This window comes from Cyprinodon tularosa, unplaced genomic scaffold (assembly GCF_016077235.1).
Source record: "Cyprinodon tularosa strain WSP-4 unplaced genomic scaffold, ASM1607723v1 ctg552, whole genome shotgun sequence".
Classification (NCBI taxonomy): Eukaryota; Metazoa; Chordata; class Actinopteri; order Cyprinodontiformes; family Cyprinodontidae; genus Cyprinodon; species Cyprinodon tularosa.
In genome coordinates this window covers 409,020-469,967 of record NW_024039288.1, presented here as the reverse complement: position 1 = coordinate 469,967, position 60,948 = coordinate 409,020, and the positions used below count along the sequence as shown (strand labels likewise).

The 60,948-nt window shown below is 39.5% G+C and overlaps 1 protein-coding gene across 1 annotated transcript; it reads left to right on the top strand.

The window, feature by feature from the left end:
- The first annotated feature begins 16,311 nt into the window (after positions 1–16,311).
- LOC119796572 (myelin regulatory factor-like protein) lies at positions 16,312–54,371 on the top strand. The gene is made up of 23 exons (XM_038305182.1): positions 16,312–16,442; positions 18,608–18,701; positions 19,204–19,265; positions 19,388–19,856; positions 22,006–22,206; positions 22,314–22,509; positions 22,593–22,669; positions 26,134–26,244; positions 26,317–26,407; positions 26,495–26,695; positions 26,800–26,908; positions 26,990–27,099; positions 27,442–27,587; positions 35,973–36,137; positions 36,233–36,304; positions 36,463–36,509; positions 44,593–44,739; positions 44,824–44,871; positions 47,258–47,342; positions 47,471–47,545; positions 49,354–49,465; positions 52,209–52,280; positions 52,546–54,371. Exons 1-23 carry the CDS (start codon positions 16,370–16,372, stop codon positions 52,636–52,638), a joined length of 2,856 nt encoding a protein of 951 aa, XP_038161110.1. The 5' UTR covers positions 16,312–16,369; the 3' UTR covers positions 52,639–54,371.
- Positions 54,372–60,948: the final 6,577 nt, after the last annotated feature.

The following is a 60,948-nucleotide window of genomic DNA, read 5'->3' as shown; positions in this document are numbered from 1 at the left end:
TAAAGTTAGACATGGTGTTGTTAATAAACCAGCAATCCTGCAAACTTTGTTGATTTTTTTATTTTATTATTGTGGTTTCTTTTTTTTTTCCTAGATGGCTTCAACTGTGAGGTTTTAGTAATTACTAAATTTTATAAATACAAGTTATTGTCTTTCTTTTCAAATTCTGAGTGCATGGATGAAATAAAGTTCACTTTCATGCAAAATTCAGAGGCCCCCTGAACGCCTCACACACCTGCAGTGTGATGTCAGAGCTCCTGGAAAATTTCAGTAACCGAATAAAAATATTGAGGCCAAATTAATTGGAAAGAAGTGACTTAAAGAGAAGTTGATATATATTTTTAAATATGTCTAATGTGCTGCGTTGCCGTGAACAAAACATGTTTTGGTGAGTTAGCATTTGAGCTAGTTTATGCTACAGGGTGAACCCTTTGGGGGTTTTTTCAACTACCTTTAAAAAACTTGAAAAAAAAAAAAGTTTTGTGCAGTGAAAATATGTACAATTATGTAAGTAATTGGCCCACCTGGTTCGGCTTGGTTAGCTAGCAGCCAAGCTAATACAGTAACACTGGCTACATTAGCCAGCGTATATTAGGGATAGTATTACTTCAACATCTTTTCTCATGAAGAAGTGAAACTTTAGGTAAAAATACTACTGAGTACCGAGTACCTTACTTCTGTCCTTTTAGAAATTCAAAAAGTATTTTCAGTATATACTCTTGGAAGACAAAACGCCACTCTATGCTAGCTTTATTTCAATGTTAGAATGGCTTAATAAACAAAACTTTTAAGGATTTTCTTGTGGCCTGCCATTAGATCAGGTTGTTTTATTGTATGTTTCAAATATGACAAAAAAATAATTGGTACATGTTTAAAAATATGCGGAAAGGTGAACAAAGCCAGTTCACCTCCAGTCCTGGAGTTTCCTTTTCTTTCCTTTAACGTTTCTCCAACTTCACTAATAACTTCATATGTGAGATTTTTAGATCAAATGATGACTAAACCTTTAAGATATGAGGTATAAAATTGTCTCTCCACTATTTTAAGATGATCTGATGTGGAACAGTGACGCCATGACTCTCCATGTAACACGAAGCTGACTTAAACCTTCATTTAGCCAGAATGAGTCACGGTAGCCCTTTATTCACACTCACTGGCTGATGAATGATGATGCAGATGTGTCACTTAGCAGCCAAAGATTCAATGTTTGGAAAATCAAAGATCAAATTGTCTTTAAGTTTTTTTTTTTTTTCTGTTTGCTTTAAAGAATTCATCAAGGTTAATCTAAGACTGGAATAAACAAAACAGTTTGGATCAAGGTCCTCATTACTACAGATACAGCTTTCCAGATTTCAATCGTCAGTCATTTGTTCAACTTCTTCCAGTTAAACCAAGAGTTCAAGTGGAAAAAACACAGATTGCCTTTTAAATGGAGCTTATCTGTAGGTCTACAGGTTTTCTGAAGTTCATGTAGTTCCTGTACCTCCATTTTAAAAGGATTGTTTTGGTTATTGAAACACTTAACTTAGACCTGTTGATCCCTAAAAATCCTCAACTCAAGAGCAGTTTTTGAGCAGTTAAATTACCAAAGATGTCACATTTTAATTGAGAAACGTTTCCGTCATTGCTGTCCTTCTCTACTTTGCAGGGTTGTCTTTGTAAATACATCAGGTTAATTTAAACCTGACCTACATATATATATATATATATATATATATATATATATATATATATATATATATATATATATATAAAAACACTGTGTGCAGAATTATTAGGCAAATTAGTATTTCGACCACATCATCCTTTTCATACATGTTGTCTTACTCCAAGCTGTAAAGGCTTGAAAGCCAACTACTAATGAAGTAAATCAGGTGGTGTGCATCTCTGTAATGAGAAGGGGTGGGGCCTAATGACATCAATGACATGATTATTGGGCATTATTCCCCATGAATTGAGAAGGGTCCAGTGTGAAGCGGCCAAGAAGCCATTAGCCACCGGTTGTGCCATATTTCAGAGCTGCAACATGTCTGGACTGCCGAGAAGCACAAGGTGCTCAATACTCAGGGACCTGGCCAAGGTAAGGAAAGCCGAAAAACAGGCCACCTTTGGACAAAACACACAAAACGAGACATCAAGATAGGGCCAAGAAATATCTGAAGACTGATTCCTCCAAGGTGTTTTGGTCTGATGAAGTGAGAGTGAGTTTTGATGGGCCAGATGGATGGATGGATGGATGGATGGATGGATGGATGGATGGATGGATGGATGGATGGATGGATGGATGGATGGATGGATGGATGGATGGATGGATGGATGGATGGATGGATGGATGGATGGGTTGGATTGCCAGCAAGGTTGAGGTGGGGTACTGGTATGGGCTGGTATCATCAAAGATGAGCTTGTGGGACCTTTTTGGGTTGATGATGGAGTCAAGTTCAACTCCCAGACCTACTGCCAGTTTCTGGAAGACACCTTCTTCAAAGAGTGGTACAAGAAGAAGTCGCCATCAATGAAGAAAAACATGATATTCATGCAGGACAATGCTCCGCCACACGCATCTAAATACACCACAGCGTGGCTGGCCAGAAAAAGTCTAAAAGGAGAAAAATAATGACATGGCCCCCTTGTTCCCCTGATCTGAACCCCATGGAGAACCTGTGGTCCTTCATGAAATGTTAGATCTACAGGGAGGGAAAATAGTCCACCTCTCTGAACAGTGTCTGGGAGGCTGTGGTGGCTGCTGCACGCAATGTGGATCACAAACAGATCAAGACACTGACAGAATCTATGATGGAAGGCTTTAGAGCGTCATGGTGAAGAAAGGTGGCTATATTGGTCACTGATTTGTTTGTTTTTGAATGTCGCAAATGCTTATTTCTGAATTTTTAGTGGTTATATTGGTTTACCTGGTGAAAATAAACAAATGAGATGGGTATATATTTGTTTTTTATTACGTTGCCTAATAATTCTGCGCAGTAATATTTACCTGCACACACAGACATCCTCATAAAATGGCCAAATCTAAAAAAAAACACATCAACTTCCAAAAATATGATACTTTGATATTTAGGAGTCTTTTGGGTTGATTGAGAATACAATTGTGTCCCAATAATAAAAATAATTCTCAAAAATACAACTTGCCTAATAATTCTGTACACAGTGTATATATACATATATATTTATATATAGGCTATATATATATATATATATATATAGTATCGTTTGCTTTGTTTTAGTTAGCGTTTTCACTTTCTTTAGCTTCTTTTTCTATATTTGGCCTAAAGTTTCATTTTTTGTTTTGCATCATTTCTTCCATTCTTTTCCATTAACTCAGGTCCTCTTTGGTGGACCTGCTCATTGACTCTGAAGCTTTTTTATGATCTATTTCTGTCGATTTGCAATAGTCACCCATCATGTTTAACATTTCTGTGTGAAAGCCGCCGTTAATAGTTCTGGGAGGGATTCAGGTGTTAAATTTCTCATTTAATATATCAGTCATTCAAACCCAGCTGAGGTGAGTCACACTCTCTAACACAATCGCACAATTATCCAGAACACACGACAGAACTGTGACTCATCATAGCTGCACTCATTGCTCATTAAATGAACCAAAATAGACCTCATTTATTTTATTTATTTATTGTGATTGTCGATTTAGAACTACTAAACAAAATCTACTTTTAAAGAAAGTTATCTTTTTTTAGTTCCTTATTTTACAAAACTATTGCAAGTACATAAGATCAGTTGATAAACTATGATGCAACACCTCCATCTACTGGGCAGACCTGGAACTACAGAAAAACAAAATAAATTCATTATTCAAGACGACCTGCGTTTTTCTTTTCATACCTCTTTGTAATCTGTTTACACATTTTAATCAGTTTCATAAACTGTGCTTCATACTGCATGATGCATCAGAACTGAACATCTCTGCTTCAGTTCTTTGGTCACTTTCAGGTCTTAGACAGACACATGTTATTTTGTCTTTTTCTTTTACACACAAGTGTAAAAAGAAATTTAATTTAGCACAGCTCTCTCGAGCATTCTTTAAAGTGCATTCTTGATAAAGGTAAGCAGCATTGATAAAAACACTGTGATGAAAAAAAAATATGTAAAACATACAACTGTATAGTTACAGTTCCAACTTGGGGGGGATTGTTTGTTTTTTTTATAACCCATTTTATATAGCATTTAGCAGTAAAATGGCAGCGCAGAAACAGTCAAATGGGGAAAGGTCAATGTAGCTGGTGCTGTCCTGGATTGACGATGACATCAGAGGAAGTTGGAGTTTGAGAAGATCAGAACTTTTTAACAAGGTGAATTGTCCTGGTGGAAGCTGTCATCAGACGATGGGTTTATTTTCACAATAAAGGGACGGAATTGGTCAGAAACAACACTCCGGAAAACTGTGGAGTAGAATTATGTTGTTAGTTTTGAGGAGAATCAACAATGAGCCAACTGAAAATAACAAAAACACCATGATGGCACCAACACCATCTGAACCATTGAGATGTGACAGGATCTGGTTTGGATGTTGCAGCTGAAATCTGTTGAACTATGTTATTGTCCAGCTTTGCCTGTGAAAACTGTCCTCTCAGTTCCTTCAGTTTTTCTTTCTTGGTTTTTGTTTGAGGTCTGTCCAAGGTGCAGAGACCTTTCCCAAATTCACTCTTCTTTGAGCCCTATGCCAATCCAATCCTTTTTTTCTCTCCCTTTCTTTTTCTGACAAATGTTTTAGTCGTTTACTTTCTTTTCCTTTTTGCTGGCTGTATCATATCATTAATCTGAAAATAAATAAATTAATTAATCACCAGTGGGTATTACAGGCTATTAAAGATGTTCCTCTTACCCCAAGAACCCGATCAGAGCCCCCAGACTGCCACCGTGTCGCTGTTGCAAAACCTTACAATTTTGGATTACCGACCAGCGTCAGCGGAGGGAGATGACCAACTTTTCATAAACACTGAGATTACCACCACAGTGACTTTGAAGAGGATATATATGGCAGTAAAAATGGTACTTAGTGTCACTTTAAAATTGCATACCCATGTTTCATGAATTTACACAAAACAACTAAAAATATTTGATCCTGATGAAATAAGGTTATGTACACCACGCATCACGTCTTAAGGTGTTTAGGTCGTCCTTCTTGGGCCTAAATCGAATTTCAGCATTAGTAGACATAACTGATAGGGTGCTATCTGCTGGTAGCATAAAAGAACTACCAGAAAGGCAGCTCCATTTACCAACAACCAAACAGAGCCAGACTGTATTGTGGAAAACCAACTTATTGATAAGATAAGATTATCTACAAGTACTTTAATTTCAAGTGAATCCTTCTCAGAAGATCCAATCAGAATATTAAGTAAGATGAACATTTCCGTCCCCTTACAAATGTGAACAAAGAAACAATAAAAATAAGAACCAATAAACATATTTATGTTGTCATTTAAACTGAAAGTGCCGAGACTAAAATTAGCATCACTATCACCAGAGATATCTAAATTCCTCTCCAGCTTAACCTTCGCTTAAGTAAAAACCAACCTTCATAGGTGTAACACAGGTGTTTGGTTCTGTTATGTTTTCTTTTGAGTTTTCAGTTTGACTTTGCTCCATGTTTTCTTGCTTTAGTTGTTTGATTCTTATTTTGTTGTGTTTTCCAGTTGTTTTCAGGTTTTTATTTGTTGCTCTCTGCTGCCCTCTCGTGTTCTCCTCTTTCTCTAGCTCTTTTCCTGCCTGCTCTGTTCACACCTGCTCCCAATCTGCTCGTTAGTCCTCTCTTTGTTTCACTCTCCCATAAATACACTCTCTGTTCAGTTCCTCAGGGCTGGTTCCTCGTCTAACTTCCTCCAACTCCGTCTCTCTGAGTCTTCCTCCTTGTGATTGTTTTCCCCCAGATGTCTCCATGGTTCTGGTTTGTTTGATTTTGTTTTCATGTTTGATTTTTTGGATCTTTGGGTTCCTGCCTTAGTTGTTTGTTAACTCTTCATTAATTCCACAAGAAACTCACCTCTGCTTCCCTGCCTCTGCATTTGGGTCCACAAACCTCAACCAAATCCTGACAGTATGCAACTGGAGTGAGCTACTGTCATATAAATTAAGAAATGTCATATGACATATGGCACTTCCCTCGCCTCAGACTCCTCCTCCAGCTTCTCTGGGGAAGCCAGAAATATTCCCAGGCCTGCTTAGAAACATGGTATCTCCAGAGGCCAAGCTTGTCAACCCATCTCGAAGAAAGTGCCTGGTCCTAAACAAGCAGCCACCTGTATGAGAGATTTTGTTCTTTTAGTAATGACCAGATTTTAGGGTAAGAAATTAACAAGACTGAGAAACTGAGATCCTCATCTTTTGGCTGAGATTTCGAATCCTAGCAGGCCCGTCACTGGTCTGCCTGTCGATCACCCACTCATTCCTCCCCTCTTGAAGGAGAACCTGAGATACTTAAAGTCATAGGGAAGCGGCCGTTCCAACCATTGCATTTCAGAATTCTCCCAAGTGTTGCACAACTTTACACGACTAAATAAAGAGAATGTGATTGGTCGATTATCAAAGGGGCGGGATTGTTGTGGTGGAAGGTTTGCAAGCATGTTTGGTTGTGACCAGTTTCTCTGAAGCATCTTGCCAACCAGTTAGCAACTTAGTGCTAGTAGGTTCCCAATGGGAAATTCCATTGGGACCAAGTAGCACTAAATTGGTGACTTAGAAACGACACTGTCAAGGAACGCTATGGACAGCGGAAACATGCAAGAGGAGGAGAGTTTTGTTTCGGAGGTCATGGATGAGTCTCCTCCATCATACATTTTTTATTTAGAGGAGGAAAGCGAGGATGAAGATGTTGTGGAAGAGGACGCCAGGGCGGCAGAAGCTTGGTTTGGTGTAGAAGGCTTCCAGCCGTACATGTTTGAGCCCTTGCCTCGCAACGCTGCCAGTTCTGTTAACTCTACGCCTGCTGAAGACACAGACGTCCATCCCCGTGAACACTGGGACGGAACTCAATTGTGTATATTAGCTGCAACATATGAATCAAAATGCTATGAAAAATTTGATTGACAGATGACCGTTGATAAATAATTGGCCGAATTTAGGTGTTCAGGCTGACGTATAACTAACTGGCCTGCAGAAGATAACGGAGAAAAACACCCCATAGATTTTAAGACAGGATTTTTTTTTTTCTCTAAATTTTGGGACAATATCGTCAGATAAAGAGTACATTTATATACATGATCAAGCCAGAAAGATTTTAACATTTAAATATGATTTCCCTACGACTTGAAATGAAATACCAAAGCTAGCATAATTAGGGCTAAATCAGCTTTGATAGAAAGTTATATTACTCATAGATAGAAATCTTTTGATTGATTTTACAAATATATGAGACATTATTAAGACTTTTCGTGTTAAACTGAGAAATGTTTTGTTAAAGAGAAAATACCCCCAGCAGTTGGTGAAGTTTTAGAGAAAGGTTTGATTCTTAAAAGAATAATTCCAGCAGTGTTGCTAATCTTACTGGAAAAACGATCTAGAAATAAGTAAAAATGTCTTAAATTAAGTGTATTTAACCTATGACTGGCCGAATTAAGGTGTACAAGCTGACGTATAACTAACTGTCCTGCATAAGATAACGAAAAAAACCCCACAGATTTTAAGACAGGATGTTTTATTTTTTTTAATGGAAATTTTCTAAATTTTGAGACAACATCATCTGATAAAGAGTAAATTTCTATACATGGTTAAGTCAGAATAATTTGACATATAAATATGACTTCCCTACGACTTTAAAGTTAAGGCAGGCCTGCTTTTTAGGTCCTGCTCTTATGTGATTACCCTCTTTAAAAAGAAATAGATTATATATAATAAATTATTTTAAGTGAGCTTTTATTATCTTTTATCTAAACTCGACTCAAATTAATGACATTTTGTTATTTACCTCTATAAATAACTGTCATTCATTCATTACAGAGCAAACTTTCTGTGTTATTGTGGATGTTTCTCATTTATTCGGCTAAAGAAACGAGACAAATTACTGCGGAATGATCTTTATATCCTTAATGTCAGTTGGTTTGGATCATTTCACAAGCTTCAAATGATTTTAAAAATATTTATGATAGATATGAAAACTGTGTTTGCTGTAGCTTTTGTATGTTTCTTGTTATAAAAGAATACTCTATATGTCATAGAGTCATAATCTATTATAATGGAGGCAGAATTATGTGTGTGTGCCTCCAGGAAGACAACTGGCTGTTTTATGACTGCGTCAGATGAGTGAACACCTTTTACCTTTTCTTGTTTAAAGCTCAAAGTCCATCTGACCGACGCAGGCGTTCCACAGATACGAACAACAAACCGAATTTAAAGAAAAGCAGCAGGAGGAAGTGAATCTGCCGGTTGGAACCTCAGAAGAAGAAGCCTGATATCGGGCCCTTTTGGTTATCTTAATTCTGGAGCTGAAACTGCTTTCACACATGGATGGTACCTGAAGACAGGCTGGTCGGATAAAGATTGCCTCTGTCTGCCTGGCTGGCAGCCATTTTGGAGACGAACACAGGTGTGTTTGAGCAAACATGTTTAGCTGATCTGAGTTTAAACAGGATGGTTTTATCAGTGTTTAGAGGAACAGTGAAGCCTTATAGCTGAAACAAAGAGTCACTATTTCAAATTTTTTTTTAACTATTTTAAACAGATAATTAAGCCAGAATTGACAAAACATTGGCTGTTTGTGTTAAATCTCAACCTAGCTGGTTATGTTAGGTAATTTTTCAACATCGACCTACTGGTCGATGATCCATCTCGTCTTTGAACTCCATCTGTAGTTTAGGCAACATCTATGTTTGATATAATTTCTATTATGTAATTTTACATCAACCACCGCATAGCTGAGTGCAGTTAGACCCACAGAAATAAATCATTTGCAGAGTTTAAGTTTCCTACTTTCCGTTCAGGTTGTTTGTCGCCAATGAAGAGGTTTTGTCAAACAGTAGAAAAGGCAGTTTGTTCAAAGGCTGATGACATATGAAAGACTTTTGTACCCAGGATGATGAAGAAGGGGGTATTTGTTGGCGGTTTGTAGAGGAGGGTGTGTTTAGTAGGTAATGATTGGACACAGGAAAGAAATGGACATTGATGGTTAAAAACACAAAAAAAGTTTAATTAAAGGCCATGAAAGCCTGCAAAGTTTGGGACATTAAAACTCTGAGAGCCTTAAGACTGAGTCCAGACTGACTGCTGTGTGTTTTAAAGCTTTGATAGAGATTTGATGGTTGAGATCAATGTCAATAGAAAAAAATCTAAATCTAGATAACTCTTTTTTTTTCTTAAAATAAATGCATTTGTTCTTGGATTGAGGAGGTAAAAGAGACATTTTGCCAATGGAAAAAGACAATTTACATTTAAAATAAGAAAACGCAATTGGTTTGTATTATTTTAAGTACATGTTATCTAATTATCTTATATAAGAGTGAAATACTCATTCCATTGGCAAACTATCTAATTAACCTACTCAGGTTAAGGTTAAATACACTTAAATGAAGAAATTTTTACTTATTTCTAGATCGTTTTTCCAGTGAGATTAGCAACACAGCTGGAATTATTGATTCTTTAAGAATCAAACCTTTCTCTAAAACCTCACCAACTGCTGGGGATATTTTCTCTTTAATAAAACATTTCTCAGTTTAACACGAAAAGTCTTAATAAAGTTTCCTATATTTGTAAAATCATTTATAAGATTTCTATCTATGAGTAATATAACTTTCTATCAAAGCTGATTTAGCCCTAATTATGCTAGCTTTGGTATTTCATTAAAGTCGTAGGAAAATCATATTTAAATGTCTAATCCTTCTGGCTTGAACATGTATATAAATGTACTCTTTATGTGACGATATCGTCCCAAAATTTAGAGGAAAAAAAAATCCTGTTTCAAAATCTGTGGGGGGGTTTTCCGTTATCTTATGCAGGCCAGTCGGTTATACGTCAGCCTGAACACCTAAATTCAACCAATCATATATCAACGGTCATCTGTCAATCAAAAATTTTTCGGTCATAGCATCTTGATTCATATGTTGCAGCTAATATAAGCAACAAGTTGAAGTAAGAAATAAGAATGATTTCCTTTCCCATTGAGTTCCATCCCAGTGTTCACGGGGATGGACGTCTGTGTCTTCAGCAGGCGTAGAGCTAACAGAACTGGCAGTGTTGCGAGGCAAGGGCTCAAACATGTACGGCTGTAAGCCTTCTACACCAAACCAAGCTTCTGCCGCTTTCGTCCCCGCTTTCCTCCTCTAAATAAAAAATGTATGACGGAGGAGACTCATCCACGACCTCCGACACTAAACTCTCCTCCTCTTGCATGTTTCCGCTGTTCATAGCATCTCTTGACAGTGTCGTTTCTAAGTCACCAATTTAGTGCTACTTGGTCCCAATGGAATTTCGCATTGCTACCTGGTTAGCGAGATGCTTCAGAGAAACCGACCACAACCAAACTTGCTTGCAAACCTTCCACGACAACAATCCCGCCCTCTTAATAAACAAGCAATCACATTCAATGACCAATTCACACTCGTGTAAAGTCGTGCAACACTTGGGAGAATTTGGAAATGCAACGGTTGGAAGAGCCATTTCCCTACAACTTGAAGCTCCTCTGTTTTATGTCTGTTGCAGTGAGAATCTAATAACTGTGAATCCACGAAATGAATAAAAATCTAAAGTGAAAGGGCAACTGCTAACTGGAAACAAGCTAGCCATGCTAGCATCGCAATAATTTAGCTAACAATCAATGGGTTTGCTCTCTGTAAGTCTTGGTTAATCTGCCATTTTGTATTCTTGACCATTTTAAGTAATGTGAAGCTAGATAATGAAAGAACTGTCAATCTTCATTGGGCTGCTTTCTGTCTTTAATCATTTCTGCTCAAACACCACCATATCCCAGTAATGCATCCAGCTCATTGCTTATTTTCATTGGGGGAAAAAATTCAACTATTTTTGGCATTTACTAAATAATATTTAGTTAGTTTAGCACAATTGATTCATGTTAGCAGGGCAGGACATAAAACAATTGTGTTAAAGTAACTAAATTTTACTTAATATGATTAAGTCAAATGCAATAAACAGTTGCATTATTTTTCTCAGTGAAGCGTTAATGCTTACTTAAATAAAATAAGTGTTAAAAATAAGCTTATAAAACCTCCATGCATTCTCTTTAGGTCCCATGCCATTTCTAAAATGATTAAGGTTGAGAACCTCTTTGGTCTTCAGTAAGAAAATATTGTTTTAGGACCACATTCTTTAAATTTTGATTGACACTAAGTCGTTATATAAATTATGCTAAAATAGAAATGTGGGCAGTAGGAACCTAGATCTCCTGAAGCCTGAGGAGGAAAGTGTTTCTAACATCTTCATTGGGAGATGCTCCAGAAGGCTTCCTGACCCACCATCCTCCCATTTCATAGGAAATATCTCCTCACCTTATACTGAATTTGAAGCCAGGGTTCCAGTTAATTTTTTTCCCACTTTGGTGAGTTTTGAAATGTCCCTTTAATAACAGCTTGGTTACCAATTAGGGGGAAGCCTCCACAGATCCGTCAGAAGGTCCTTCAATTGTTCTCCTTACATTGTATCACTTTAGGTGGAAAGAAACTTAGTATATGAGTTATTTCAATTCAATTCAGTTTACATGTCATCTTAAGGCACTTTACAGTTCACCAGATCATCCCGTCAAATTGATTAAAACTTTTCTATCTAAAGAAAACCAGTCGATTGCATCGACTCATTGACTCGGATGCAATCCCTCACACTAAGCATGCTTGTAGCAACAGTGGAGAGGAAAAACTCACCTTTTAAAAGGAAGAAACCTCCAGCAGATCCAGGCTCAGTGTGAGCGGCCATCTGCCGAGGCCGATTGGGGTTCAAGGAGACAGAAGCAGAGATACAAAAAGCAGCTGTAAAAGGCGGCCCCGTCCAGGAAACACACAGCCAGGCAGACGAGCTCCGAGCCAGCTCCCATGCCAGAGGATGAAGAGAGCACATCCAGATAGTCACAGTTAGAGAAACAGGACTACACTGGAAAAACAGGATGATCTCCAACATCTATAAACAAAGGTGTTGATGGCAGCAGCACAGCTGATATTTCTCTCCAGGATGGAGTCACAGCCAAACAAGAACAGATGAGTTATTTGGAGAGATTACTCTAAATTTTAAAGGTGAAAAGCTAAAAATATTAAAAATAAAATAATTCTAATTAAAACATAATTATATGGATGAGGAGCTGTGAATTGGTTGTTTAGTGGTGGAATGGTCATATTCGGCTTTACAATCCAGAGAGCCGGTTTTACTTTCAGTGCAAATACATACAACACCTTTTGCACCAAAGAAAAAATATGATGTATAAGTTTTTTCAATATCTACTATAGTATTCCTGTTTAAAAAAACAAAAACGTTTTATTTCTATTTGTGGAAAAAAAAAAACCATAAAAACAAGATGGAAGATTTTCTTCTATGTGATGTTTATGAAAATGATAAGAAGTACAGATTTAGAAGTATGGTTGTGCTTAAAAGTTTCCTAACAAAGAAAATGAGAAGTAGTAATGACAGTAGTAATTAAAACTAGAAAAAGCTGTTTCGGAGAAACATCAAAGTGGGAATGCTTTTGCTGAATGAAAAACCTGAAATTACCTGAAGAACATATGAAAATGTGATAGGAAGTCATCAGAAACTTCAAACTGCAGAAAACAATTGAATCATCTGAAGATTTTGTAGGGTAGAATCATTTGGCAGTAAAATGGCAAAAACAAACTCATCTTAAAAGCTGCACAGCCAAACCATACATGATATCAAAAAATGTCTTGAATGTGGGCACTAGAAGGGTCTTAATATAATGTCTCCCAAGTTTCTAGAAAAATGTATAAAGAAATTTTGAAGGGGGGTTTACCTACTTTACAGAAACATGTCAGGCGTGTTATGAATTAGCAGCAAACAGAAAAGCTTAATTCCTGTCCAGAAACAGAGCAGAATGAAGCCAAAGTTCACAACATAGGCTGAAAAGTATGAAATTAGCTGAAGTAGAAAATAAATTACAAAGAAAAACTTTAATCTTATCTGGTTGAAGAAAAAATTAGTAGCTTAAGGATGAGAAGTAAAATGTTGAGGACGATGGTATTGAATAAGTATTAACATTTTGAAATCATATGTGGAAAGGTCAAGACTTGGCAAAACAATTGAAAAATTATTTAAAATGTGTCAGTTGATCAGCATAAAGAAAACAGTGTCATCCTTAGAGGATTGAAAATCTACAAACCTATGTGCAAGACTGACCATGAGAAGCAGAGGAAGGACAGAGAGAGAAGCTTATAGAAAGAGAGCTAATACCATTTAAGGAGCTGAATTTATAAAAAAAAATTGAACCTGCATGTTACGAGCCGCTGTGTTAAAGACAGCACCGTTGGCAGGCTTAGGCTGCATGTTACAAGGTTAGCAGATGCTTTATTACAGTGTAAATCTTAGAACCTGATTAAGAAATATGCACTGAGGTGTGTGGTCAACAGGCCTTGGTAGTGTAATTTGAAGAAATTGTTTGACTTTGGGTCATAGCTACGAGCCATACGGCACAATGAATGAGTGTATGTAAGAAATAGGCTTTTATTTTGTAGAGTCCCTTTAGTCTTATTTCGAAAGTCTATCATTGATGTGTGTCAAGGGAAGGGTCATGCCCAGCAGTGATATAGAATCCATTTCTAAATATGAAATCACTGGTTTTCCATGTTATTGGGTGAATAGATGTTGTATTAGAGCGTAAATGGGAGACTTTTATTGTGAAATTTGCTCTGGGGTATGTTTTGAAAAGGTCCCTAGAGTCTAATAGAAACAAGCTGGTAGAGTTTGGTTCATAATGCTGAGCCATTTGCATCAATTAATAGGCGAGTATAATATAGAGGCTTTTATTGTGTAGGGTCACTGGAGTCTTATTTTGAAAGTCTAGCAGGGTTGTGTGTTGAGAAAAGGGTCAGACCCAGCAGTGATACTTGATGACTTTCCAATCGTTAAATAACTCTTTTCCCTTGTTATTAGGGCAGTAGATAAAGTGGCAATGGGAGGCTTTTATTTTGAAATTTTCCATGGGGTGTGTTTTGAAAACCCCCTGGAGTCTCATTTTTAAAAAAGTGGTTGAGTTTGGGTCATAATGTTGAGCCATATGCTGGGAAAAAAATATGAGTTTAATTTAGGGGCTTTTATTTTGAAGGGTCCCCGGAGTCTTATTTTGAAAGTCTATCAGGGTTGCGTGTGAAGGGAAGGGTCATGGCCAGTAGTCATATTGTATCCACTTCCTAATGTTAAATCAGTGTTTTCTCCCTCCATTAGATTAAAATGTGCTATTTAAAGTGGTGGAGGTAAAATCTCTTTGAAGCACGGTAACCTTGACAACGCTTAACGAGCCTGTCAGTGACAGAGAGACATGCGCATCACTTTCGTTCCTTTCCTCTCAGGCTTTTTTGAATGGGAATAGCAGCTCTGAACAAACGAGTGCTGAAGACAAACCGTAAATAGTATCCAAAAAATTCTTTCAGTCTAAGCGACAGCTATCCTTTGTCTCCAATTGGGGTAACTTTCATGGCTGTAGCTCATTCACAGCCTTAATGGGAAGGAGAAATATAAAGGTTTGTAAATCCTGCTGGTCTCATTGAATAACATGCAGAACAATGGTAGAGCAGAACTCTCAAAAGCAAAACTTTCCCTCCGAACAAACGAGAGGTGAGCCAAAACCGTATTAGGTATTCAAAAAATTCTTTCACCGTGAGCGTCAGCCGTCTTTGGACTACAACTGGTGTAACTTTCATATTTCTACAATATTTCGTCTAGGCGTGGTGACGATGTAAAAAAGTGTATAATTGTCAAAATCTTGATTTTGGGGTTCGGACAGATTTGTTACCCCCCGAACAAACCTTTTTCCTAGCTAAACGATAAAAGATATCGACACACTTCCTTCAATGTGAGTGCTAGGAAGGTCTGAGGAACAACTTCCACAAGGCTCGTGTTGCTACGTCAAACGGTTCCCGAATGGGAGCGATACGAAAAAGTCAGTTTTTCTGAATTTTCAGTTCGGATTTTCAGAGAGCTCTCATTGGATTTCTATTGGAGAAGTGTGGACTTCTTCGTGGTCTGGGACAAACTGTCGAAAAAACCGTAAATGCCACACAAATGAGGGTTACATTTCCTGAATCCTGACAAAAATCCCTACGTTTTGATGTAAAATTTATCTAGATAGAGTAAAAAATGAACGAGTGAGTTGAAGCTGTTCGGCATGAGTGAAATGTTTGAAAACGCTAGAGTGGCACACTCTAGCAGCTGAACATTCCGTCCATAGACTTCCATTATAAATTTGAAAATCTGTAAAAATTGTTTAAAAGTTTGAAGCTTCACTGAAGCAAAACTGTAAAAGTTAGCTGAAAGCCGAGTTAAACAGTAATAGCAGAAAGATACGGAAACATTTTAAAAGTTGAATGGTGTTTCTAGCTGAAAGCATGCTGAAGTAGGTAAAGGGCAAAGTAGCTGAAGATTTAGTGGAATTTTTGAAGTTTTACATGCATTTCAATGGGGCCAAAAATCGCAGAAAAAGCTGAATATCGCGAAAACTGTGAACAATATCTTTACCAAAAGTCATAGCATAACTCTCCTGAACAAGCTGAACGTTTTGATACCAAATTTGTTTAAATCAGCTGAAAACTGTTGAACTAGTTAAACGAAGAAAAACCTACGGAATAATAATAAATATAAACAGAAAAACAATAAGTGGGAATGCATAAGCATTCCCACTTGATAAGACAATGTGTATGTATGTATGTAAGAAAAAAATAAATGTATATAAAAATTATTTTTGCGTTTATATTTAAAAGAAGTTGTTGGCTTTTTCTAATCATTTTAGGCCAAAGGAAGGTCTAAAGAGCTGCAGGTTACAGACTTATATTATAGAAAAACCGCTACACGTCTGTATGGAACAGAGAACCGTATTAGAGAGAAAAGGTTTTCATTGGGTGGATCTTGTAAAATGACTAGATCTAGATACAGATGAAACATATATATACTCTTAATGAGCTCAACTTATATTTAATAAAAGGTTCTAACCTTGAACTTTGGATCTTTATCTAATTGTGTTGGATCATCAGGACATAGAGTCTGGGACTCTGAAAGGAAAAAGTAAAAGAAGTCTCCTAGTCTCAAACTAGTACTCAGATCTTTATCCTCCCATACATTTAGATTTACATTTGTCTAAAGTTTTGCTAATGCATTGTGACATTCTAAATCTCACCATCAGCTCTAGCTGCAGGTGGAAATCTTCCTCCTGCACACATCAGGACAGCACCGCCCCGTGCATGGCAGCATGGAGCCTGGACCCATTGGGCCACCGCTACAGGTGCTTGGAGAGAATGAGGCGCTGCAACAGTTCTTCAGCGGTGAGATGTTCCAGCATGCATTAAATGTTGATGGGGTTTAGAGGGGATACCATGACTCTAAGGTTGTCCAGTGGCCCTTAAAGTAGTGACAAGCTGAATGCTGCTTTAAGTTTTTCAGGTGACTTTATGTAGTTTTAAACATTCTCCATGCAGATCAAAGTTTTATGCATTTTTATTAACAATCATCTTTTCTAGATGCTTATTTATGAGAGTCTGAGACCTTTTGAACCTACTTGTGTTAAGTTCTGGCTATGTGTGGAACTTTCTGGTATTTTTGAGAGGTCAGTGCTGCCATGAGTTGTTAGAATGCAAGATTACTTTTGATTTAGTTGCCCTCAAATAAACTGAAGCTGTATTGAAGGCAGATCTGAAATAGAAGCCTTAGAAGAAGGTTTCTAGGAGATGTAGTTGTCTTGGAGAGGAAGTGTCTCATGACCATCGGGAGGTTTTACTTTATATTACAACGTAAGGTTTTCAAGATCTCTTGAATAATTCCTGGGGCTACTGGGAGCTTGGAGTGGATGTCTAAGGGCTCTTTTAGGTTTGTGTTTACTTTCATGCCAGTATTTAGTTTTTTGGGGGGTATTTCTGCCTCTGAGGTACTCAGGACTGTGTTTTACGAACTTTGATCAGTCATTTTTTAGTTGCTGAGGTGCTTGTCATATGTAATAAAACCAAATGCAGTGTGTGTGGTTCAGATCTCTGAACAGAATGGACTGTAGTTACAAAGAAGTGGTGCAAACCTTAAGTTATAGTTTTGAGCATTCGCAACTAAGGTTGACAATGCCATTCTCAAAGGAACATCCAACATGCGACCATTGTACAACAAATCTCATCTTGATCAAGTACTGCAAGAACCTGCTAATGATCATTTAATGCAAGTTAGGTTGGAAAAGAAACATTCAAGACAAGTAGCAAGGTTTCCCATCCCTGGACCAATATATGATTTAGAATTGATTTAGATTAAAAAATAAGCAGGTGACATCTAATGTCTGGTTCTTCAATGGGTATAAGTGATCTTATAAGAAGAACAGAACGTCATTACCTTGTGAGTTCTTTGGGGGTTTACAGAATCTCCAGGAAGGTTGTATTGCTCATTGTAAAGTTGATGTAATGTCAAGGGGTGTGTAGAAATGGCTTTACATTTTCTAGTTCTTTGTGGAAATAAATCCAGTCCTCCGAAACACCTGAATCAGCGTTCAGTCATTCACCTGCCCAGAGGCCAATCATTTGACTCAGGTGTTTTGGACAGGGGCTATTGAAGGTCCCAGGATGCATACCTGAAGAACTGGACTTGGACACCTCTGTTTTGAAATCCTTAAGCAGGTTCTGGAGCAGTGGCATTTAAATCCAGTCCTTGGGGAACATAGTCCTGCAACACATTCTCATTTTAAGGCTTGGTCAGGTAAAACAACAAAAGTAGCTGGCTGGAGGACCTCGCCTATTCAGCCAGGCAAACGATCCCCTTTACTTACCTCCCTTTCAGACACTTAGATGGGTAAGGGGCTTTGTAGGCTAATAAAATAAGCCAAATGACCCCCATTTCATAGGGATGGACCCTTTCATCCTTTTCTATTTGCATGTTTCCAAAACAAAAACAAGGCTTTTTTTTGGCTACTGTATAAAACCTCGAACTCAATGCTATTTCTGACATTTTGAATTGAAAAAGCTTCCTTGATGGGAAGCCAAACGTCTTCAAACTTGGAAACAAATTCCAGTGGATTGTCTTTTTTTGAAAGTTATCTGATAATAGATTTTTCCGGCCACAGTTGTTACACTGTAATACCACTGTTCTGGAGTCTAGTTAGTCTTAAAGATGGTTTTACATCAGAGCATACCACTGATCATCCATGATGTTAGATGAAGTAGGGAAAGTTTTTGAATTTGTGTCAATTTCTGGTCATGATTCCAGGTGTCTATCTGAATAACTGTAGCATACTAGAGACGGATAAATCATTAAATGATGATGGGGAGTTTTGTTTGTAGACAAACTGTTCAGCATAAGCTCTGGGGCTCCTGAAAGGTTTGTTTTGGTAGATTGGTTGCCACTGAAGTTTGGAGGAAGTTTGATAGGTTGATATTTTAGTCTCTTTTTAAGTGTAAATTTATGTATTTCTCATTCACCGTATTCTCTTTGAAACCAATCCATTCTTTCCATATATTAGGTCAGGACGTCAGTAGTGTGTTGGACAGCTCGGTTGCCGTAGATACCAGCATCCTGGAGCAGTACCTCAGTAACGACATGGACCCAAGCAACTTGTAAGTTTCAAAGACTGCGATGACATCACTTAATAAAATGCTCAGTGAGATGCCTTCTAGTGATGATTCAGGAACCAATGACACACATCAAGTTTTGACTGGAAACAAGTTAAAGAAATTGAATACATAGAATAGAAAGTGGTTTTAAGTTTAAGATGTTTGGTTAACAACAATGACTGATGATACTTAAAGTTTTCAGGAGACCCAGAAACCTGTTTATGAATGCTAAATGCTAAAGAAAATATAGCATGGTTTTGGTTTAAATTTACTGGAAAGAACCAGACTCTTTTAATTGCAGCTCTCTGAGAATTTCTTTTATTATGGGAAACTCACTGCTGTCATATCTGATCATCTGCTCTGTTATATAAAATCCATAAATGTAACACTAACTTTGGTTATCTGATAAGCGAAGATTGTCAATAAGATACGGCTCTATTTAGGGCGAACGCTCAGCCAAAAAGCTTGATCACTGACAATAGGTTGTTTTTGCTCTCTGTTTCAGTATGCTTCCTGAATCTCCTCCTGATTCAAGCTCAGAGGCTTATTCTCCTGCACAGATACCAGGTAGATTAATGCATGATAAATATAACCGTTTTTTTGTTCCAGTTAATGTACGGAAACACAGGAAATGTTATTTATTTGTTGGTTTGCTTCACTCTAATGTTGTTTTTTTTTCCTACAAACAGACGTTGGGTATGAACAGCCCTGCTTGACCGTCAGTCCAGAGGCGTTTCCACCGGCAACACTCCCCACCTCCTGTCACTTTAAGGATCGCCGCTCCGCTCATCCCAACTCTGACCAAATCATCCGGCCCCCTTACTGTCGATTAAAAGATGGAGGCTCTGCGCCATCCCACTGTAACTTTATGACCTACAACCAGCTCTGTGATTCTGGTCTCACAGACATTGACATCAAGTCCAGAACTTCTCCTGACCCACCCATTCTACCGGTTAATCAGGACACCAACCGCCCACCTGAACGTTACTTAAATTCAGGAAACGTTTTGCAAGGTTACACGCCGACCACTCCCTCTTCTCCATCCTTAACTCCTTCCAGTACCTACATTTCCCCCATGACTGATGCAGCTATGGTCCAAAATCTACAAGTGTCATCTTCACCCTGTGCGCTTGGCTCACTCTCCACATCACACACCTGGTGAGGAAACTTTTGGTGTTTGGTCATTCTTGTGTTGGGAGTCCTGTACATACAGTCTGTGTACCACACCTCTGTGGGTGCTTTAAAAGTCCCAGGGAAGTCATATTTAAATGTCAAATTATTCTGGCTTAAACATGTGTGTATATATAAATACATTTGCCTATGTGAGGCAAGGGCTCAAACATGTACAACTGTAAGCATTCTACACCAAACAAAGCTTCTGCCGCCCTGGCGTCCTCTTCCACAAGATCTTCATCCTCGACTTTCTTTCTCTAAATAAAAAATAGTTGACGAACGAGACTCCGACACTAAACTCTCCTCCTCTTGAATGTTTCCGCTGTCCATAGCGCTCCTTGACAGTGTCGAGTCTAAGTCACCAATTTGGTCCCAATGGAATCTCCCATTGGGAACCTACTAGCACTGAGTTGCTAACTGGTTAGCAAGATGCTTCCGAGACACCGGCCACAATCAAACTTGCTTGTGAACCTTCTGCCACAACAATCCCCCAACAAATGATAAACGACCAATCACATTCGCTTTATTCACTTGTGTAAAGTCGTGCACCACTCGGGAGAATTCGGAAATGCAACGGTTGGAACAGCCGTTTCCTTACAACTTGTTTGTCTAAATATGTTGTCAATGCTATGAACTTAATATGGTTTGTGATGCATAAAAACTCACCATTACCTCATAAATTACACATCTTTTGTTATATTAGCATGGCGTCAGAAGCCTGAAGGGGTAGTGGATAGAAGGGGAACATTTGTATGTATTAGAGGTTCAATCTTTGGCTCTATCTGGGGAAATGCTTTACAGAGTGTGGTTTATCTTTTGAACTCCTTACTGCAACTAAGGACCCATATGGTGAGTATTGGAATTTTACCAACACCTTAAAGGAAAAATCCCGTCAGCAAGGAATAACCATTTGGTCATTATCTATACCTAAAACTATTATGTTTGCAGGGATTTAAAGAATTTAGTGTTAATCAGTAAAAAAAATCCATACATCCATTCATTTTTAACACGCTTAATCCCAAGTGGGGTTGTGAGGTGTGCAGTTGCCAATCTCTAGCTGTCTATGGGCGAGAGGAGGGGTAAACCATGGACAGGTCGCCAGTCCATCGCAGGGCAGCACAGAGACAAACAGGACAAACAACCATTCACGCACACACTCACACCTAAGGAGAATTTAGAGGAGCCAATTAACCTAGCAGTCATGCTTTTGGACTGTGGGAGGAAGCCGGAGTACCCAGAGAGAACCCACGCATGATCAGGGAGAACATGCAAACTCCATGCAGAAAGACCTCAGGCGGGGAATGGAATCGAAGGCAGCAGTGCTACCCACTGCGCCATTGAGCAGTCCCAGTAAAAAAATAAAAGTAACAATTTTCTTTGCGATCACTGAGTCTGGGAGCGGCCATTTTTGCCCAAATATAGTAACGCCTCCCTCCTGACATTTTCCAGCAGTGACGTCACGGTGCGGTAAGCCTAGCGCCATTCTCCTCGCTTTACAAGCAAAATCAATGGGAACTACTAGACACATCTGCAATCAACAACCATTATTGAAGATTACCAGAGGACTTCACCATTGAAATTCACCAGAACTATAGTTAAACTGACAATGCCCACGTGCATGTGAAAAAAACATTAGTTATTTCACCTTTCCGATTCATGATCCTCCACGGACGGGTTTGTCATTGGCTTGCCAACTTGAAGAGGGAGGATTTGATCTGCCATTCAACTTCTGGTCAGAGAAAAAACATGTAATATGTAGCCAACATTTGGAAGAAGAATGTTTTCAAGATGACCTGGATAATAGCCGCGTTGTGTCAAACACCAGATACAGCACTGGGACTTGATCAACAGCCGATACTGCACTGTGTCATCACAAACCCATAGGTGGCAGTATCACTTATCTATTTATCCTTCACATTGTTTTTATTGTTAGATTTGCTTTGATTTTGCCCACACAGCACTGTAATGTAATGTGAGTTGATTTTAAATATAAAGGTAGGTATGAATGAATAAGAAATTAAAATCAACTCTACACACTGGAACATCTTCGGCATTAGTGGCATAAGAGGACGCTGTGTCTGTCAGAGGGCAGATCTTTGTGGATGATATTTCTATATTGAATTTTATTTTTCAGTTCCCAGGACAGTAAAAAGAGGAGGAGGTCAGACTCCGAGGATACATTTGCAGCAGCTGATGCTGCCTGTTGTGAAGGTGATGGGACTCGTAACACTGGGGCAGGGATTGGAGCCGGTCTGGGTTCCTCCCAGTTGCTTAGGTGGGAACACTATCAGCAAGAACATTGGAGCACTTTATGCAGCAGCAGCTACAGAACATTGTAAGTCCATATTGCTTTGAACTATTGGACTTAATCATCATGAATTAAGGACATGATGTGGGAAATTAGTTCCTGTGACATAAACTACTTTACTTTGTCTGTTTCAGGGAGCCTCCTACTTACCATGTTGATACAGATAAAGGCTTTAACTACTCTTCAGTTGATGAGGCGTTTGTGTGCCAGAAAAAGAACCACTTCCAGGTCACAGTTCACATCGGTGTGTCTGCAGAGCCACATTATGTCCAAACGTCCAGCGGACTACAGACTTTTGGCTACTTTCAGATAAAAGTGTTCGGCATTAAGGTTGGTGGCAATAAGAATTCCCCAGCTTTTAAAATGATGATCCCTGGTTTTAATGCTCTGAGCCTAACTGATCTGTCTTTTAGCTTGAAACACCGAGCCATGAGGTGACAATAGAGCAGTCTCAACCGGACCGCAGCAAGAAGCCCTTCCACCCAGTAAGGTATGGATAAAATCTACTTTAGATTACAATTAACCACATAAATCAGCTGTATTGTTTCTACATCTTTAAATCCATCTGAAGATTAATTATTTCCTTTTTGGAAAACTATTTATAGTCATTTTTTTAGTCAATAATTAATGAATGTGTAATCTGTTTCTGTTTATCCATTGAAGGGAAAGTGTTTACAGTAGTAGCAATTAAAAATTTCCCCACTTTCTTTGATGGGCCCTTGGCTGGTCCCCTAGAATTACTTTTTAAAACATCAATATTTGTTCTAAAATATTATTTCTGTCATGGTTTGTGGACATTAAGATTTAAAGAGAAGCATAATCTCCTGGTCAGACCCTGTAACTCAGTCAAAGGGTGGAGTCAGAGTAAAAAAAATATGCAAGAGAGGGTCACTCCAGTGGCTGCAAGTTGGAGGGGATTTTGCTGGGAATTGGAGGAAAGTGGGCTGCCATTCGACTGGTGTTTGACTGGAAAGGGCCATTTTGAATGGCTGCTAATGTAAATTACAGATACACCAGAATGAACCTTCCTTTTCTTGATTCCATTTGAAAAAATAGGTTGGGCACCCCTCCCCTAATGGCGGCCTATAGTTTGGGTTGGTTTTCAGTCCATTTCTGAGTTCTTGCCAACTCCTTGATGGATTTCCGCTTATGTTTCTGGTCGCTGTCATGTTTCTGGTTCTAGTTCACTTCAGATTTATGACCTCACATTCTATTTTGTGTTTTTTCCTGTCTCTCTCTCTCTCTCTCTCTCTCTCTCTCTCTCTCGATTTTGTGTTTTTTCCTGTCTCTCTCTCTCTCTCTCTCTCTCTCTCTCTCTCTCTCTCTCTCTCTCTCTCTCTCTCTCTCTCTCTCTCTCTCTCTCGAGATTTTGTGTTTTTTCCTGTCTCTCTCTCTCTCTCTCTCTCTCTCTTGAGAGAGAGAGAGAGAGAGAGAGAGAGAGAGAGAGAGAGAGAGAGAGAGAGAGAGAGAGAGAAATTCTGACTTTGGTTCCTCCCCAAACATCTCCTCTTTTTGGTTTCCATTCAGCAGTCCAAAGAACATTATTCCAGATGCCCCGTTCTTTCTATACATTCTTACTTCAGTCAGACTTTCATGATTTCCTGACAGAACAAAGCATATCTCCAGTGACCGTTAAACCTGTTCATTCTCTTCCTGATTGAATAGCAAAACTCTCAGATCAATGGTACCAAGAACCATAGCTCCCATGGTGACATTTTTGGGTTTTTTCTTAGACTTCTTTTAGCATCTTGAAGGCTGACACTTGGGTAACCTTGCTTGGATGGTCCAACATGATCATGTCGGCTTCTGTTTTTAATAGTGTAGCACCGATACTGATACCAGTATCGGGCAAGGCCCCAACACTGCACTAAAGGTGGTATCGGTATATATTAAATAACTAGAACTGCAACTTATAGTTAATTAATAGACAATTCAAATCAAATCAAATTAATGATTATTAGTTGAATGATTAGAACTGTAATTTGCTTTCTGACCAAGGCTCTTTAGTTTATCCAAGGTTGGATTTTTGGACTGGCTGTTAAAATCCAGTTGCCTTCTCCAGTTTAGTTATTTCTATATGCCATCAATAGATTTATTGATCACCAATTAAAGGAAATTGTCTCCTAAATGCTTAAAAACTAACTAATGTCATGATCTGGCCTGATAGCTTCACCCTAATCGTTAATTTCATTCACCTGCCTAGTTCTGCCCGGTTCCTAATTTTCATACTGCATCGTGCTTTATATTCGATCCAGCCCGAGCGATCAGGGCCAGATCATTGTTTTGTGTCTTGGGTTCTGTTTGGTCGTTTTTAGTTTTTGTCCAAGGTTTGTGTGCTGGTTCCTGGCGGCCAGTGAATAGAGAGGGTTTTAGTGTTTGTTCTGTCTTCTGATCGTTTCCTGATCCTTCTCCGTGCAGCACTCAGGGTTTTGGCTCAGAGAGGGTCAGTTTAATTCCCGTAAGCCTGGCTCCTGGGAGGAGACTGTAATGATCCAGACAGAAGACCCAAATTTTCAGCCAGAACACAGGATAAGGACTTAAACAGTTTATTCAAAACTCAGGACTTCAGTAGCACATCCACCGAGGGCCAGGGATTACTAAGAACGGAGATTTAGGTTAGTGGCTTGAAGGAGTTCAAATAATGAAATGCATGAAACCAACAAAACCACTAACTTTATAAGAGTCCTCCCTTCAGCAAGATCAGCAGCTTGAATAGAGGAGTGCTCCTTTAAACTGTTGTTGGGTGGCCAACAGTTGGGTGGCTTGGAGCACAGAGGCAGGATTTAGGTCCTGGAAGCCAGACTCAGGCTTAGTGATCAGGGGGCTTGGCAGGAGGCAGAAGTCGAGGGGCAGAAACAGGGTCGTTGTCCAGAAGGCAGAGAAATCCAATGAGGGCTAGGCAAAAGGGAAAATCCGTGAAGCAAAAACTTGGTCAGGTAACATGAAGTGCTGGATACTGCTTGCTAGTTGGCTTGCAATTATCTGGCCCTGTCTGCCTGCCACAGGCTGCCTTATAACTGCTTGAACACAGCTGAGAGAAATGCTGCTGATTGCACTGCAGTGTAACAGGCAGCAGCTGGAGTTGATTTCTCACAGGGAGAGCAGAGTAGGCAGACAGGCCAGAATCATAACAGTACCCCCTCATCAAGGTCTGGCTCCCGACGGACCACTAGGCTGATCAGGGTGGAGGAGAGAATGCCTGGTAACACGTCTTGTCTCGGCTTCCATCAACCACCAACCCTACGCTTCTGTGAGTGTCTCTCTGGGCACGTTTCTGGACCTGTCTGACTCTGAACCTGCCTCCCCGCTCTGAGGATTCCTGGAAGCCTGGATCCCTCTGTTCCTGTTTGGGTCAGAACCATTGATCAGCTGAGGATTCTTGGATTCCTGAACTGTTCCCGTCTGTTCTGTTTTCCCCTCACCTGGAGTGGCTTCCAGCATGTTCTCTGGGACTGCAGCATCGGGGACACTCTGGACGGCTCAGGGCCGCATGTTGTTGGCAGTGCATCTAATCCTGCCTAAGTTGAGTTCATGTCAAACAAGGACAGTGACTCACTCTGATAATCATCTCCTGTCAGATGATCATGGTCACTTACCTGTGTTTCTCCCTCCAGAGAGTGTCAGTGATTGGGCAGTGCCCTGCCCCCCTTTCCCCGCAGTTGCTGCAGGTCCACAGATCCACATTAGCTTGTTTCTGTTCTGTTTTAGTTCTGTTTTGTTTAAATAAACGTTTGAACTTTCCTACTGACTGTCTCACCTTGAATGCTGGCTCCAAACGTCCCGCTTTTGATAACTAAGCTATTAGTAGCCCATACTACTACTTTATTTAATGTAGCCCATATTATTTAAATATCTTTAGCTATTTTTAGTTTTTGGATAAAATTTCAGTTCAATTAAACGCAGAAAACTTAAGAATAACATAAATGAAGTAAGCGATGATCTGTCATCATCCAGGGTCAGTTTGGCTGGTAACAAAATAACCAAAGTAACTCTTGGACGACTACACTTCAGTGAGACGACCGCCAACAACATGAGGAAGAAAGGCAAACCTAACCCTGACCAGAGGTACGACAGTGAGTTCACACAGGAAACGATAAACAAAGGTGGAAATGCTGCTAACTGTACATCTGTGCGCAGGTATTTTCAGATGGTGGTCGGCCTTTATGCCGCTGTCAAAGACGAGACTTTTCTTCTCGCTGCGCTGGTGTCAGAGAGGATTATTGTTCGGGTAAAACCAATGTCTTTAAACCAGTATTTAGAAAAACCAATCCCACTTGTTGAATTTAACTGAACTGTTGGCGTCATCCATCTTAAGGCGTCCAACCCAGGCCAGTTTGAGACAGACAGTGACAGCTTGTGGCAGCGTGGGTCAACGCCAGAGGCTGCGGTCTGTCACGGTCGAGTCGGTATCAACACCGACTCCCCTGATGAAGCACTGGTAGTTTGCGGCAATGCTAAGGTGATGGGCTCCATCATGCAACCGTCTGACTGCCGAGCCAAGCAAAACATACAGGAGGTAGAAAATAAACTTGTATTGAAGTATTTCAATTGATGATCTGAATAAAATTTCTATCAGCTGAATATTTTTAAACTGTGAAACGTTTTTACTTTTCTCATAAGGTCGACTCCGAGCAGCTGCTTAAAAGAATCAATCAGATGAGGATAGTTGAATTTGATTACAAGCCAGAGTTTGCCTCCAACATGGGAATAGATCACACCCATCAGACAGGTATTCCAGCTGCAGCTGTTTCCTTATGGTTTCTGAAGTCTTGAAGGTTTCATGTTTTATTAATATCTTGTAATATTTCAGGTGTAATCGCTCAGGAGATAAAGGAGCTGCTTCCATCAGCGGTTGTGGAGGTCGGCGACGTCATGTGCTCAGATGGGGAAAGAATAGAGAATTTTCTCATGGTGGACAAGGTTCAAAATCCATTTTACTTTTTAAATAGGAAACTTTTACCAACCAATGATAATAAAAAGATATTCAATATACATTTTGACGGACAAAGTGAGGTTTAGGAAAAATGGGCCACAGGAAAAACACATGGATGGCCGGAAAAGAAGAATAATTTTGGCCTTATCTTTATTTTTAGGGCATGAATGGCTTGTTTCATCTCCACCCTGCTGTATCTCCAAAAAACGTCATTTTGATTTTTCTTCCTTTTCCCCTTAATGCTCCACTTAACAATCTAACATTTCACAGGTTATTATTTGATGCAATCCCAGCATAAATATCAAAACCTTTCTCTCCTCCCCCTGCAGGAGCAGATCTTCATGGAGAACGTTGGAGCTGTGCAGCAGCTGACGAAGCTTACAGACAACCTGGAGACTCGAATCCAAGAGCTGGAAGTTTGGAACCGCAGATTGGCAAAGTTAAAGAGCTTAACAGGCAGCCTGCGCTCTACTAGGTACTCATCTTTATTTCTATTATCTCAACTTCTGGAGTTTGGAAAAGAAAAGGACATGAGGGTGGTTTCAGTGGTGGGATTTAATTTAGTTTTGTAAGATTAATTTATGTTAATGGTTTTGGATTGCATTTTCTTGTTGTTTGCAAAGATAATGGAGCAAAATTCATTGCATAGAGTAACATACCTCAGTCCTTAAAGGGTAACTTTGTTTTTCAGATTACTATTTATCTAAATTAAATTTTTACATTTCTTTTAACAATTTTATTCAAAACAATTTTCATATGTTTTTTTGTTTTTGTTTTTCAGTTTGATTTTTTACCAATTTCATTCTTACTAAATTGCGATTTACAGATAACCTATTCACTTCTGTTGGAGGGCCTTCCACTGGAGTGAATAGAAAATGAGCATTTCTATTGGCCTAAATGGACGCTAGCAAAACTTTTATTGGTCAATGTGCATATAGATATATAAAAATAGTTCAATCTGAAAAACTCACACAGAGAGAAAACATAATTAGAAGAATTTATTGATAAGAAAGTATAGTCTTTGGCGCTCAGACCTCGGCAGGAACATTCATGCTGAATTATGCTTTAACATGCATGAGTAGATGAATGTGAATAGGGATGTTCCCCCCGGGCCTGAAACTGGTGGTGGTTTAATCCGAGCTGGTTGACAAGGTGATCTGCTGGGCAGAATTGTGGGACTAGAAGACTGAGGGAGCTGACGCCGGGGCTTCACTCAGACTCGGGATATAGAGGTCCTGCTCGGTGATGCAGGTACCGTGAAGTGTCCATGATGAGCAAGCATGAAGCGACAGTGGAGAGGAAAAACTCCCCTTTGGGAAGAAACCTCTGGCAGAACCGGGCTCAACATGGTGGTCTTCTGCCGGACCAATGCGATGAGACGAGGGATGGTGACAACTGGGATTAATACTCTCTGATGAGGTTGAGGTGAAGTCGTGTCATGGAGGACGATTCAGCTGCAATGGCGGAGAAGGGGATGGAGGTGGGTGAATTGTCGTCTGGATCGAAATCCAACATTGCGATTGCAGGATAGCGGCTGTGGTGAGATTTGAGGGAGTTTATAAAGTGGAAGCAGGACGCTGATTGGGCTTCGTGGTGGAGTAGTTCAAAGCTGATTGGCTCGCTTCGGAGACGGATCAGCTTCTGATGATGTGAGGTAAGTCAGAGTTTCTTCAATTGAACTTTCGCTAGAACTTCATTTCAATCTGAAAAACTCACACAGAGAGAAAACATAATTAGAAGAATTTATTGATAAGAAAGTATAGTCTTTGGCGCTCAGACCTCGGCAGGAACATTCATGCTGAATTATGCTTTAACATGCATGAGTAGATGAATGTGAATAGGGATGTTCCCCCAAAAAGCCGAGGTCGAGGCCGGAGAGTCCGTATGCTCGTAGGGCATACGCTAGGGACAGAATAAAGAATGCGTAATGAAATGCTGAGAAGGTTTGCGAACAACTTACCGAGCCAGGTTGTTGATGAGGATGGCGACCACGGTTGACGCCGAGAACTTACCGATGATGATTTACCCATGATGATGATGATGAACCCATGATGATGATGATGATGAACCCATGATGATGATGAACCCATGATGATGATGATGATGATGATGATGATCCCGATGATGATGATGATGAACCCGGTGATGATGATGATGATCCCGATGATGATGATCCCGATGATGATGATGATGAACCCGATGATGATGATGATCCCGATGATGATGATGATCCCGATGATGATGATGATGATGATGATGATCCCATGATGATGATGATGATGATCCCATGATGATGATGATGATCCCATGATGATGATCCCATGATGATGATGATGATGATGATGATCCCATGATGATGATGATGATGATGATGATGATGATCCCATGATGGTGATGATGATGATGATCCCATGATGATGATGACGATGATGATCCCATGATGATGATGACGATGATGATCCCATGACGAAGATGATCCCATGATGATGATGACGATGAATCCTGCGGATGATGATGACGATGGTGCATCCCATTATGATGACGATGATAATGAATCTTGCGGATGAGTCTGATAATGAATCTTGCGGATGAGTCCATATAGAACATATAACATGACGGGATACAGACATGACGAGACGCAGACATGGTGCATATTGATGCATTGGAAATGCAAGCAAAATGGCGTAGGGATGCATGACGAGACACGACGAGACACAGATAGGGAGCATGTGATGCATGGGGAATGAATCTTGCGGATGTGTCTGAAAATGAATCTTGCGGATGAGTCTGATAATGAATCTTGTGGATGAGTCCATATAGAACATATAACATGACGGGATACAGACATGACGAGACGCAGACATGGTGCATATTGATGCATTGGAAATGCAAGCAAAATGGCGTAGGGATGCATGACGAGACACGACGAGACACAGATAGGGAGCATGTGATGCATGGGGAATGAATCTTGCGGATGAGTCTGATAATGAATCTTGCGGATGAGTCCATATAGAACATATAACATGACGGGATACAGACATGACGAGACGCAGACATGGTGCATATTGATGCATTGGAAATGCAAGCAAAATGGCGTAGGGATGCAAGACGAGACACGACGAGACACAGATAGGGAGCATATGATGCATGGGGAATGAATCTTGCGGATGAGTCTGATAATGAATCTTGCGGATGAGTCTGATAAAGAATCTTGCGGATGAGTCCATATAGAACGTATAACATGACGGGATACAGACATGACGAGACGCAGACATGGTGCATATTGATGCATTGAAAATGCAAGCAAAATGGCGTAAGGGATGCATGACAGGACACGACGAGACACAGATAGGGAGCATGTGATGCATGGGGAATGAATCTTGCGGATGAGTCTGATAATGAATCTTGCAGATGAGTCTGATAATGAATCTTGCGGATGAGTCTGATAATGAATCTTGCGGATGATTCTTGCGGATGGTTACATATATGAAGAATTGATGCATTAGGGAATGCATGCTAAATGGTGTCAAGAATGCATGACGAGACACAGACCAGACGTGACGTGACACACAGGAGAATGCATATAATGCCTGTCATAAAGGTGAGATTGCATGAATGCGAGCCAGAATGAAGATAGCATGAATAGCAAGGAGACAGCATGAAAGACTGCATGAAGCAGGGAATAATGAAGAAAACTGATAAGGAGTGGGAGTAGAAAATGAGTTAGAGGATAGTCGAGATTAGGTCAGAAAATTATGAAAATGAGTTGAACCACCACCAGTATTTGTAATAGAGTTGCCTAGAGGCAGAGAGAGCGCTGAGCTGAGAGAATTGGTGAGAGTTCTGGGCGGATGAATGAGGTATAGGCTGGTAAGCCATCGGCCCAGAGCTGAGGGAAGCCTCAGAACCCCGCGAGTAGCTGCAATGCAGCTGCTCGGTCCAGAACGAATGCCCAGATTACCTACTAGAGGGAAGGCCACGTGATTCTAAGAGTATCCTAAGGTGGTGAAGAACCATGAGTGGACGTAGGGTAATGCTTGGGCGAATAAAAGTGCTGAATGCCTGAACATAACGCACTGAGATGATGGAACGTTAGTGACTGCTGCCAGTGATGCTTCTGATGAAGGCATGAGAGACTGGGAGGAGGAGTGACTTATTAGTGGCTTCAACTACTACGAAGTTATCGCAGTGGGCGGACGCGATTCCTTCCCAAAGCCCCACGATGCAAGCTAGCTAGGGTTAGACCTCACACAAGCATAAGGGGTGTGAATAAAAGAGGCCATGAACCACCTGTCCTGAAGAACCCCCCAAAACCTACGGATGCAGCATCCGAAAAATTTTGAAGCATGGCAGGAGAAAGATAATTTCGACATAGAAAAGAAATTTGTTCCAATTAGAAGCAGTCAGACCAGGAGATCCGAACGGCAGCCTACGTTCAGTAATCTGACCAAGAGAGGGACGGAAATGCCGGATCAAGCAACTGGGAATGAAAGCGCGGCCTTGAGAAATAAGCGCATGGCAAATTAGCTGACCTAGCAAGGAGCGCAATTGGCATTTAGAAATGACTGATGAAGAACATCAGTTTGTGTGTTTTTTTTTTTTTTTTTTTTTTTTTTTTTTTTTGTTGAAGAAGAAGAAGACAGAACGATAATCAGAAGTAATAATAAGGGGTGGTAAGATGACGGGCTGCTAAGACTGAAGTACGATATATATGAAGCGTGCACGGCGGGGACAGACTGATCAGATGGCCTTCCTGCAGAAGCTCTGAGTAATCACGATAGATGCTGAATGCGGCCAAAATTTTGGCCAATAGAAAGATCTCTGGTAGACGGAGATCGGATGATTTAAGAAAAACGGTGACGTCACCTGCTGATCGACTTCAGGGGAGGGAAGAATAAGAGACTAAATTAAAATATTCCCCTGAATAATTAGAACGAGGCTAGTGAAAATATCAGCATGTGTGTTAATATAAGTATGCCTGATAGAGGCAGACGAAGCATAAGAGCAAACTCAAATAGATAGAAGATTATGAATGAAAACATGGTTGAATACGTCTTACCCTAAGGCTGGCCCAGGGCGGGCGTTCCCTAATGTGAATGAGGGGAGGGGGAGGTCCGTCTGAGCAGACAGCGGCAGGGATGACGTGGCAGTGCAGGGATTCCCACGTTTGAGCGTGCGGACAGCGTCGAAGGATTGAGTGAGAGAGTCCGGTGGAGCGGAGGGAGGCTGAGAGCTGTTAAACGCCAGAAGGACTAGACGGGGGAGCTGCTATGAATCAGGAAGCTGAAGAGGTCCAAGGCTGCATCGAAACGATGAGAAGGAGCGGGCATAGCGGTGACTGCTGCTGGGACAGATCCGGGAGGCCTTCTGCGCCTGGCGAGGGGAGCGGAGGACTTGCATGTCTTTTGCGGCCAGGAATCGGAGCGGATTGAAGCGGAAGGCGAGGGAAATGAATCACGAGGAGGTAGGAGGGAGGCTCGTTAAGACATCTGAGCAGAGTCTAGGTCGGAGCCTGGCAATATACCCTTGGAGTGAAACGCGGAAGAAGGAGATGAGAGCGGCTAAACGGGAGCTTCTCCGAGCGGGGAAAATTGAATTGTCGTCTGGATCGAAATCCGACATTGCGATTGCAGGATAGCGGCTGTGGTGAGATTTGAGGGAGTTTATAAAGTGGAAGCAGGACGCTGATTGGGCTTCGTGGTGGAGTAGTTCAAAGCTGATTGGCTCGCTTCGGAGACGGATCAGCTTCTGATGATGTGAGGTAAGTCAGAGTTTCTTCAATTGAACTTTCGCTAGAGCTTCATTGGGTATTTATAATGGAAGGGAAGAGAGTCTGATATGTGTAACGCACATTAAAAAGAATGCAGATCATAGAACTCAATCTGAAAAACAGAAAATGATAAAATAAATTTGAAATGTAAAATCTATAGAGTAAAAAAAATAATAAAAAAAAAATACATTTTTACTGTTTAATTCAAATTAAAACAATTGGAAATATATATTTATATATATATATATATATATATATATATATATATATATATATATATATATATATATATATATTGAAAATTAATTTGAGTTAAAAAGGATTTTAAATTTATCTGACCCAATAGTCTGGACCTGACTGAGGGAGAACCTAGACCCAAACTGCTCTCTCTCAGCATGGTGACTGTTTATTTTGGTGGATACTCACTGCTGGCTGGATATCAGGATGGACATGGAGAGGAGTCTTTCCTGAAAAAAGTAACTAATAGTGTTGCTCCAATGCCATTTTTTGGCCCCGATACCTCGCTGTGCAGTATCGGCCGATACCGATACCATCTGTTTGAAATTGATGTGTGTGTGTATATATGAAGAACTGCATACTACTTGGATGTAAAATAATTGCCATCATGGCTTTGTCAAGCTGCTGCCTACCTTTGTGAAGCAGGAAAAAGACTAATACAAAGTGAATCCAGTAGAACTTTTTATTTCCTACCTAAAAATGGCAAAAATGGCTTAAGACTTGCATCAGACAGTACCCTATTTATTGGTACTCACTGATACCGATATCACCATTTTAGAGCAATATTGGGGCCACGCCTGACACGGGTATCGGTGCAACACTAGTTGCTAATGGTTTATTTTCAAGAAAACTCTAAAGAATGTTTCATTAACTTACTACAAAATCATATGAACGTAAAGAAAAGGTCCTGATGTGGTTGCAGAAGCGATAACAGCTTGCATGTCGTGTCTGTCTTCTAACAAACTGCTGGATCAACTTTTCAAAAATGATGTGCGTCAGTCTGCAAAAGTTCACATTGCTGAACTCCAGCTTTAATTTTGGGAAGCTCTGATGCTTGGACGCTAGGATGCTCTGCTGCACCACAGGACCTGCTGTGAATCAAATGTTTTGATGTCAGAACGCGTTCGGTGTGAATGCACCTTAGGTTATCTGCTAGTTGTGTCTCATTAGGAGAGTAAATTATAGATGGATTAGAATAAAAATACTTCCTTAAGACTACAGAGATGCAAAAACGATCAATTATTAAAATAAGATGTTTCTACAAGCTATAGACAGATATTCAGATAAAAGCTTTTAAAACTTAACAAAGGTTGGGGTAATAAAGACACGACTTTTAAACTCACTACCGTGAAATAAGAGATGAGTTTGGTTTGATTTGAAAAACTCTGGCAAGAAACCAGGAAACAGTTGGTGAAAGGAAGAGAAAGGGTCCATTTTGAAACGATTTGAAGGACTAAAATTTTTTGTGTTTTTTTAAGGTGAATCAAATTGTTTTTCCCTTTTGGCAGCTTTCTCCTGTACAATATGTTGGGTCTTGGTTTTTTTTCTAAATTTACTTTAGGTGACAAATTGCAATAATGGTCGCAATGAAGATTTCAGTTTAAGCTCATCATCTGAGCTTGAACAGCCACTGAAGAACAAATAATAGGACAACAGGATAATCTGTTTAAACATAAGCCAAAATAGAAGAAAACCACACATTTCCTAAAAAAAAAAATGTTAAAATATCCTAGTTGTGCCTTAAATTGTCAACTATTTAAAATGTTCTTGCAATGAAATTTAAATGAAAGCCCGGCCTTTAAAGTCATTATTTGAGTTCTTTAATTTGTTCTCTGCTTTGGAAGACCTCATCCGCTTCATTAGTGTTCCAACTTCAGAAATTGATTACTTGTAACCATGCAGCACCTTGGAAAAACTGATAAAAATGACTCAGTTGCATAACTGAGGCAACAAAGAACTGAGGGAAGTCACAGTCCAAGGACAGACGGTTTTCTAAACGTTCCTGCAGGAGAGAATCAAAAGGTTCACCCAACATGAATGAACCCTATCAGGACTGGCTTTGCCTCACTGTCTTTCACTCCTGACTGGACTAGCAGGTGAGATGCACTGCTGTGCATCGTCAGGCTGCTGTAGACACTGAACGCTCTTTAGTCACATGTATTATGTTGTGGGTCAAGGACAACTGCTCTGACCTTTCTACTTATACTGATAATTTAGAGGTCTTTTTCATCCTTAACATACCATAATTTATATGTCTGTGGACCCAACCAACGGCTGCATATCAGCAGATAACTTCATCTATAGCTGTGCACCAGCAGACGGCCCAATTATCTGAATACTGACTAACCAGACACACCCACAGAAAGGAAAAAAATATTTCAATGATCCAACATTCCTGAATCGACAGGTTTTATTGAAAGGTGTGGCATGAATTATGTATTCAGCCTCATTTACCGCAAACATCCGCTGAAAATCGACCTCACCGATGCACCAATTGGACCCAATTTCCTTCCTTTTGTTGAGTGGTGATCGGCCTGATACTTAGATGTGAAAATCTACCTCTGCAAAGGTCTGAAAATCAGCAGCTGCTACTTTGCATCTACATATTTCAGAACTTCGTTTTTATATTTAACTTATTTTTTTTTTTTTAGATAAAATAAGATTTAAACGTTGGTGTATTGATTTCATAACAACAGTTATCTAAAAACGATCAGTGCACAAAGTAAAGTCAATAAAAAAAAAGGTAAAAAGTTTATTGAAAAGTTAAAAAGTAATGTTAAAAAAGTTAATAAGCCTCGTTAACAATTATATTTTGGTTCAGAAACTAAAAAAAAAGTGCTTTTGTTATTTTTCTTAATATATTCGGGCAAGTTGGCTTCTTGTTATTACATTGGCATAAATTTTTGCCATCAAAATATCCATATTTTTTAATGTTACAAAAGAAAAAAAGGGCTTATATATCCAATAACACTATTGGCTTGAAATTTTGATTTTTAAAGTATTTCACTGAGTGCCATGTAAAGGGTTAATCTAAACAGTTTTAACATCTGACTTTTTGTTTGTGTTCTGCAGCAGTAAAGCTCAGTTTCACAGCGGCGCATCAACAGCTCCGTCACCAGAGCCGTGCAGGACTGCGAAGACTCCAAACAAGGACTGGTGTCACAAACTCCTCCACCTCCTCCATAATAAAATCTTCCTGGCCAGCATCTTTACCTTCCTGGTCACCATTGCTATTTGGTAAAAAAGAAAAGTTTTGCCAGTCTGTTTAAAATCTAAATAATAAAAGGGTATTGACATGCTGACCTTTTCTTTTTACGCCTGTTTGGATGTAGCATTATCTCCGTCTCAGCTCTCTACCTTGTAAATTTAAAGAAGGCGGACGTTGACCTCTTCCCTAACAACAGGTGAACTCAAAATATTTATGTTTTTTAACGCATTTAGAGGGAAAAACTGGTTATTAACTGTTGATAATTTTCTCAAAGTTGAATCATTTATTGTTTTTGAAATCTTGTTTTTTGGTTGCCATGACATCAGCTATGTGTTGTTGTTTTTTTCCTCTTAGCAACAGCAGCGGAGCCCCTGTGACGACAGTAGTTCCACCAACCACAGGTACTGTAGCCCTTACAGCCAGATGTTTAAATTAATCTAGAGATTCAAATCCAGGTGTTGCAGGTTTGTTTGCATTTTTAAAAAACAGATTTTATCCCAGTTAATGAATTTAAATTGAAACAATGATATCCTTAGTAATTATAGGCAGCAGTTTGGAGACGATTATTAAATTTGCCAATCCAAGCAACATTGTGCTTTCTGGAGAATAGTTTTAAACTCTAAAAAAAAATCTTGTTTTATTGATCTTTACAATATCACTGGTAATTATATTTGAGACGTGTAGTTTAACAGCCTGGTGACCTCCCATGTCATAGCGCTCACGTTATAGCACTCTTCAAAGTGTTAAAGTTGTAGGGAAGTCATTTAAACGTCAAATCATTCTGCCTTAAACATGTCTATAAATTTACTCTTTATCAGATGAAATTGTCCCAAAATGTAGAAAATTTCTAAAAAAAATTATCTTATTAATTATTATCTTATGCAGGCCAGTTAGTTATACGTCAGCCTGAACTCCTAAATTCAGCCAATCATTTATCAACGGTCATCTGTCAATCAAAATTTTTTTTTCGGTCATAGTATCTTGATTCATATGTTGCAGCTAATATACGCAACGGTTGAAATAAGAAATAAGAATCGTTTCCTTTCCCATTGAGTTCAGTCCCAGTGTTCACGGGGATGGACGTCTGTGTCTTCAGCAGGCGTAGAGCTAACAGAACTGGCAGCATTGCGAGGCAAGGGCTCAAACATGTACGGCTGGAAGCCTTCTACACCAAACCAAGCTTCTGCCGCCCTGGCGTCCTCTTCCACAACATCTTCGTCCACACTTTGCTCCTCCAAATAAAAAATGTATGACGGAGGAGACTCATCCACGACCTCCGACACTAAACTCTCCTCCTCTTGCATGTTTCCTCTGTCCATAGCGTTCCTTCACAGTGTCGTTTCTAAGTCACCAACTTAGTGCTACTTGGTCCCAATGGATTTTCCCATTGGGAACCTACTAGCAATAAGCTGCTAACTGGTTAGCAACGATGCTTCAGAGAAACCAGCCACAACCAAACAGTCCGCCACAACAATCCCGCCCTCTTGATAAACGACCAATCACATTCACTTTATTCACTCATCTAAAGTCGTGCACCACTCAGGAGAATTCGGAAATGCAATGGCTGGAACGGCCACTTCCCTACGACTTTAAATATGCAGTGTCAAAGTACATTGATTAATTGACTTTATTGATCCCACAGTGGAGAAATATAGTTGTTAAATCAGCTCGAATAGTCAAGAAGAGAAGAAGAAGGTGCCAAAGGAAGAAAAAGGTGCTTTTTTTTGCAGGATTGTAAGACGGGGTTATTGCACAGGGTTTTTACATGGGTTTTTATAAAGATGGATATTTCTATATATAGTTATTGCCCTGGGTGTCAAATATAAAGAGACAGGTTATTGCACAGAGTATTAAATAGTAATTGCACATTTACAGCGCACATGTTATTGCTGTTGTAGTGTCACATTGTAGAGTCTGGGGGCAGCAGGGATGATTGACCTGTGGTACTACATTGACTCTTTTAGAGTTATTACAACAACAACTGGAGTAAGATGTACTCTATGTAGAGAGTTAACACAAATTCAGAGTGGGACCAAATGCACTTGGACTGGTGTTACATTAACTCTTAAAGTGCTACTTTTACAATGCAAAATTTACTTCAAAATAAAACTTCCCCTTAAATATCATTACTTGTCCTTTTTTTCGGGTGATTAAATGTCTAGTGTTGCTACATATTCTGTGACCCATCATATATCGTGATTGGAGGTGCTTTGCAAAACCTAATTTCTAAAACAACCCTTGAAAAATATATCTTGTAGCATCACTCTTACTATCATTTTTTTTTTCATCGTTACTAGCTACATGATGGTGAAATGATTAAACAGGACATTTAATCCCCGAAACTTGGAAAAAGATATATGTTAAAGAATGAGGGTATGGCAAGCTGATTAAAATTTAATCAGTAGGTTTAACTATCCAGTATTACCATTAAAGAAGTCTTTAGTTATTTTGACTAATAGCAATTTCATTGTGATTATTCTGAATTTTGATTTAAGATATCACCAATATACTTCTGACTAAATAAAACTGAATCACAGACATTTGTAATTTTGTTTTGATAAGTAAACATTTAATTAAAGTAACTTGAATAAGCTTTGTTTTGGCTAAATGTCGCAGTGATCAGCTATGAATGCTCACTCTAGCAATGTATGTGTGTATCTATATATATATATAGATACACACACACATATATATATACATATATATATATATATACGTATATATATATATATATATATATATATATATATATATATATATATATATATATATATATATATATATATATGTGTGTGTGTGCGCGTGTACGTGTGTGTGTTTATATATATTTATTAAAATATATATCTATTTATATATATATTTTTTTTGTATAAACTTTGCAAGAAAATCGATACTGGTCTGAAAAATCTGCCCCAAGAAATCGGTTCCACTTCGACTTTGACAGACCTCTATCAGTGGATGTCTAGTTTGAAATTTAGAAGAAAAAAAAACTTTATTGAACATTTACAACAAAACCATGTATATGTAATCTAACATGAGACATTTTTTCAGAGTTTTAGCTTAATTACTGCTGTTAATAGGTTATTCTTTTAGCATAGACATGTATCTAAATCTGTACCATTACTCCTTAGGTAATGATTCAATTAGCAAATTAGTTTGTGATTGCTTCAGTAATCAATAATTTATGATTATTAACCCGTTAAAGCCATTCACCAATGATTTAGATTTGTTGCCTCTGATATTTAAACATGCATGCGATCCTAACACTTCTTCACTTCAATATTCTGCCATACTCATGTGGCGCGGTCCATGGTGCCTTCAGAGGAACGAGACGTCAGATTATCATCTGTGAAACTTCACCCACGTGGTTGTTACTATGCAAACTGTGGAACATTTATGTTTCTTTGTGGTATCTATTTCTCTTAAAGAGGCTAATTACACTGAGGGATACCCTGTGAGCCAGTTTATTATCACCCTGGTTACACATTTACAAAGGGGGATATTCTGTTGTTGGACTTTCCCTGAAGGCATGCAGATCCAGTTTAATATACAAGCTGCTGTCGTTGACATGACAGCAATAAAAACATTAAATATTCTAAAACTAGACACCAAAGGCCAAACAAACCGATCATAACCACATCAAACTTTCAAAAAGATTTCATCAAACAAAGGTTTTTACAGTAACTAAACCATTTTGTCAGATGTTGTTTTTTCAGGTTTTTATATACCGGTGTATATATATATATATATATATATATATATATATATATATATATATATATATATATATATATATATATATATATATATATATATATATATATATATATATATATATATATATATATATATATATATATATATATATATTTTTTTTTTTTTTTTTTTTTTTTTTTTTTTTCTCAAACTGTATTGTTTGAATTTTTAGATTTTATATTTTAATTTTTAATTTTTTTTAAATACTTTCTTTTTTTAAATTGAGCTTTACAAATTGAATTCTTTTGAAATTGCCTTTCACAGATCCCATTCTCTTTATTTCACGACCAAATTAATAAGCTGATAAAATACAAATTGAAAAGAGCAGAATTTGTTAAGCTTAATCTGAAAACAGAGAAATGTAAATACAAAAGAAAATTCATTTAAAAATGGAAAACAAAAATAATAATAATAAAAAAAATAATAATAGAAAATACATTCGCTTTGGAAAGTGACTGTATGTGAATTGCTTTGATTAGGAATTATTACAAAGTTAGATTTATCACCTTTTGCATTATGTCTTTGTTTGCAACAACAATGAAACAAATTTAACGAGTAAATAAACCATGTCATACATGTGATATCTGTCATCATCTTTAACACGTCTATGAATCAAATTTTATTCTTTTTTTTTTTTTTTTTTTTTTTTTTTTTACAGTGTCCTGTCTGGCAAGGTGGCAATAAGAATAATTGTCTTGATGCCAAAAGGAGCCCAACAGATTTTACTTTCACAAGTGTAGCGGTATCGCAATTGCCATACTGCTCCACTTGTTTCATGTATATAAATTGCTTTATTATAATTATGCAGGGAGTTTTACAGTTCATATGGACACTGCAATGTAAGTAGAGCAGAAAAACAGGAGAAGAAGAAGGAAAAAGAAAAAGAAAAAAAACAGGACAAAAGATGAGAGAAAGAGGAGATAGGAAGGAGAAAATGACAAAACATTTTCAGTCTGCTTCAACACCTGTAATGAGATGGAAAAAAGAAAAAAAAAAGAAAAAAGAACAGCACAACCAAAAAACATGGTACGAGATATACAATAAAGCAAACACCTTGAAACTATCGCTAAAGTAATATTATTAAGTCTGACATGTACTCTGTGTTACCTGAAGATATGAATGTGGGGTTTCTGTTTGGAAGTGAATCTCTAAGTACCTGAAGCATAGCACCTGTAGTTGTTTGTGAGGGTGAACTTGTGCATGTAAAGTTTTAACCATAGAAAAAATGCTCAATAGTGGTTGTGGAGAGCCGGAGAGGCGCCCCCCCAGAGCACTGAGTCCAGCGCCGGGAGACCCAAAGCCCCAGGCGCCCAAGGGGACCCCAGAAGCGAAGGCACCAAGGTGGGGCCAGCCCCGGAAACCAGACCCCACCAAGGCAGGAGGAGAGACAGCCACGAAGAAGCCCCCCAGCCACCGCCCTGCCGGCGCCCCGGGGAGCCGCGGGGACGAGTCCGCGGGCCCCGCCGGCAGCCGGCCGCCCCGAAGTAGGGCCGCGCACCGAACACCAGCCCCCCCACGGCGCCGACCGAAACGCCCCAGCCCCACAGAGCACCGAAACACGCCCCGCCCCCCAGCACCAAGCCCCGGCGACCGGCCGCAACACCCACCGCGACCGCACCACCCAGGAAAACACTCAGGCGGCCCCGGCCGGGGCCCACGCGCATCCGCCGCGAACCGGCCGCGAGCGCCGCGGGACCCCCCCAAAACGCCCCCCCGGCCAAAAGCGCAGCCCCACCCCACCAAGACCGATGCCAACAGCGCGCAACGAAACACACCGCGCACAGAATCAGCCCGAGAGCAGAAAAGCCGCCCGGCGCAAAACCGCAAGAAGAGCAGACCGCAGCCGGCGCAACCACCCCCTCCAGCAGCCCGAGGGGCAGCACAAAGCCAGAACAGAGCGAACCGCGCCGCCCCCCCCACCGGACGAAGCCAAAGCAGCCCAGCCACGTCCGCCGCCCCCCCCCGCCGCCCGCACCAGGCCCTGACACGCGGCCAGAGCAGCTCCGCCGCCCCGGCCCCCAACGACGCGCCGGCCATAGCCACTCCAGGCCCCCACCCGCCCCGCAGCCCCACCCGCCGCGATCAGCGGGAACAGAGCAGCCCCGCCATGCCTCCAGGAGGGAAAACCCACCCGAATACCCAGCCAGCGCAGCCAGCCCGCCCAGACCTGCCCCCCAACACTACCCCCGCCGGAGCCGCCTGGACCCCCACACACCAGCGGCGCGCCGCCAGCAGGACCCCCACCCAGCAGGCCCGCCCGCCCCCCGAGAAAACAGACATGCCAAACCCCCCCCAAAAAAAAAAAAAAAAAAAAAAGGAGCCCCCACAATGCGACAGCGGACACCAGACACCGACCCGCCCGCAACCGCTCCCCCCCACCGAGGAAGAGAAAAAAAAAAAAAAAAAACATAAATAAATAGGTAAATAAATGAATTAATTAATAATTACAATTAAAATAAATAGGCAAGAGCAGAAGTGCGAGCGGAAAAAACCGGAGCCCAAAACAGGACCCAAGACCCGCACCCCACCATGCCGTGCAGCTCCCCCCCCCCCCCGAACCGATACCACAGAACCGGCATAGGAAAGAAACACCGCCCAGGAACCGGCATCGTAGCGAAGGCACCGGCACCGACCCCGAAAATCCCCGAACAACACCCAGCCCCACCCCGAAGCGGATCCAGTCCCAGGCCCCAGGGATCCGAGGCCCCAAGGGCACCCGATCCCCAGACAGGAGCCCCAGCAAAGCCCCGGCCGGCCGGGGCCAGCGGAGAGGCCGCCAGGAATGAGCCAGCAGTCCCCCGGGCATCCGGGTGCGGTTGAGACCCCAACCTGGGAAAGAAAAAAAAAAAAAAAAAAAAACACACCATCTCAATCATGCCTTCCCTCCCTAGTGCCCCCACTCGTACCACAGGAAAAAAAAAAAAAAGAAAAAAAAAGAAAAACAAATTGAATAAAATAATAATAATAATAAATAAAGAAAATAACAACGCGGACACACATTCACACATAACACTCACATCCAATAATACCAGGACCAAAAACCCGGTGACACCGGTGGTCGGTCCCGGGACTATCGGATGACCCCATAAGTGAACCTAAAATCCGGATGTGAGGGGAGGGGAGCGGCGACACCGCCACACCAACCCATCTCTTTCCTGCTTCAAGCCCGGCCCCCCACCCCGCACACGGACCATACCACCCCCAGCAAGAGCCCCCCCCGGGACCGGGGCCCACCCATCCCGCGCCGGCCACCCAACCAGAACCGCCCCCCCCCCCCCCCCCCCGAAAAGAAAGAGAAAAAAAAAAAAAAAAACCTTCGACCAGGCACTTCTTGCCCCTCCTTCCAACCTTCTTTGGGGAGAGCAGAGGTGACAGCCCCGCCACCAGCAGGCCACCTAGGCCCCGCAGCCAGCCCCAGCCAAAACCACGGACCAGGTGGCCCGCTCTTCCTCCAGGCCCCAGACTCCAGGCAGCAGCCGGAGAACAGGGGTGTGAGAAGACCCCGATCCTCACTGCGCCCGCTCGAATGTGGTATTGTTGCGTGTTGCTCTCAGATGCAATTAAAACTGGGAGTACCAAGAGGGGGTGTCCGGCACACTCCACCCCCCCTCCAGGGGATAGACGGTGCCAGCACACCCCCCCCCTTCGACAACCCTCAACCCTCAATGTCTAGATGCGACATTGAGGGCGACAATTTTATTCTTAATGGTTAATGTTTACTTTATATGTCAACCAGCCGGAGCAGGGGGATATTTTTGTTTCAGTACAGCCTGTTTAAGGCAGAAACTCATACATACATGGGGGATGAAGTGTCTGAAGCCTTGCTGCCGTCAAACGCGCTGCACTTAAACTTAAGGGAAAAAAAGAGAGAGAAGCATAACAATAGGTAAAAGGAGGGGGGGAAAAAGCATATTTCACACTTTATCGTTGGCAGGATGCAGTCTGAGATTGCAAAAACAAAAACAGCACAAACAAACATACAGAACATCTTGTGAGGAAACAAGGAAGGCAGTATGAGTAGTGCATGTTATATCTGTAAGCATACATGTGTGTTTTTGTTTGTGCAAAGTTTAATCTATAAAAACACAGTCCCTGTGGCCATTGTCCTTGATTGTACGATGTTATGTTCATCAATAAGATGCACACGGAGTAGGTTCACAGATCTCCTAAGGGAAGGCAGGGAGCATATTGTCATGTTTGCATAATACCCAGGAGGAGTTTATCACATATGGCCTTCAAGGCCGTACATGGGAGCCAGATTATAGATAGAAACATTATGTTTGGGTCAGGATGGCTGTTGAAGCTTAGGCTTCACAATGGCGAATCGAAATAGAGAAATTCCTTGTCCTTAAGACCAGATCTGCGCTTAAAACTTTCTCTAGGATACACAAAAACACACAATCTACCATTTCTGTCAGGAATCCATTGTGTATCTGGAGCAAAACATTCTGTCTGAACAGGAGGGTCTTCCTGTCGAGAAAATGTGTGTGTATATATATATATATATATATATATTTATATATATATATATATATATATATATATATATATATATATATATATATATATATATATATATATATATATATATATATATATATATATATATAGTTTTCTTTCATATTTTGAAGCCCTCTTATTTATACCTTTAAAGACATTACAAAATGCATTGTTCTAGCATTCATCCAGATTAATATGCTGATAATAAATTTCTCTTACCCCCTCTAGCTTCTTCAACCACACCTCCTGGTTCCTGGCCTCCTGATGTGTCCTTCTGTAATCTGCTATACTGCGATCAGGTGTACTGCTGCCCTTCATCTGGAGGGGGCAGCACTGTCTCCAGCATCCCAACATCAGTGTTAAACGTTCCAAAAGGTAACAGCAGCTTGGAGCCAGCAGTGCATTCATATAAATAGTCTTCTAAAAGAGGACACACATCCTGATGGTTTTGTTCTACAGGAATAGGACAAAAAAACGGTGGAAATCACTTCAACGCTGCCAGAGACTGTGAGTACTGCTGTTTGACACCATCTGGCCACATGTTTTCAGAAGATTTTATCAAATTACATTAATAAGGATGAACCCTTTGTCATTTTACAGCCACAATTATTTTTTTTCTGTTTGGATTTTATGTAATTGTAACAAAAAGAAATGCAGAACTGAGAAATGGTTGAAAATTTGAGAAAGACCAATTTTCTACATCTAGAAACTGAACACCAGTTTTGAGTCTTTCCTCAGATTTTCAGTTAGGACACTTAAAGCTATAGTGGACCATGTTCTTTTTTCGGGTGGATCGTCTAAATAAGTGGTCCTCCTAACTGTCAATCATTCCGGTGATACGTTGACCGTCCCACATGCTCGTCCCTATTTTCACTTTCCGGTGGAGAGTCTGACATAGTGGAGAAATTGCAAATCTTCTTCTGGAAGGTTAGTTTGTGTGAGCGATGCAAGCAGCAATTTTTAAACAGAGCGTGCACGAGGAGTAATGGGCGCGTGCACGCTCACACGTGTGTAATAAGTTTTACAGGGTTGAGCATGTGCATTTTCAAAATGGAGAGGGCGGGTCTTTTAAAAAATCCGCAAAAATCCTCCACTATACCTCTAAAAGAGTGCCCATAAAAATGCAATTTCATTCGCTGAAACAAGGGAGCTCTCTGATTGGTTGCCGTCTTTCTAGCATTGGTCAATAAAGGAAGTCTGGAGAGTTTAAAAAATCCACAAACCGGCAAATTACAAGCAACTTACAAATCAATATGTTTGTGTCCATCAGAAATATATAGCTGACTTTTTTCATGTGTATTTATGAATCTCTTGTGTGCTTTTACAAGTCTAGAGTTTGCATTTCTGCAAGCAGTGAATCCGTCTTTAATGAGTCCAATAGTATTTATGTCTGCGCTCTGACTCAGCCAAATGTTGACCCTCTAAGACACACCCTTCCTCATTTGCATAAGGAGGCAGAAATTCATTCGGAAATGTAAAAACGACGAGCAGAAATAATTAGCATTTAAGAAATAAATAGGGGGGAAAAATACAAAGGAATAATAATGCCCCGTCCACACGAAGTCAAAACGAACACGAAACGCTAATATTTTCCAGAACGTTTGTCGTAAAGACGGAGACGTAAAATAAATGTGATCGTCCACACGAATGCATGAAAACGCTGCAAAATGTATGCCAGGCCTGTAAGTGGCGCTGTGGTGCCAAAGCAAAAATAGGCGACAAAATGTTGGGCATGCGCACTAATATTTATACATGGTTGCCCTGCGGGTCCATTTTCGTGGTTCAGTCAAATTCAGGTGCTGAACTATGTCGTCGATATTACTCTGTTCTTCCTGGAGATATTCCAGAAGAAGAAGATTCTGTTGTAAGCCCGACAGCAGGGTGAGTAGCATTAGCAGCAACCATTCAACACAGTACGGCGCCATTGTTGTTGTGATACTGTGTCGCGCATGCGTGTTTAGAGGTGACGCTATGACGCATGCGTGTGAAAAAAAAAATGCGGTTAGAGCTTAAAGATGGAAACGCGAAAACAGCGTTTCAAAATCTTCCCACTCTGAAGGCTGAATAAAAAAAAGATCCTTTACAGACCCTCGAAACGCCGGCTTCGTGTGGATGAGAGGTTGGTTTGGTGAAAAATTTGTGCGTTTAGGCCAGGGTTTGACTTCGTGTGGACGGGGCCTAAAACAGTTAAAATATTATAAGATGCACATAAATAAATACTTTAAAAAGTAATAAATAAAGTTGATGATTATAACGGACAAAAAATAAATAAGGTAATTATTACAAAGGTGAATAAATAAAGAAGCTAATTAAAAGAGATATATACATTTATGTCTCACTGTATAATTTAATTTCTACCTATATTTATTTATTATATTTTTGGGCGCAAATTAATTGTATGCTTATTTAATTATTGAGCATTTATTTATTTATTTTTAAATATGGTAGAGCTGGTTCTCCATATGAGCCATCTTACCACATGGATGACTTTGTTTTGCACCTTTTTACTGTATCCATATCATTAGTCTGATATATATTTGTAAAGATTCATCGGATATTTCAGATTTTTAGGCAAGGCAAGTATATTTGTTATTGTTAATATTGCACAATTAAATACAAAGGCAATTCATACTGCTTTACTTTGAATTCAATATCTATAGCTTTATATTTACCAATGTTTGCATCATTTGTTTTTTTATTTTCTTTTGTTCTAAAACATGTTCTTACATAAAATCCCAATAAATTATATAGAATTTTCTGGCTCTAAAATTACAAAATGTTTTTAAAAAAAAAACTTAATAAAATTTATTTTTTATGTCTGTAAAAGTCGGGTAATTTCTGTTTTTGCAGAAATTAGTCAAATTTAACAACCTCTTCTCTTTGCCTCCATCAGGGCTAAACACAACCATTCACACATTCATGATTAAAGAGAACAGGCAGGTGATTGACAAGAGATACTGCCTGAGGGATGAGTGTGGGTAGGTAGATCAGTATCATAGATCTGTTTCTAGAAAAGTATCAGTCTCTGCATTGGGCTTCAAACATTTAGAAAAATTAGCCTGAATTTGCAGCTGGTTCTAATAACATTTATGTTTTTTCCCTTCAGACCAGAGCGATATGTTTTCAGAGTTCCCATCAGCCTGTTTGTTCCTGTTAACATGAGGATCACTCTGCTTATGAAGTAAGAACTCACTGAACAGAAAAAGAGAAAAAACAAGCTTGTTCACATAAAAACTCATTTAGAAAAATACTTTAACTTAAAGGATACATTTTTTACATATTTGATTAAGGAGTTTCAATTTTTTTTTAAATAAACTATTTAAATATGATGCATTCCAACATAATCTTTTCCTCTTGGATACTTTTTATTTCACTTCATGAATATAATTGGAATCATCAAGTTTCTAATAACTTGCTCTTTAGCTTAGAATAGAATTAGCTCCTTCCTTTATAGGTGGAAAAAAAAAAATTTACACCTTAAATGTATTACTTCCAAGTTAATATCATATTGTTGCCTTCAGCTAACATACTGTTAACTATGGTCAAGTTGCTTTGCCTTAACAATATTTCAGAGTAAAACTTGTTATGGACATATGATATTTAAGAACTGTATGTTGGTAAAGATTCTCTGTCCTCCAGGCTGTAGTCATTCCAAAAAACAAACAAAAAAACCCTTTGACTTTGTTTCCAAGTTTGAAGATGTTCTCATCCAGGAACCTTTTTCAATTGAAAATGTCAGAAATAGCGTTAAGTTTGAGGCTTTATAGAGTGGACCAACAAAGCTTTGTTTTGGCTTAAGGGCTGGTTATCCTCAGCAGTGCATTGCAGTGAGCTTGTCACAGATATTTGTGATTTATGCCTAATTTTAAAGCGTGGTCTGCCCAATGTTATTCCACGCAACAACGTAAGAGGGACAATCACGAACTAGCTGTGGGTCTAGATACGGCGGAGGCAGTGAGGCAGTGGGGAAAAGTTTGTGCAATAACAGAGGGACATGAGGGCGAAAAAGAGCGGGGATCCATGTGGACAAAGGGTCCCGGCGTTCTTGCGCACCGCGCTCTTCTAGCTGGTCCACCTTCACGAGTCGTTTTCCACAATGGGGGTCATACAAACAAAACAAGCCGGTAAGGAACCAAACAGGAAATATGCATAGAGTAGAACAGATGTAGAATTGACTAATCAGAGGCCTCCTGTCTGCGGTCACCTACGATTCTGGAGTGGTGAAACAGAGTGTCTGTGCAAAGGGGCGGGGGTACATTTGCATTTACTGCGACACACATGCAGACGACTTGGTTTCTGAGTATAAATCAGCTTTTAGAAAACATGCAAATTGAACCGGACAAATGGGTCCACCCCTTCAGCTTTCAAAAACCTACAATGCAGCAATTGAGTTTATTTCTGCTGTCATAGCAACCCCCACCCCCTTACAGGGGAACCGAAGACTTCGCCTGTTCAGCCAGGCCAACGATTCCCTTTAACGACCCCGCTTTCAGAGACATAGACAGGTATGGGGTATTACAGGCTAACAAAAAACCCAAATGACCCCCATTCCAAATGGACCGACCCGTTGGTCTGTTTCAATTTGCACATTTTCTAAGCCAAACCAAGGCTTTGTTCGTCGACTCTATAAAGCTTCAAACTCAACCAAATTTCTGACATTTTGAATTGAAAATGGTTCCTGGATGGGAAGTGAAACGTCTTCAAACTTGGAAACAAAGTCCAGTGGATTGTTTTTTTAGCTTTTTTTTTTAGAATTAAGAACTGTAATGTACTGATTTATCTTCCATATAGATTTAGTCAAACATCTGCCGCAATTATTAAATCTCAGTTGATTCACCAGAAAACTATTTAAACATAAATTTGTTGCAACCAACTATTTAAACATGCTTTTTAGTTAATGGGAAACGTTACTTGCTGTAAAGAAAAGTAAAACATGAAGCTCACAATTAGTGATTTATGCTTTAATATTGCTTTTTAATGCTTTTTCAGTTCTACTGAGTTGTTGGTGGTTCATCTATGTGCTGTAGATGAGTCCACCACCTGTTCTGCTCTGCTGAGCACAGACATGGCCAGTGAAAGCAGGTACCCATCAAATACACAGGTAAATATCAGCAAAGTTTTTTTTTTACTTCATGTTTTTCTTAAATCATATTTAACATTGCACCAAAAGTGCAGAAGCTTTTTTTATTTATTTGTTTAAATGGCTGATATCAATAAAACTGTAGAAATTTTGCTTTGCCCTCTTTAGAAAATCTAACTACAACTTAAAAAAAAATAAAAAATACTTGCATATTTGGTCAAAGTTTTTGTCTAATTATAATTGGGTTACATTAAACCATGCATGTTTTCAAGAAGATTTAAAAAATAAAAGCTTCATACCTTTCAAAATCCTCCCCTTCGCCGGTGACCCGTTTTAAAGCGTTTACAACTAATAACTGAAAATTACAACTGTAAAATTTTTAACAATATAGACATGTTAGACATCCTTGGAAAACTTAGATTCTGCACGATTCAACCACTAAGTTCCTTTTATAGACACAGCGAGCACCAAAGCTCAATTAACACAGATATAGCAGCATGTTAATCATGTAAACAAACAAAGCAGCCAGAACTACATACATTTGAAGGCGTCCAGAAGCCGTTTTATAGATCCTATCTTTAATTTACATTCTATTCGTCCATAAAGATGCACAGATTAAAAGTAATCCAGAATATTCATAATAAAAATATTCCATGATGAGAAAATCACCACAAAACGTCCGGTTGTAAGCATCAGAAAAGTTAGCTGGTCATAGTTAATGCTTATTATCTTGCTAATATTTACCTCCTAATACTAACTTCCTCATTTGTTTGCCCGCAATGTTTGGTATGCTTCTTTACATCGTCTTTTTATCTAAAAGACAAAAGTATCTGCATCTTTTTATGACTTGATTTGAGTCAGGGACAGCCAATGATGTACCAAGTGGAGCGATATTACGCCTCATAGAGTCCTGCTGTTATTGGTTAGGACCATCTGAGCTGTTTGGCGTTGAAGCCTTGAAATAAGGTTCCAAACAAACCTAGACATGGCTGGGTTATATAAAGGGGAGCCATGAAACACAGCTGAGAGAGGATTAATGCGCGCAGCTCCAAGCTGAATAATAACAACGGTCCAATATTTTGTAATTTTGGACGCTGATTTTGCTTTATTACAATGCCCAAGGCTGGAAAAGAAAAAAAAAAATATATATATATATATACAGCTAAGAAAAGGTACTGGTGCTTATTTTAGCTTGAAAAGCAGCATTTTCACTATTTTTTTTATGGATTCTTATGTTATTTTTAGGTTTATAAATGTTACATTTTGTTATATACACTCATTCTGAAAAAAAAAAGTGTAAAATACTTGCTTTATAAATATTTGTAGCCATCAAAATGCTTCAGTGTTATTCTATGGGTCAAATAAATGAGTAAAAGAATTTGAAACAATTTGGCACATTTGGAGAGATTTGTAGAGGCAGGTGACACCTACAGTATAAAGCCTCACAGCTCTGAAACTGTTGTAGCGAGAGGTCTGACACTTTCTGCATTTGTGGTTGACATGATGTAGACAAATTTTTATGCAATGAGACCTGCCTTTTCTCAAGCATGTCTTTATTACTGCCATTCTACTGCCATTATACTACTTTGACTCATGTTTAAACTGATGCAGCTTAGGCTGTGTTATACTCACTATTTCCATTTATACTTACAGAAACTGTCATAATTTTAGAAAGTTCAGACCCAAATGCAGAAACCCGAACAGAGAGACCAGGGAAACGGTTTAATGGGTTTTATTGAAGAAGTAAAACAGAGGGAGAAGTGTTGCTCAGAACACTGCTCAACCGGAACTGTAAAGTGAGGGGAAGACACAGCGGTTAGTTCAGGCTCAGTGGGGAATTTGACTCGTGAACTTGGAGAAGAGGATTTGGTTGCTGACTCACGTTTCCAGAGAAGTTGTTGAATCCTTGACTCCTGTCTATGTGCTGTAGTTCCAGTATTTGTCTGATTCGGTGGAGGGCGGAAAAGGGTTTACCCAGAATGCGGTTGTTAGTTGGTGAACAGAGAAACTGACTGCCACTCAGATCTCCTGCAGTACTTGAACGGGTCGTAGTGGAGAATAATCCCTTTCTCAGTGAGAAGCTCAAACGATCTCTTGGGGAAAGTGGATCCAAACTTCCTGTTTGAACCCCAGCTCAGTTTGAAGGTCAGTTGATCCTTCCAGGGAGAGAAGGTCAGAGAAAACCAGTTTGCAGGATGACTTCCTGCGTAGAGGCAAAGACGAAAAACAAAGTTAAACTCAGGTTGACAAAAACTCAGTTTGACTCAACAAAAACTCAGCTTGGTTAGAGTACCCAAAACTGGCAAACATTCTGGCGTCGAGGTAGTGGCGGTCAGCAGCTTAAAAACACTCCGTTAACGAGGAAACCATCAGCAGGTGTGTGAGGAGGCGGACCAGAACCAGGCGCCTCCTGGTGGATGAAGGGAGACAAACACAGAAACACAAACACAAAGACAGGAGTCCTAACAGAAACTAGAAGCTTTCAAATGATGCAACACGCATATCATTTGGTTTTACAGTTCCTCAGTTATTTGCTTTTTCATTTGAATATGCAAAATAGGTGAGGATTACTTCAAAATGAGGTGGATGTTAAGAGAATGAAATTCATGTAAATAATTCAGGAAATGTGAAACTTCTACCAAACATAAAACATGAATACAGTTTAAAATAACTAATCTAAATTGGAATTTAGAAAAACAATGAAAGTGGTTGTTTTCTCTGACGGTTTAATGAATGTGAATTAATTCATGGTCTGTGTCTGCAGGGGGAGCATGAGTGGCCTCTTCACGTGGCTCGTCTTTATCAGAGCGCCTACCACTTCCGCTCTGCTGTCGCTGTAAGCAACAGATTATTTCTTTTTTCATGACAAAAGTCAACACAAACAGCATCAAGAGTTTAAGTAAATTAAGATAATTAAAGTTCGGCTCGATAACACATACATTTGATATTAGGATTTTTCTATTGGAAACTGAACAAATGACAAATTTTATTATTATTATTATTATCATTATTAAAATATAAACACAATATAATCACAGAATATTTAATAAGAAAATTACTACATAGTACAAAAATGACCAAAACATTGTTTGTTTCTCCAGGGTCAAGCAGACTGCAGTACTGACCCTCACTACGCGGGGGCGCTCTTCACAGATTATTACTTTATTTTCTACAGACGCTGCAGAGATTCATAATAGACATGAACTCACAAATAAAAAAAACAAACAGTTTCATTTTGCAGATCCCTACTTTCACAGACGAAGGTTGCGTTTCCATTAACCGTCAAATTGCTCAAATTGAATCACACTAAATAAAATTAGCAAACGGAAACGCTACAGTTTCTAAAGCATTCATGTTTTTTAATGCTATTTCGATGAGGTGCTTTTTTCCATCACATCCAAATTATTATATTTTGCAAAACTGCAATGGAAACACTTTTTTCACATCGCACAAGTGAAGTGATCTGCAACTGGACCTTACTGCCTTATAAAGACGAAGGAGAACGGACATAGTTGGAGGATGATGGCGCCCTCTAGAGGCCTGGCTGAAATACGAATAGATCTACATCCGCTGCTGCCATGTTATCAGTTATCACGTGAACAAACAGGTTCACGTGCAATTTTACTTGTATATCTCAACTAATGTAAACACCACAACAACAAAATTAGCATATTTTTTAAATTTGCAGAATACCGACATTGTTTTGCAAACATTTGTAATAAAAATACAACTAAAGAAGTTTTACAACTTTTTTTGTTTTCAGAAATTGCAAATGCATTGTATAGAAAAAGGAAAAAAATTCTAAAAGCCACCAGTATCCAAGGTTTCTTAGATAACACAACTTGTCCCCATGTTTTGTACAGGCTTGTGGCTTTGTTGATCCTGCACAAAGAAATCTATCTTGTCTGCAGCTCAGAGATTTGAAAAACAAAATCTTCTGTATGTATTTTCTTTTTAATTGTTTTTTTCCATGAAGCACTGGAAAGCTTCAGCCTTTTTTACATAACAATTGAGTTTGTACAGATATAAACGGATATAAACCTGAGGGTTATTAGACATGGCTGGTCAGCAGGTTACGTTTCTTATGGCTAAAACAAATTAAAATATATTTTAACGTGGCTACAATTGGGTAGTTGGGATTATTTTTTGCTGTTGTTGTGAAGTCAACAAAAGTAAACTTGTGCTTCAAAAATAAACCTCTAGAAAATAATTATTTTAACGAGGCAACAAATATCTGAAATCAAAGTCGAAGTAAACAAAAAGCATTTATGGACATTATTAAAAGCAAAAATCTCACAGCCAGAGATTAACCTCTAAGCGCTGAATGACCCAAACATTGTCAGCTTTTTCAGATTGTAATTTAAACCTGGGGTTCTTGTGGCTTTTTGCCAGCTCAGGCGTGTGTTGCCATATTTGTACAGTATGTGTTCAATGTTTTGTTCCTGGAAGCCTCCTGATTTAAATAAGTTATCATGAACCATTTTTTTCTGACATATGAGAAAAGACTTGTAGCTCCTTGGGAACTACAATTATCCAAACTAGAATCTCAAATGTGCCATTTTGCTTTGTTATTGCTGTTCTGTTTGAAGAAAATTGTTTAAAAAAAAAAAACTTTTTTTATCCATCCTTTAAAATCAGAATCTTCTTGTTCAGTTTAATTCTTATGCTAAATAGCTTTAACAGCAAATTTTAAAACAGATTAATAAATTGTTATAGCAATTAACAAGTTCACACAAAATATTGAGTTTTCTGTAAACTGGATTTAAAATGTGTGTTATTGGTTCCAACTAAAAAATATGTTTACCTAAAAGAACGACAAAGGGATGCTATGTGAGTTATTTATGAATGTAACACTGTTTAACTTAATCTTTTCTATCAGAAGAACTGAGTGAATCTGACTGCTTTAATAAAATGTTCTTGCATGGTTGTATTATTTGTTTGTTTTAATCATTTTTTTTTTTTTTAGAATATTGTAATGCATGTTGATCATTTCAGGGCTGCTCAGTGCACCAATCTTCTTGCAGCAAGAAGGTTCTTGGTGCAATTCCCAGCCCGGGGTCTTTCTGCATTGAGTTTGCATGTTCTCCCTGAACATGCGTGGCTTCTCTCTGGGTACTCTGGCTTCCTTCCATTGTCAAAAAACATGACTTTTAGGTTAATTGGCTTCTCGAAATCCTCCTTTGGTGTGAGTGTGTGCCTGAATGGATGTATGGATGAATGTTCTCCATTAATGATGGCAGTGATGGGCTTTCATCTATGTCCATAAGTCAAAGAGCCAGACCAAAGGCTGGTTTATGCTCAGAAACCAGGTCTGCGTGTGTCACAGTGAAAGCAAATGTGATCCCGCTCCTTCTGCAGACACTCTGCTGCACCTCTCCAATATTCTAGATGACCGCAGACAGGAGGCCTCTGATTGGTCAAATCTACATCTTCTCTACACTATGCATATTTCCTGTTTGTTACTTTATCGGCTTGTTTTGTTTGTATGACCGCCATTGTGGAAAATGACACGTGAAGATGGACCATTTAGAAGAGCGAGGAGCGTGAGAACGCTGGGACCTTTTTTCCACCTGGGATAAAGTGTGACGGAAAAATGGATGGATGGATGGATGTTAATCGTGTCAATATCTAAATTTACACTTAATAAACATACACATTTGCTTTCAAAATAAATTATTTCAAAATGTCACTCGTCAATTCAGTGCGGCTTGAATGCCAAATCTAATCTTTACTCGTCATTTCTGTAACACAAGTTCTCGTGGGACATCTATAATTGGAAGTGGGAAACTATTTTTTGCAGCAAAAACACAGTAGTAAACATGCAAAAAAAGTATTTATAACTTTCTCCAAATCTTAAATAAGATGAAACTACATGTGATTTTGCAAACAAAAAAAAGTAAACCATTTATTTTAAATTCTGGAGGTAGCGCACACATTATGGATGCCTTGGGCAGAATTCAAATAAACTATTTTAATCTAGATTAGATTAAATTACAAGATAATAGTGAGATTAATCTAGATTTTTTTTTAAATAATCTATACCCACTGCTATTTGTGAGGTTCTTTTTATCAAAAAGAAGCTTTTTGATTCAACTGCTGATGGTTTTCTAAGTAGGAGTTCTGAACTGAATGCAAATGTTCACTTAGCATGACTGAACGACCCATGCTGTCTGTTACTCTCTGCTTAATTCCTCTTACTATGATGATATTCCCAAGATGATGGGACAAATGAGGAGAGTTAGGGGATTGTTGGCCTAGTGGTTAGAGCAGTGTGCTTGTGCTCTGAGAAGGTTGCAAGTACCCGGTTTGATTCCCAGAACCTCCGATTATATATTTAAATCAAATTTTTAAATTTAATGGGATATTTAATTCATTTGGGCTGAACGGTGATGTAGCACTGTTGCCGTGCAGCAAGAAGGCTCTGTGTTCGATTCCTGGAGTCTTTCTGCATGGAGTTTGCATTGTTTCTCTCCTGGAACTCTGGCCTCCTCCCACAGTCCAAAAGCACGACTTGTTAATTGGCTTCTTTAAATTGTCCTTAGGTGTAAGTGTGTGTGTGGTTGTGTGTCTCTGTGTTGCCCGGTGACAGACCCCGCCTCTCACAGACGGACATCGGCCCCACCGTGACCCTGATGGAATAAGTAGGAGAAGATGGATAGATGGATTTAATTAATTTTGTTTAATTGTACATCTTAAAATTTCATGGTATCTTACATTTAAACCATTGGATAAAAAAAACAAAAGCTACATCTGCTAATTTCATGGTCCGTTTATTTAATCCATGGAACAATATATTTAGGTATCTCTGGTTATAATTTGGCTTTCCATACACCTTGGAGTTAATATCATAAAGATTATTAAAATCATCTTGCGACCTTGGGGGTCACAAACCCCACTTTTAGAAACTGTGTTACAAAATAATTATGTCATTTATTTTTTTTTTTTATGAAAATAAGATGTCATGCTCACACATTTTAGATAATATCAATTTACAATGTGTTTTTCTGGAAATGTATTTTGGATTTCTCTGAATAAAGTGTTTAGTAGTTTTTCGTAATGTAATTGTGTCATCTAGTCCAGCTGAATGCTCACTAACAGCCTGATGACTAATTCAGGTGGAGGAGGACCGCTGCAAACACAAACCTAATTAAGTCTGAGAAGGAAACGGCTCAGCTAGAAAGGTTTAGTTGCAGGACAGAACCATCATGAGGACTGAGATGCTCCCTGTAAGTACCTGCAGTAATTTAAAAAGAAACATGATCCTATTTTATTTTAATAGACATTCAATTCATCATAATGATACTTTTGTCTATTTTTCCTACAGCTTGCTATGTTAGATTAAAACTTGGTGGATGTGGAGAAATCTCTTGATTGATAGCTAAACTTTATGATTTAATCTTCATTTCAGATTCCTGACAAACATACAGATTAATTTCTTGCGAAAACATTTCTTCTACAATTTTTTCTTCTTTGAGGTTAAATTACAGCACCTTGTACAAAAACTTAATAACTAATAGAAAATAAATTAAATGAATGTAAGGTGTGAAGTTTCTCTTAAATAATCACAACCAATGAAAAGAAGTTATAGTTGAAACTTTATGTACAGTTTGCTGGGTTTTTTTTTTTCTTTTTTAATGTTATTGCTGTCTGCCTTGCCTTATAGTATGGTGATTTTTATTTTAACCTTTAATGGTGCATCAGATGAACTGGTTGCACTGATGCACCGTTAAAGGTGTCTGATCACTACATGGTAATAATTCTGTCACAAATTTTGGTCATAATTTTTTGTCATAAAAGACTTCTGTAGTTAAGAAACTATTTAACCCCTGAATTACCCATTGGTTGTTATGGAGGAATATTGGCCCATTCTTTGTCATTATGGGAATGGCAGCCTAGTGGTTTGGGCATGGAGCTGAGGTTCTGAGTTCAAGCCCCACTCCCACAGACTGCCACTCTTGCTCTATAGCAAAGACCCCACACTGCTCCCCGGTGCCCCACAATGGCAGCCCACAGCTCCCAATGGAGATGGGTTAAATGCAGAGTTCATTTCGTTGCTCTATACTCTGAACTGTATTTTCAATAGACTTTAACCATAAAGGAGACTTTAGTTTCCTGGACTATTCCTTACATTTTAAAATTAGACTCATTAGTTTTGTGTGCTTTAAGCTAATTTTTTACGGAAGAGGATTAGGGCCACTAGGAAAAAAAATGTTGACTGATTTTTACATTTTATTTCAGTTTAATATGGGGGGGGAAAACTCAGAATTCTGACTTTAATCTTAGAATTCTGACTTTTTTCCTCAAAATTCTGACTTTAATGTTAGAATTCTGACTTTTTTTCCTCAGAATTTGTCATGATCTGGCCTGTTTGCTCCTCCTTAATTAGAAATCCCTTTCACCTGTCGTTTTCCCTCCGTGCCCCAATTATAATTTATTCCCCTCACCTGTTTCCTCTTGTTTATATTCAGTTAAGCCTGAGCATTCATGGCCAGATCATTATTTCTTTTCTGTTAGCCTGTCTATTAGTTTTATTTCTTCATGGCAGCCAGTGGAAAGAGGGTTTTTGTGTTTGTCTCGTCTCCTGATCGTCCACTGTTCCTCCCCCGCGGAGTCCTCTGGGTTTTTGGCTCATTATGGGGGGAGGTTCAGTTTTTATTCCAGTAAGCTTGGCTCCAGGGAGGAGACCAGTTTAAAGTCCTGCATCAAGTTCCGGTTCCTTCGTCCCGTCCCGGCTACCCTCTTCCACTGAGCCTGCTCAGCTGCACCTGATCTGTCTGCTCCTGTGCGTGACCACCTGGTCACGCTTTCGGACCCTGTCAGACTCTGAACCCTCCTGGAAGCCTGTGGATGCCTGGAAGTCTGGATCCTGCCTCCTATTTCTGTTCCTGCCTGATCTAGATCCTGTCCCTGTCTGTTCCTGTCTGTTCTGGATCCCTGACCAGGATCGGCTTCCAGCATGTCCTCTGGGACTGCAGTACTTGGGGACATTCTAGGACTGGACTGTTAAACCAGAGTTCTGTGATTGGGCCGTGCCCCGCTCCCCATCCTGCAGTGTCCGTGAGCCACAGCTCCACTTCAGTTTTTGTTAATTTAATAAACCTTTTTGAGCTTTCCTACTGACTGTCTCTCCTTAAATACTGGGTCCATCTGTCCTCGCTTCATGACAGATTTCTGACTTTCATCTCAGAATTCTGACTTTATTCTCGGAATTCTGACTTCAATCTCTTGAATTCTGACAGCTAACAAACATGTTAGCATCAAGCGGTAGTCATGTCTGTTTTAGAGACTAAACCAGCTCTCTTCTTTTAATCCCCTTCTGCTCTTTCATTAATGAAACAGCATCACCAGGGACCCCCCAGGCACGTAAAAAGTCCGCTAATTCTGTCATTTTTCCCCAAAGTCTTACTGGCCCTTCCAAACAACTTGCATCTATGTCAGTGAAGCTGATTTCTCCAACATCTCTTCCCTCATGGTTCCCATCTACATTGAGATCCAAAATTCTGAGATTAAAGTCAGAATTCTGAATTTTTCTCATATTAAAGTGAAATAATGATTAAAAATCTTTTTTTTTCAGTGGCCCAATCCTCTTCCGTACATTTTGGTTATGAGCTGTTTGTATAAAAAAAAACAAAAAAACATCAAATTAATTTGTTTCACCGAGACAATTTATTTCTTTGTGGTTAAACTCGGTCCTGCACCATCTTGTTGTTCACACCAAAATACAAACCAAAATAAATGATATTCAAGATGATGCAAAGTTAAATTTGACACTGTTGCCATTAGTTATAAAACTAGGAAAATTAAGTGTAAGGAAATTCTCATCCAGAAGTGTAGAAAAATATTCCTTTAATTAAGTAGTGCATTAAGGTTTAAAGAATCTGTGCTTTAAACCTGTGTTGTTTCCTGCATTACTTTTGCTTTAAGAGTTAAAGTCATTTTAAAAATGTTACTTTTACACCTTTACGTGACAAAAATGTTTGAGTTGATACTCTAACTCCTACAAAAGTGTTTTTAAACAGTATTTACACTTCTACTTAGGTAATGAATATAAATACTTTTGACACCTCTGGCTGGTCCTAACCGAGGGTCCAGTGGTGCTTTGGCTTCCTCACTGATATCACAGGTTTATTGTTACCCTTGATTCTATTCTTGCACAAAATGCTGCTTTTAAGTGCTAAAAGAAAGAAAGCAGCCCCACAGCATCATGAGCCTCCTCCATGCTTCCCAGTGGAAATTTTATTTTAATGTATCCTCTGCTCAACAGAACAGAAGCCCAGAAAAGCTGTTAAATTTATAGATCGTAGCACATTGGATCCTTACAGCTTTTAGTGCCTTACTGTAGAATCTGACACCTCAGTTGCTAATGACACTGAGTCATTCTACGGCTCTTCTGTGGTTTTTAATCACCTTCCTCTACAAGGAATCTGTTGCCGTCAGATGATAGCTTCTTCTTTCCTCCACCAGATGACATAACCATAACTTGTAAAGTAACACTCTCTCTGGACTTTATTACTAGTGTGGAGTAAAAAATGTTGAGATATATCTGTTCTTAGCCTCACAGGCTCCAAAAGAAGGTAACGAGAGATAAGAATAAGTTAAACAGCCTCCTTCATGGTACGAAGGGGAGGACTGTTGTTTTGAGAAGATCCATCTGGGCAGTGAAAGATATATTAACCTAAGAGGGAATGGCCTTTATGAACTCAAGTTGTTTTTCCTCCAAATGTTCAAGTGTGAGAAAGTTCTTTATTCAGTGGGTGGGTTGGTTCCCCTGGGGGGAGTGTGTGTGTGTTGGGATATTGTAAGGTATAAATGTATGTGCTGAGGTTTCCTTAAGCCCGGCGTACACTGTGCGATTTTCAGGGCGATTTTCCAGTCGTGCGAGAATCTTTCGATCGGACCGACTTTCAGCCTGATCGTGCGTCGTGAGTCGTGTAGTGTACAGGGGGTAACGAGGCGCGATCAGCCTCTCACAACCACCTCCTGATCAGGAATCGTGAGGTCAGGACCGTCATGGGCAAATCGCAAACAAGGATTCTTCTTTTTATTCTTCCTCTCAGATGTAAACACAGCAGCATGGCAGGGATGCAACAAGTGAAATGCAGTTCTGTCTGTAAAATTGACAGATCGCAGTAGCAACGTTTGCTCAGCCCTGTCTTATCCTAACATGTCGTCGCCTTTTCTTTTTACGGCTTTCAGCACAAAATTGCACAAATTGCCAAGGCAGCGCATTTCTCTCCACTGAGCTTCATATTCCTCTTCTATTTGTTTGGCTTCCAGATAGACGAGTCAGAGCAGCTCCTTCTCACTGCTAAGCTGTGTCCGACGTGGTTTTTAGTCGTACAGTGTGAGCAGGTAGATCGCATCAGAGCGTCTGTGAGCTCACACTATACGACTAAACCCTATGATTAGCCATACAGAATGAGCAGTAGCTGCGTGCAACGATTGAAAAAAATCGCACAGTGTACGGCAGGCTTTAGTCAGAGCCCTATCTCTCCGTCTGAGGA

Bases quoted from the DNA above. Each gene is read 5' to 3' on its own strand.
- LOC119796572 (XM_038305182.1), top strand. From the start codon at position 16,370: ATGGAGCCTGGACCCATTGGGCCACCGCTACAGGTGCTTGGAGAGAAT. The intron at 19,266-19,387 runs GTAGATTAATGC...TCCTACAAACAG, and splicing joins TTCTCCTGCACAGATACCAG to ACGTTGGGTATGAACAGCCC. The intron at 26,408-26,494 runs GTAAAACCAATG...ATCCATCTTAAG, and splicing joins CAGAGAGGATTATTGTTCGG to GCGTCCAACCCAGGCCAGTT.